At 39.0% G+C, this 72,089-nt stretch overlaps 1 protein-coding gene across 4 annotated transcripts; it reads left to right on the forward strand.

Moving 5' to 3' along the window:
* Window positions 1-9,545: 9,545 nt before the first annotated feature.
* LOC147632166 (uncharacterized) lies at window positions 9,546-12,213 on the forward strand. 4 transcript variants are annotated; one of them, XM_086808801.1, is made up of 5 exons: window positions 9,546-9,813; window positions 10,091-10,276; window positions 11,142-11,267; window positions 11,358-11,535; window positions 11,765-12,213. In XM_086808801.1, the coding sequence occupies exons 2-5, from the start codon at window positions 10,097-10,099 to the stop codon at window positions 11,938-11,940; spliced, it is 660 nt and encodes a 219-aa protein (XP_086664927.1). In that variant the 5' UTR covers window positions 9,546-9,813; window positions 10,091-10,096; the 3' UTR covers window positions 11,941-12,213. The 4 variants fall into 4 exon arrangements, with proteins under 4 accessions (XP_086664927.1, XP_086664925.1, XP_086664926.1 ...); XM_086808799.1 differs by having other exon boundaries at window positions 9,556-9,813; window positions 9,935-10,276; XM_086808800.1 differs by having other exon boundaries at window positions 9,556-9,813; window positions 9,940-10,276.
* Window positions 12,214-72,089: the final 59,876 nt, after the last annotated feature.

Raw genomic sequence — 72,089 nt, forward strand, 5'->3', positions numbered from 1 at the left:
AGAGTATTTAACTATTCATTTATTAATTACTCATAGAATTTAAGAGAAATTAAACTAGCAACTCCCACCCTCGTCTTCTCCACACCAACCTCCTCCTCTTAACCCATCCCACCCCAACACAAGCTCCCAACCACCACCACCCCCACCACCACCCAGCACCACAAACTCTCTCTCTCTCTCTTCCCCTCACAATCCTCTACACCCCCTCACATACCCACTCCGCCTCCGCCTCCATCACCAACACACCCTTCACCACCCACCCTGAATCTCCATTTGGGCCTCCCCCTTCACCTAAAGGACATACCTTCAATATCGGCAAAGCCCCCCCCCCCACCTCTCCTCACCACAACCCTCGCCAACGGTACCTTCTCCGTATAGCCCCTCCCCCTCATCATAACCTCACCTCGACATCCCTTCCCCTATGCCTCTGGAGGAGGAAGGCAAAATCCCCCCGCCTCCACCACAGGAGAATGAAGAGATGGACCCACCCAACAACCCCCTCAACTCGTGTGATCCTCTCTAGATCGCATGGAGTTCGAGTAGGCAATCAACATCCTGCTCGGTCGAAGACTCCAAGAAGCTCCCATCACCAGGGTGACCGACCATATAGACATCCATGTCCTATGGCCCTACGTGGATGCCAAGCACAGCGCATGGAACCATTAGCATCCCCATCGTCAATGCGACGGATACCAATGGACCCCCCTCCACTGCTTGCCCCATCACGTTCGAACTTAGGGGCGAGAAGCCTGCCTACTAGCGTTGACCCTTTCTTCTCAAGCCTTTTATCTAGGAGCAATATTGCAAGGTGCCCCATCATCTACGAATCGATCTCGCCTACTTGCCCATCTGCCACCGCTTCTTCCACTCCAAGCCTAGTATGTATGTATGTATGTATATATACATACATACATATATACACACACACGTACATATCTATGTACACATACATACATATATACATATGTATGTATGTATGTATATGTAAGAGACAGAGAGACATACATACATATGTGTGTGTGTGTGTGTGTGCGTGTGAGAGAGAGAGAGAGAGAGAGAGAGAGAGAGAGAGAGAGAGAGAGAGAGAGAGAGAGAGAGAGAATCATGTACACACACGAGAGAGAGGGAGGGGGCGAGAGAAGATTGGTTAGAAGACAAGAAATAAAAGCATGCAATAAAACTATGCAAAGATCTAAGAGTCATTAAACACATGCAAAAAGAAAAGCATGCATATCAAAATCCATAATTGTAATTCAATTTAAGAATTTTTATTTAAAAAACATATTCCTGCCTCCCAAAGCATGACTCAATCTGCTTATCAATGTTGGGGATAATGCTTTGGATGTGCTGGCAGACTCAAATTTTTTAGTGGCCTTCCATAAATGGATGTGCTTTTTGGCCTCTGACCAACATTCACAAAAGTGACGTGAAATCAAGAAGAAAAAACGCCAACAAAAAAAGCTTGTGGATCACTTTTGCACTACTATTTGAGCTATCGAACGTAATAATTTTGATATGGTTAAGGGAGCAAAGTTATAGTACTTTTAAAAAAAAGTTGCCACCTAGTATTGAAAGTACTTTGCAAAGGGTAGTATTTCTTATCTCCCTCTATGCATGGGAAGGCCCAATTGGGCCGGGACCTTAGAAAGCACACAAGCACACAACCTTACATATTCATTCTAATTGACTCTCTCTCTCTCTCTCTCTCTCTCTCTCTCTCTCTCTCTCTCTAAGATAGAAAGAGAGAGAGACCATGTAGATAGTGGTAAAGACATGTTATAGCTTATCTGTTAGAGCTTTAAAACCTTTTACGATCATTATTGGGAGATCACTTTTTCTTGTTGGAATTAGGGTTGCACGAAAGCACACAAAGCTTGGAGAAGAAGAAGCAAGAATGCACACAACACAAAGTGTATTAGATTGTGTCAATGTACAAAAGATAAGTTAGCCCTAGAAGGATGGGCGTATATACAAGCCGGGGGAAAAAACCTCCTAAAGAGGGAAAAAGTGCCCCGGCGGTCCTAAGTGTGTTCACACACATCACTGCCTATATATATGGCAACAAATCCCCCCTGGGAGTGATGGTGTGAACGAGAGCTGGCACTCATGTATAGGGGAGTGCCATGCCCGAAGTAGATCAATCCACAAAGGGGAGCAAGCCTAAAGCTTTGCGGAAAGCTTCGAACTTCTCACGAGGAAGCGCCTTTGTGAAAAGATCGACGAGGTTGTCCTGTGTTGGCACATAGGCCAAGCTGATCTCTCCTACTGAGAGTCTCTCCTTGACATAGTGATAATGCACCTCAATGTGCTTTGTGCGAGCATGAAAAACTGGGTTTCTCGCAACTGCCAATGCGCTCTGACTGTCAGTGAAGATAGAGGTGGCAGACTCCTGTCCAACACCCAAGTCAGCCATAAGCCGTCTGAGCCACACACACTCAACCGTAGCTGTGAAAGCTGCCCTGTACTCAGCTTCACAACTAGAAGTGGCCACAGTAGGTTGCTTCTTGCTCAACCAAGATATGCATGAGCTACCGAGCATGAAACAAAAACCACTTGTGGACACTCTTGTGTCATAGCAACCAGCCCAATCTGAGTCCGAAAAAGCATGTAAATCTGGCAGCAACGATCCCCCCTTGGGATAAAACAACCCAAGATGTATGGTGCCACTCAAGTAGCGAAAGATACGTTTAACTGCCTTCCAATGCTGAGACCCTGGGCGGCTATGCATAAACTTGCTCACCTGTGAGACTGCAAACTGAATGTCCAGCCTCGTAATGCATACATAAATGAGGCAACCAACAACTGTCTGATAGAGTGTGACATCAAAGTGATCTCCAGCATCATGAAGACTCAACTTCAAACCTGTCTCCATTGGAGTAGCAATAGGCTTGCAGTCTTCAAGGCCAAATCTCTGCAACAATGTCTCAATATACTTTGTCTGACACAAAGCAATACCTCCATCACACTGCTTAAATTGTATCCCCAAATAATGATGCAAATGCCCCAAATCTGACATCTCAAAAGAGGCATTCAAATCAGCCTTAAAATCAGCAATATGACTCTCATTTGGTCCTGTGAGCAACATGTCATCGACATAGAGAGCAATGATTAGATGTACACCATCCACACGTTTAACGTACAAAGTGCTTTCTGTTGGACTGTTCTGAAACCCATGTGCAGTCAAATATGCATGTATCTTTTCATACTAAGCTCGTGGAGCTTGCTTTAAACCATATAAAGCCTTTTTCAACCTGCACACTTTGTTTTCCTGCCCTTTTTGAACAAAACCACGAGGCTGCCATACATACACCTCCTCATGCAAATCTCCATTCAAGAACGCAGTCTTTATGTCCAGCTGATGTACATTCCAACCATTATGAGCTGCGAATGCACAAATGCTACGAATGGTAGTCATACGACAAGTGGGAGCAAAGGTCTCATCAAAATCAATGCCCTTTTCTTGAGCATAACCCTTTGCAACAAGTCTAGCCTTATAGCGATCAACACTGCCATCTGGCTTTCGTTTCAACTTAAAAACCCACTTACATCCAATGGCCTTTTTACCAATAGGCAAATCACACAAAGACCATGTACCATTCTTCATTATAGCATCATATTCACTTTGCATTGCAGCCAACCAATTTTTTGAATTTTGTGCCTCATCAAATGAAAGAGGTTCTTCCTCTTCACACATACTAGACACAGCCAAAGCATAACAATCTGATGTATAAGAGGCATGCTGAAAACCTGAACGAGTACGACTAGTCATAGGTGCATCAATCTTACTATCACGCAAGGTTTGCACTAGCCATTTAGGCATACCTCTAGCTTGCTCATTTTCAGCCCTATCCTCATGAATTACATCCTGTAAATCTGCATCAAAAATAGGCTGATCTATGATGTCGTTTGAAATCTGCATAGGCTGAATATTTGCCTCATTAGGACTTACATTTGAATTCCCACCTGTAAACAAAGGCAACAATGTATCAAATACATCCCGTGAGCTCACACCTGTCTCTTTGGTACATGATAACAAAGGCTACACAGCATCTTCCACAAAAACATCTCGACTAATCAAGATACGCTTTGACTGCGGATGATACAATCTGTAACCCTTGCTCTCAGCACTATAACCAACAAAAATGCATTTGATAGCCTTATCATCCAATTTTCTGCGTTGTTGCACAGGCACTAAAGCATAGGCCAAGCAACCAAAGACACGCAAGTGACCAATAGAAGGCTTCCTTCCATGCCAAGCTTCGTATGGAGTAATAGACTGCAAGGCCTTAGTGGGACACCTGTTGAGTACATATGCAGCACACATGACAGCCTCAAGCCAAAACGCATGTGGCAAAGCTTGGCTCTTGACCATACATCGTGCCATCTCCATAAGTGACCTGTTCTTCCTCTCAGCAACACCATTTTGCTGAGGGGTATACGGCACTGTATATTGGTGTTTTATCCCACGACTAGCCAGAAATGCATCAAACTCTTTAGACATGTACTCCTCCCCTCGATCAGAACGGAGGGTGCCCACAGTACAATTGGATACATTTTCAACCATAAGCATAAACTGTTTGAAGCACAAAAACACTTCGGACTTTGCCTTCAGTGGATATACCCATGCATGCCTTGAGTAATCATCAATGAAAGTCATGAAGTACAAGTGTTTACCAAATGACGGAGTTTGCATAGGCCCACATACATCACTATGTACAAGCTGCAATTTGCGAGTGGCCCGCATAGAACCATCCTTTGGAAATGCAGAACGCTGCATTTTGCCCAAAATACAGCCTTCACAAACATGTTTCAATGGTGCCTCAAGAAGGGACAATGAAGCAACCATATCAAATTTCTGCAAACGCAGCAAACTAGCAAAGTTCTGACCAAAACGAGCATGCCATAGTTTTGCATCTGAAACTGCCTTTTCATCAGAAACTGCATTTGCTGAATCTTCCACACACTTGTCATAAGAATTGAGCCTATATAGCCCACGAAACAAGGTGCCAGATACAATAATCGTATCACCAGAAGTCAAATCATGAACATTACATCTGTCATCCACAAATTTGACTACAAGTCCAAGTCTAGCAAGCGCAGAGACAGACAATAGATTCTTCTTTATCCCTGGCACATACAAAGCATGTAAAAGTGTGAAAGCACTGCCATTTACAGCAGTAAGCATAATTTTACCAATGCCCTTCACTGGGTAAGAAGCATTATTGGCACATGTGATAGTATTTCCTTTAGGGACAGCCTCAAGAGAAGTGAACATATCACGATGCGAGGTAATTGCTTTGTAGCACCACTGTCAAAATACCATACATGAGAGTCAACAGAAACTGCCAAACGTGCATCATGTACAGATGGGTCATACTGGCAATATACGCTAAACGCCCATTCTGTATCCTGCAACAACATTTGCAGAATCTACATTTGTAGAAGCATCCGCTATTGTGGCTGCATTTGACTCTTTCTTCTTTGCCTCTTTAGCCTTTAGCTTAGGGCAATTCTTAATGACATGATCATTTGCCTTACAATAGTTGCACCTGGTCTTTTTCTTGCCTTTATCAAGAGCCTTCTCAGACTTATTGTTGCTACCTGTGGAAGGAGAAGAAGTTGTAGACCTACTAATAGGAGAAGAAACAGTGGAAGGGGCTGCCTTACCACTTCTTCTCTGCTGGGGGCAGCAATAAATGCTTCATCAACTGCACGCTGCCTGGCCCTGTTTTGCCTGGACTGCGCTTCTTGCAAGAGCTTGTTGACTAAAGTATCATACTTGACAGCATCAGGTCTGTCCTCATTAAGAAGTCTCCACGTGGAAGCAAAAGTCTGATATGTCTCAGGTAAAGTATCAAGAACAGTCTGCACAAGAGAATGATCAGGAATAATCTCACCTGCAGAAATCAACTGTTCTTTGAGATCTTTAATCTCAGCAAGAAAAACATTCATGTCATCATCTTCTTGCATAATCTTCAATTCTAGCTCTTTACGCAAGTAAGCGATTTTTGCCTCGTTACGACCTGCATACAAACTAGCTAGAATATCCCAAGCCTGTTTTGCTGTTTTAGCTGAACGAATATGTGGGGTGATGTTACGTTTGACAGAAAGTGCAATCAAGGCATGAGCCTGCGCATCTTTACTATCCCAAACGAGCTTGTTCAGCAGTGGGTAAAACAGCAGCAACAGTAGAGCTGCTAGAACCTGCAACATCCTCAACAGATCCTACATCCACAGAACCTGGACGTACATCCGTACCCTGCACAATGTTTCACACTCCTTTTGCAACCAAAACATGCTGCATCATGTATGCCCAAAGTGGGTAGTTGCTGTCTCCATCCAGTTTGTCTTTAACAGACAACATGCGAAATACATCATTGCTGTTATCAGCCATGGCCACTGACTGAAACTGATGCAAAAGCTACCTGTAATGAAGCAAAGACTGAACAAAAGACAACTTGTGCTATATGCCTGTTTTCCAGAAAACTGCACTGTCAAAATTTCTGCAGAAAATGACGAAAACACCTGTGCAGAACTTGAAATGCAAAAATGGAGCCCGAAACGACCTCAGATGCAAATTCTGAGAACGCCAAGCCCTATGGGCTTATTTGCAGAGTATAGGGACCTGCAAGTGCTCGTGAAAACTCACCTCAATTGGAGAACGTGAGTCGGAGGGTGCTAGCGGCGTAGCCCTGGGAGCCGATGCCTGCTCTGATACCAATTGTTGGAATTAGGATTGCAGGAAAGCACACAAAGCTTGGAGAAGAAGAAGCAAGAATGCACACAACACAAAGTGTATTAGATTGTGTCAATGTACAAAAGATAAGTTAGCCCTAGAAGGATGGGCGTATATACAAGCCGGGGAAAAAAACCTCCTAAAGAGGGAAAAAGTGCCCCGGCGGTCCTAAGTGTGTTCACATACATCACTGCCTATATATATGGCAACATTTCTTTTTATTAGATATTTTCACCCTATTATGGGTTAGTTTTAATTGAAATGCAACCGAATATAGATAATAAGATTACTTACTTTTAAAAAAGGAAAGTTTAGCATGTGATTACATAGCTCCTTTTGTTGTAACAATTATGGAGATTCAATTCTAGTGCTAATAGAGAAGCGTGAAAACATTCCATAATCAAGTTCTTGGCCCTCTTGCAATGTTTTTGACATTTCCATCACCTAGTAGGAAAGGTGATTAAATCAAGGAAAAATTTTGGTGTGTTTAGGAGGCAAACTCAATTGGCATTGATTTTGGCTTCACATCTTCTTCCATGTTGCCAAAAGTTTGAGTAGGTCATTTCATCCCATGAAACAAGCATTGAATATTCTCCCCCCCAACACACACACACACACACACACACACACATTTCATCAAGGAAAAATTTTGGTGTGTTTAGGAGGCAAACTCAATTGGCATTAATTTTGGCTTCACATCTTCTTCCATGTTGCCAAAAGTTTGAGTAGGTCATTTCATTCCATGAAACAAGCATTGAATATTCTCCCCCCCAACACACACACACACACACACACACACACACACACACACACTTCTTTCTTTCTTTATTTTTCTTGTTTTCAATAACTGGAAAAATGATAGTCTATAGAAATATCATTGTTTGTGTATATTATTTTTATAAAATAATAATATTCAAATATACATATGATCAAACATTATAAATGTACATGTAGATTTATTTGTAAAGAGAATACTATTTAAATGTGATCAAAACTTGATATTTTTTTAAGGCTTTCAAAACAAGTCCTTAATTGAATCTCCTTTTACAAAATGGGAACCACAATTTCTACCTTAATGAGTGGCATTGGGCATATACCTATCATGCTTGAAAGTAACATGAGAGCTTCTAAAAAAGTTATGGAAGGCCAAATGTAATGTGACATAGATGACAGTTCAAGAGCAAAAGGAAAAAGATGAGAGCTTCTACCAAAAGATATGGAAGGCCAAAAGTGATGTGACTCGTGGATGACAATTCAAGGATAGTGGGATTGGTGAGCTACCCTTGACCTAAAGGGTGGATGTGGCTTGTACGACATATGTAGTGTCTCAAAAGAATGTGGCTTATACAACAAATCAGGAAAGTAGGATTGGTGGTGAGCTACCCCACACCTAAAGGGTGGTTGTGGCTTGTACAACATCTCTTAGTGCCATAAACGAACATTTACTTTATTAGTCTCTTTTTGTAGGGATGCTTTAAAAAATGTTATGGACCTTATAGGTCTTATTGTGTCACAAAAGAATATTTCCTCTATTTGTCTTTTTTGTAGGGATGCTATGAAAAGGGTGTGGAGCTAATAGGTCTTATAATAGAGAGCCTTGTCTCTCGAGCAATGATATAATGTGGGACTTATGGTGGGTCACTAGATCTTGTTATGAATGAAAGTCTTAGGTATGTGCGATGTTTGTGTCTTCCTTCTTAGTTTCTAAACTCTCATCTTTAAGGGCCACGAAGGCACAACATTTCAAATGCTATGAGGAAGCCAACCTCTTGGCTCATTTTGGATGACATGTACATGTATTTCACAAGTGTTGATTTTTGACGTGTGTATTGCAAGTTTTAAGGCATATTGGACGTAAAAAAATGTTCAGTTTTGAGAAAATATAATGAAAGGTGAAAATACAACTAGTTTAATTTTAGAGAACGTCAACATAAAAGGTAACCCTACACTCAAAAAATAAACCTTGGGTGGCACAAAAAATAGATGATCTGATTCCAAAAATGAGGGGGTGCTTTTATGGCCCATGTGATGGGAAGGAGGAAATGGAAGTGGTACACCCAATGATCTTGGGGTTAGGTTCCTTCTACACTTAGTCACCCATTAATGCTTGTCCATGTTGTTAATATATCATTATATTACTATCATATTACCCAAACCATAGATCTCACATAACATCGGGTAACACTTAGGGGGCATCATGATGGGAAGATTGTGTGTTGCATGTAGGCTTCAAGTGCCTAATATTCTTAGTCCCATTCTAGAGGGCTGAAATGGGCAGTTGAGTAGGGCACATGATATTTTGGTAGTGTCCATGGTCCTCATAGTGGTGCAGACTAGTGGAGCTATATCCATGACCATTGGGTTGGGAACTTGAAGGAGAGAGACAGAGAAAGAGAGGGAGAGAGAGAGAGATTGCCAAGCCAACGGACTACACGACTACACAAAAGTGGACGGGACTTAAAACTCTAGTAACCTAGCTAGTAGACCACGTTTGATATGGGATGTGGAGCCCAATGCCAATGTGTAAGCCCCAATGCTAGAAAAAAACCATCCTTTAGTGTATTTTGCGCCGGTTAAAATTCAGAAAAACCGATTGATTTTATTCTCGTCTTGACAAAACCCGATAAAAGTTATAGGGTTTTAATTATAAAAACCGGTTAATAATAAGATTTTGAGTAGGGAAAACCGATTGTACTCAGTCTTGTCTTTTTTTCTCAGTGGGTGGGAAAAAAGTTTTTTCTCTAGGAGTGGTAAGCCTCTCTAGCATTGGTAAGCCCTATTCTAGAAAGAGAGCAATGATGAGGGAGGGGGGGCAGAGAGGATTTTTTTGTGATGGGGAGCCCAATGCCAATGTGTAAGCCCCATTCCAAAGAGAGGTGTGGAGAGAGAGAGAGAGAGAGGGGAGAGGTGGAGAGAGAGAGAGAGAGAGAGGGGAGAGGTGGACATGGCTTCCTTTCAGCGGAAGCCGTTCGTGCCCCTCAACGGTTACCAACTTCCCCCCCTCTCCTCTCCCACCATCATCCACTCATCATCTCCACACCCTTTCAGCCCCCTCGGCAATCGTTGAAAATTTTGAGGTAAGAATTGGTCTCCTTCATTAGATTAGGGTTTCCCTAAATGCATGTTGATGTATTAGGGTTTCCACCTTCTAAAAAGGTTCGTATGATGGCCTTTCTCTTGCCCTCTTTTGCAATTTAGGTCAGAAAGTAGGGATTTGCACAGGAGGCGAGGAGTTAGGTTCTCGAAAACGATGAGGTTTTAAGGAAAGTAGGGGCTATGAGGATTTCAGAAAATGGGTGAACAGTTGAGGGATTAGGGTTTTACACAGGAGATGGTTTGATTTGCACGCCGCAGAGGGAAATGGTGCTGGAAGTGAACCAGTTGGCCCAACATGATGATGTGCAGAGAACGTGCAATAAGAAGAAGAAGAAGAAGAAAGAGAAGAAGAAGAAACTGAACGTCTTTCTCCTCCGCACACATGAAAATCCAGACCTCAACCAGTATTGGTACTCCGCCAACACCATTGCCGTACTTGTTAAGGTACTTTCAAGCATATCATGGTGAATATTATGATAAATTGTTTGGCTCATCATGGTTAATCATGAATACTTGTCACGTTAAACCTATCATGATGGCTTAGATTAATTTTTAGGCTTGTCTTGGTCAATTTTGAGTATTTGTTAAACAAATCAACAAATTTCTTAAGCATGTCATGTCCAGTAGGGTTTGTCCACAGACCCCTTACCCCCCCACCCAACAACATACACACACACACGCACACATAGCAATCACGTTTCATGCCTGTATGGGTTTTATGCATGTCCCAAAAATCGAACTTATTTCGTAGAGTTTCCTACAAATTTATGTGCAATTTTGTGTGCACGCACTTCCACATGCATGTGTGTGTGTGTGTGGTGAGAGAGAGAGAAAACACACACATATACATATGTATATAGGGACACATGTGCGTACATACATTTGTACATGTATGTATATATGGATAAACATATGTATGTATAAATATGCATACATATAATATACATACATACATACATACATACATACATACATATATATATATATATATATATATATACATTTGTACATGTATGTATATATGGATAAACATATGTATGTATAAATATGCATACATATAATATACATACATACATACATACATAAATACATGCATACATATATACATACATACATACATACATATATATATACATATATATATATATATACATACATACATACATACATACATACATATATATATATGTATGTATGTATGTATGTATGTATGTATATTGAGAGAGAGAGAGAGAGAGAGAGAGAGAGAGAGACGCGCACACATGTATTTGATTATAAAAGATATTGCACATTACTGATTCCATTACAGTGGCTTCCCTTGCTATATGCTCAGGAAATAGAGGAAAACGCAAGCACAGCTGCATTTCTTTCCACACCGAGCTTGTACTTCTCTCTTATTGATCCTCATCTAAAGCAAAGCAGCTTCATTTTTGATGTAAGCTACACTTCTTTTGTTTTGAATGTTATAACTGTTTTATTGATGGAGCACTTTAATGTTTCTAATGTTACTCCTGAATTTCGACAGATTGATTTGCAATGGAAACATCATCCAAATTTTGTGAGATGGGATTTCAATCACCCGACGAGTATACCGGACCACATGTGCCATGCCTTTGATCTTGTTGTAATTGATCCTCCTTTTATCACATCAGAAGTGTGGGCCAATTATGCTGAGGCCACCACCCTTCTTCTCGTGCCCGGAGGTGTGTGTGTTCGACTGTTATTTGTAGCAAATCATGTGTTTTTCAAGGTCTTGCTTTTTACATAACTAAGGAGTTGAGGCTTGCATGTCCCATGATCTTAAGATTTAGGCAGATTGTGAAACTTGATTCTATGCTAAGGTGGTATTGTGTGGTGGGTGGGTGTGGGTGTGTGAGTGCGTGTGCGCTTTGGTGTGTGTGTGTGTGTGTGTGTGTGTGTGTGTGTGTACAGGAAAAGTTATACTTAGCACAGTGCAAGAAAATGCTGAGCTTCTGAAACATCTCTTGAAGGTTCAACCACAAGTATTTGAACCATCTATTCCTCACCTTGTCTATCAGTATACCTTTTTCACAAATTACCAAACCAAACACCTATCAGTGCATAACCCAGAAATCACTAAAAGCTAGCATAATCTTCCCCCACCTTATAAAATTGTATTTACACACATGGATGAATTTCAGTACAAGTGACAGTTTTCTTGGCATACAAGTGAAAGTTTTCTTGCCAGCTTTTTATCATCCTCCAATCTTTGACTTGCTTGTGCTGAATATGGCACCTTGCGAGTCATCCTGACATGGAACATTTTTATTTCTTCTTTTAACCATTTTTTTGAAATTTAAGATACTCATCTCCATATGAATAATAGCAATGAGCTTAAAGATGTTGAAAATTCTTGTTGAGGATGTCTACAACCATGTGTTCCCCCCCCCCCCCCCCCCCCCCCTCTCTCTCTCTCACTCTCATGCACACACACACACATGCTTGTGCGCACATGCATGCATGCGTGTGCAGAGAATTCTCAAGATGGTAAAAATTTGGAATGTTGAAATAGTGATGCCACCACCTAGGTTTTGTAGAGTAAGTCCAAAATGGGGAATAAAACAGCCAGTATTCTTTTAGCTTTTTTATAACCATGACAAAGGCTTAGTCAACTAATACCGCGAGAAATCTTTGGGCTAAGTCACTTGACCTTAAAGATGTTGAAAAATCTTGTTGACGATGTCTACAACCATGTGTTTCTCTCTCTCTCTCTCTCTCACTCACTTACACACGCATGCACGCACGCACACATGCATGTGTGCACGGAGAGCTCTCTCTCTCTCTCACACACACAGACACACACACACACACACACACACACATGCATGCATGTGCAAAGAGAGTTCTCAAGATGCAAAAATTGGAATGTTGAAATAGTGATGCCACCACCTAGGTGTTAGCAAAGCAAATCCAAAAAAAAACTGTTAACATGGGGGATAAAATGGCCACTATTCTTTTAATAGTAGAAATCTATGGATTTGGTAATTGAATTGAGTAATTTTATATATTGGTAGTGGCAAGCTTTGTGAACTTTTATAACCGTGACAAATGCTTAGTCATTTGAATTTATATAACCGTGAAAAAGGCTTAGTCAACTAATACCATGAGAAATCTCTGGGCTAAGTCACGCCAAAGTTTAAGACATTGAAAGTCAAATTCAAAGCCTCATGCTGTTAGAAGAAAAGGCAACGAGTTGGCATGTTAAAATGTTCATGTATTTTAAATTGGTACATTAATAATGATTTGATGGCGTAGTATTTGCATAGTTAGGTGTATGTGAGTCATCAGCTTTTTAAACTGAGTGGGCATTTCATAACAAGTGATGCTTCATAGAGTTTAGAGAAAAACATGTATCTTTTATGTTAAAATGCACACTAACTAGGCTAGGCTAATATTGGTTCCCTCAAGAACCAATTCTTTCAGCTATGGATTTGTTGTACTAATTCTTTCTATTTGTTACGTCCCTTAGTGCTAGACTTCATTATGGCTAAGTTGTAGTATCTAGTCCATACTATGCATGATGGAGTTGATAGTTATAGTCTTGTGGGTTGACTACCATGAGTATATACCATGCACGTTCCTAAAAGGTGAATTTGGGCATGTTCTTGGATTCATCTAGGTATATATATGGATTTGGAAGTCACCAATCTTTCCAATGGTAGCAAGCCATTGGAAAGGTCTCCTTGTTAAAATAGTCATTGATCGTTGTTGTGCTAATGCATGGATTGGCCCATAAATCATATCGAAGAAAACTATTGCTTATAAATGCTAGTGTAAAAGCATATTATATAGGTACCAAAAGCAGTGTGTTTGGGAAAGGTGTGTACATGTACATGTATATATGTGTGTGTGTGTGTGTGTGTGTGTGTGTGTGTGTGTGTGTGTGTGTGTGTGTGTGTACATACATACATCAAAATGAAGGATTTCTTGTTTAATTCCACAAATAGGTTTATAGATTTGATTTTAGAATTCAAAGCAAACAAAGGAATTAGGTCGTCTACTTGTACCTTATTCCAGGAGGTTCTCAGCCTTGGGGTGTGAGTGTTTGCCAAGCGTTCTAGCATCGACCTTTGGTGGCTCAGCTAACCATAATTAGTTGGGAATACCTTATAATATCCCGATATGTAGTTTATTCAAAGTCTAATGGTATTAGATTTGAAGGGCAGTGCTCCCACTAGTGCAGAATAAGGACTTTCACATAGTGATAATCTTAAACTTTAACTTCTTTTGAAAGAATATCTCTGGTTCTCTCTGATCTCTCTCTTTCTCCTGATTTTTTTTCCTTTTATATAATTTTTTAAATATTTTAAATATTTTTCTATTTTTTAAATATTGTGTATATTTTTATAGTTATCTATATTATGCCAAATTGTTTAGGCATTTAAGATAGCAAAAAGGAAGAATAAGGCATTAAAAGCAAAGAGTTTGAGCCTAGAACAATATAAGTACAGTATTTTATGTTATGCAATGCCATAAAAAAGAAATCATTCTCTACACTTTCAACTTTCAAAACTGAAAGTGTTTTTTAAAATGGAGGGGGGCATGCTCCCTTCTAAAGGAGATAATTGTATCACCTCTCCGTTGTATACTGGTCTTTTATATATATATATATATATATTCTTCCACACGCCATATAGAGTGCACATGACTTTCTTTATGTTGATAATATTTTATATGAGTTAACAGTTTTCTTGATGCACTATCTTCTTTCCATGCAAACACTTTTTGACATCAAACTCAATCGCGTGATCAAAGCTCACATCGTCAAAACAATGTTTACGACCACTTTGCTCCTAGAACTCATTGGTTACGTTCCATTAGATTGAAATAATCTCTTTAAAAAAATCAAGTTGAGTTCCACCAAACTTTAAGGTGGTTTTCTTTACACACTACCATGTGTTTTTCGGTATTCCCTTATAAAACACTACTTTTGCGTGTGCGTGTGCGTGTGTGTGTGTGTGTGCACATGCATGCATATACACGTGTGTGTACGTGTGCATCTACATGTGTGTGTGTGCACGCGCATGCGTGCGTGTAGTTTAAATTTCTAAAAAATATTAAGTTTGCCAAATTTTCAACACATCACTACCTCTTGCCATTTATTTTATCACAGTTTAGTATAGAGCCTCTGCCCTCGAGATGACACTAGGTTGAGAGGCAAGTCTTGCCACTCAAAGTAGGCCGCTAGCATGACTTCCTACTCTTTCATTAGCAATGTAGCCTTCCTCCGAGAACGAACAGCCATGGAGGAAGTGCCTCTAATTTGTTTCTTTTACTAATGTTGCAATGCATTCTATTCTACCTTCTAGACAGGTTCTTTTTAACTAATAGAAGGATCTCTTTTTATGAAATGAAACAATATTTCCCACATTGGATAACAATCATTTGAGGTCGACATTTGTTGTGAAAGGGCATGACTCTTTTTCATACTAAAGAGCACACATCCAAGGGAAAATATGGTAAAGGGTCCTTTAGCAATATTCATGTATTTTTATCAATAAAAAATTGTCTATTAATAACTTGTAATTCTTTGTATTAAGAATGGGTGATAATAAATCTAAAGTCCCTTAGTTTGTCTTTTGTGCGTGTGGTGCTTCTTCATAAAATACTTAGGGGGGGTGTTTTTTATAATCCAACAATGGCTCAATCACAAAAGACAAAACAAAGAGCTTGATATTTTTACAAATAGGCTAAGTTCAAGAATCTTGGAAGCAATTCTTTCTACTACATAAAGGTAACAATATGTTGCTCTCTTTCTTTATGATTGATAGACATAGTAAGGCCTTTCTTGTCGTAAATTAATTAAGATTTCTCATAATTGAAGCACTGAACATAGAGAGAGAGAGAGAGAGAGAGAGAGAGAGAAAGAGAGAGAGAGAGAGAGAGAGAGAGAGAGAGAGAGAGAGAGAGAGAGAGAGAGAGAGAGAGAGAGAGAGAGAGTTATGTAAACATCTACGAAAGGCCAAAATGACATGTTAGCCACAATATATATAGAAGGATCATGCTAGTCTTGAGCTAAATTTGGCGTTTGGAAAAAGAAAGGGCATACACTACAATTAAATAGATTTTATATGTCAAGCATTAAAAATAAAAAGTTAGCTCCTACAATCAATCACTTGTTGTAGGGCTTCATGTAGTTGAAGATCTAAGTATTTCTTCTTGTCTCTACCCATGCATGTGGTGCTTCTTCATAAAACACTTAGGGGGGGGGGGGTTATAATCCAACAATGGCTCAATCACAAAAGACAAAACAAAGAGCTTGATATTTTTACAAATAGGTTAAGTTCAAGAATCTTGGAAGCAATTCTTTCTACTACATAAAGGTAACAATATGTTGCTCTCTTTCTTTATGTGATTAATAGACATAGTAAGGCCATAATTGAAGCATTGAACATGTAACGGTGGTTGTTGGGCTCCAGTCAGCAAACACATCAACACTAAGGGTGCATGGGCGTGGTTACAGTCTGTAAAGAAATTTTAGATGGGTGGGTGATTGTGGTGATCTGATTGGTTGGGAAAAACATTTTCATGGGCTTTCACCCAAGTGTGTAAACACCACAACTCACAGTAGTTTCAAACCCTCTAAGAGCCCAACAGAGCCTTACTTCACAGCATATTTAAACTGTATTAGAATCCATGACATATTGAAACTCTTAGCTTACAGAACCGACATGACCATCAATTGTAGCATGGTTTTATGGATTTTTCACACGAATTCATTGGGACTTTATAGCAATAATTTTCCTTTTTATTACTCGAGACGAGATTTAGCACATGAGGATTTAGAACCAAGACATAATGAATTTTTGCAGATTGGTGAGTTATTTCCCAAAGACAAGAGTAGGTGAGTTCATACAAGTGAGGAAAATCCCTCATGTTATATTTCATTAGTGTATGCCATGAGAAATTTTGGATGCTCACATCATTGTTTCTCTCGATTCATGTTTTTTGCACATTGCTTTTTATGGTTTTTCTATTCATCTATTGGACCTACCGAATTACGAGTGGGTTGAAATAAAATGATGCTTAATGGTTTGGTTTTTGTTGATTTTTTTTGGGTGGTTTTCTCAAATTTAGCATAATGCAAAACCAAAGAACACATAAATTAAAACCTTCCAACACATGGCAAATAACTTGTGTTTTTATAGTGTTGTCCATTCCTAATCTCCCAAAGCTAATGCAAAGAAAACCAAGCAATGAAGTATGAAAATCATGCAAAAAGCATTCACCCTTTCAAAAACCTATAAACAAAAAAGAAACTTTCATAAATAAAAATAAGAAAGAAAACAACACAAAACACACATCCAAGCAATACCAATATTTTAAGAGGTGTGACCTAAATATTATATTCAGTAAAGCCTAATAGCTAGGAATAAAAATACATTTGGGGCTAAGCCCTTAGGCTAGTCCTTAGCAATGGCACCATGTCATCTATGTTCAATTTGGTCTCACTTACCTTGCCGACATACAAATATCATGGGGACTTTGATGAAGAGCTGCAAATACAACTTCCTATTGTGGGTATGCTAGCTTTTGAATTCGAACTTCCTCTCCATTATCACACTGGAAAACTTCCAATGCTGATGAGCTATGAAGAAAGAGATAATATTTCTTTGATGAAAGCAAGGACATAATCCCACACTTAGCTCACTCAAGTAATAAGAGGTGGGAAAAGAAGCTCATGTAAGGAAGAAGTCCAAACCATTCCCAATCATGCAAGAATTTATCAAGAAAGGCATGCACAAGGCATGAAAGAGAGTAGGAGGGAGGGAGAGCTCACAAGACTACGTATTTCTATGGGGAATGACTTGTCCTATTGCTTAATGTCGAAATTGCTTATATACAAGAAGTAGCTATAGTGCTCACACTTGATTGGCCAAGACTTAAAAATAGTCCATGTGGCTCTCTAGTCTAGTTCCAATAAGTGTATACATGAAGTCTATAGACTTTCCCAATATCATTAAGCTCATGTAAGGCTGCTTTATATGTTCTAGCACCATGCTACAAGAGTAATCATGGATTATAAAAGTATGGCACAAGTGTATATAACAAGAGTAAGCCCGGATTACAATAAGTGTATACATGAAGTCTATAGACTTTCCTAATATCATTAAGCTCATGTAAGTTTACTTTATATGTTCTAGCACCATGCTATAAGAGTAAGCCTGAATTACAAAAGTATGGCACAAGTGCATATAACAAGCATAAGCCCGGATTACAACAAGTGTATACATGACGTCTATGGATTTTCCCATGTCATTAAGCTCATGTAAGGCTGCTTTATATGTTCTACCACCATGCTACAAGAGTAAGCCCATATTACAAAAGTATGATACAAGTATAACATAATTCCTTACAGAATAAGACTAGGCAAGGCCATGTTAATAATCAGAGCGATCAATATTATAGAGATATAAGTTTGACATTGCAATTTTCAAGGATAGGATCTTAAACCTTTTTTGTGTGGGAAAAGACCTACTAGATCATATGTTAGATCTTAACAAAATATTTAGAAGTTGGGTATTTCTACAAAGGTAGGGACCTAAACCTTTTTTTACTAGATCATAAGTTAGAATATCTTAACAATTTATCTAGGAAGACCTTTTTTTAATGGGAGAAGGCTTACTAGATCATTAGTTATAAGATCTTAGCAAAATGTTTAGGATATATAGATATGGATTTATGAGTGCATATCATACCCTAGCAGAGCAGTTAGATGTAAAGGAATTGGCCCATGGATTATACACAAGACTAATCCAACATATGTGAAGACGACCATGGAGGAGATTTTAAATTTACACAATCCAAGATTCATTTAAGAGATTGAGCACATCAATTAGGTAACTCAAATTGTGGTTGTTTCACAAAAGATTAAGAAGTTGCACATATGCCTCTATCATTTGTAAATCATGTTTTAGAAAGATATGTAGGTTCTAAAAGTGTACAACTTCTTGGACATATTTTACGTGGTGCTCCAAAGGTGGAAATATATGACTTAAAGTGATCTTTTGGGTTTTTGAATACTCATGTCAATTGGTAATGTCCATAACATTAAAAAATGCTAATGTGCACAACATTCAAAAAGAAATTGCAAAAGTTCTTAGAAATCTTCACTAAGTGTGTGCACATGCACTCAAACTAGTTAGAAAGTTAGAACACATGGACACACTTAGAGAAGTGCTAGATCTTCTAAATTGCTATGAATCCCCTAAAGGGCTAGTTCATGGTGGCAACACATGGGGTGGTACTTGGACATGTGCTACTAACTCATCAGTTTCCCATAATATTAAGGATGTTCTATACCTATCACCACCCAAGATCTCCAAGGGAGTTTAAATTATCATTGGTCATGTGGATTATTGTCATTTATCTTGCATTTTGTAATGGAAGCAAGGTTTCTCTATAGATGATTAGTGGAATTTATGTGGAGCAAGGAGTGTGAAGAGAAGAGACACTCGTAACCTTAACAAAACCTAAAATATAATGTTAAAAGTAGATGATTTATATCATAAAGACTTCCAACTCTCTGTTGTGTGGACCAAGAAGTGTGAATTATATCGTAAAGACTTCCCCCCTCTCTCTCTCTCTCTCTCTCTCTCTCTCTCTCTCTCTCTCTCTCTCTCTGTGTGGACTAAGAAGTGTGAAGAACAGACACCCCTAATATAATTTTTTAGTAAAAAGCTATAATTAACCTTAATAAATCTTAAAATTTAATGCTACAGTAGATGAATTATATGATAAAGATTTCCATCTCTCTCTCTCTCTCTCTCTCTCTCTCTCTCTCTCTCTCTCTCTCTCTATCTCTCTCTCTCTCTCTCTCTCTCTCTCTCTCTCTCTCTCTCTTACATGGTACATGGATGGAGACAAGGAGGGATACTTAGAATATATGAATGCTTTTCAAATACCCATGTCAATTTTCAAAGGCTAATATGCATAACATTTAAAAAGAACTTGCAAAAGTTATTTGAAATCTTCAATGATGGCATGTGTATGCATTCAAACTAATTAGAACACATGGACAAACTTAGCGAAGTGCTTAAGTATCTAAATTGCTATGAATACCGTAAAGTGCTAGTTCATTGGCAACATAATGTGGTGGTACTTAGACATATGTGTTATTAAGTCATGATTTTTCTATAAATAAGGCAAATACTAAGTTGTTCTATTCTTATTACTAGCCAAGATTTCCAAGCGAGTTTAATTTTTCATTAGGTCATATGGATTGTTGTAACCAATTTATCTTGGAACGTGTAATGTTAGCAAGGTTTCTCTATAGATGTTTAGTGAATTTTTCGGGGAACAAGGAATGTGAAGAAGAGAGAACCTTAATAAGGTCTTTAGTAAAAATGATATTATTAACCTTGATGAAACTTAAAATTAAATGTTAAAGATATTATTAACCTTAATAAACCTTAAAATTTAATGTTAAAGCAAGGTTGCTCTATAGATTATTAGTGGGATATGTGTGGACCAAGGAATATTGAAAGAGACAGCCTTGATAAATTCTTTGGTAAAAAGATATTATTAATCTTAACAAACCTTAAAGTTTAATGTTAGAGATATTGTTAACCTTAACAAACCTTAAAATTTAATGTTAAAGCAAGGTTGCTATATAGATTATTAGTGGGATATGTGTGGACCAAGGAATGTGAAAAGAGACAGCCTTGATAAGATCTTTAGTAAAAAAATATTATTAATCTTAACAAACCTTAAAATTTAATGTCAAAGCACATGCTTTATATTTTAAAGAGTTCCATCTCTCTCTTGTGTGGACCAAGGAGTGTGAAGAAGAGACACCCTTAAGAAACTCTTTAGTAAAAAGACTATTATTAACCTTAATAAGACTTAAAATTTAGTGTTAAAGTAGAGTAATTATATCATAAAGAGTTCCATTTGTGTGTGTGTGTGTGTGTGTGTTTGAATAACTATGTCAATTTCCAAATGCTATTATGAATAACATTTAAAAAACTTCCAAATAACATTTAAAAAAAACTTGCAGCAAAAGTTATTGGAAATCTTCACTGATAGCATGTGCATGCACTAAAACTAGTTAGAACACATGGGAAAACTTAGAGAAGTGTGCGAGCTTCTAAATTGATATGGAAAAACTAGTTAGAACACATGGACAAACTAGTTAAAACACATGGAAAAACTTACAGAAGGCTTATCTTTGATTTTGGCTTGATTCTTTAAAGAAAGAAGTGAATCCCACAAAGCAAGCTTGTAGCCACCAACTTGGGGAGGGTAATCTCCAAGAGAGGATGGAGAATTGTGAAGCTTCAAAGCTTCCAAAAGTAGAGGCAAAATAGAGGGATAATAGAATTACACTGAAATGAAGATAATACTGGCATGTAATTACTCAAAGATGAAAATACAAAGGAATGAGGGTCTATTTAAAGATGAGGGAGGCCACTAACCAAGTCCAAGTGGGATCTAGAGGCTTCCAACTTCAGTTTGATCCATTTTGGACCAGTTTAGCTCACTTTTTGATCTAGTTTGCAAGAGGAGAGAGGAGGGATAAAAATATCTCATTTTTTAAATTAAAAATGCAAGGTAATGATGAAAAAAAGGTGCCTCCTTCATGATCCCTTTTCCTCCTTATTGAGGTGTCAAAGTTTGATTTTTTAACTAATAAACCTTAATTTTTAACTAATAAACCCAGTACTTGGTCAACTCTTCATCTAGTGTGAGCATTTACTCATTTTTGGGATATTTTATTTTATTCTTTATAACTAATTTGATTTTTTAACTAATAAACCCAGTACTTGGTTAACTCTTCATCTTATGTGAGCGTTTACTCATTTTTGGAATATTTTCTTTTATTCTTTATATTTTTATTATCCTAACACTTGGATTAATCCTATTGGCCCTTTGAAACCTTATTTGGACCTTAATCAAACAAAATTTAAAATGTGGACCCTTAGGCTAAGGTCTCTTATACACATATTCAATTAATTTCTAATGCACATTGGAAAATTCTTTTTGAACTTCTATTTTAGGAGAATTCATCTTAGATATTAGGAGAAACTTTCTATCCAAAAAATCTCAATTTTGTATTATCTCTCTGTAGAACTTTCTCTCTCTAGGCCAAAACAAGGGAAAATAATGTTTTCTTGTATTTTGAATTAGGGGATGATTATAGAGAATAAAGGGGAGGTTCTTACACCTTTACATCTCAGAAGCTAGAGGGAGGAATCTTACAGTCACCCTCATCATCACTATCTCCATGGAAGCTTGGATCCTCAAGTTTTAATAGTATCCAACCCCTCCGTAGGTTAACATGGTTTCACATACCCGACCTATCATAAGCTACTTTGCTATCTTACCTCCTCTAATGGCCACTTAAACTTTGTAAGATGGTATTGGAACATATAAAGCAGCATTACCCTACACTTCATATCAAATAGGGAACATATAAAGCAGCCTTACCCTACACTTCATATCAAATAGGGAAAGTTGATGGACTTAGTGTACATAATTACTTAAGACTAGTATAATAGAGGCTAGACCATTTTTTAGTTTGGCTAGCCTAAAGTGAAAACTAGTCATGTTGTGTATGTGATTTTTTTACAATAAGAAATACACAATAATCCCCTTGTAATAGGTTTCTTGTGAGCTCTCCTTCTTCCCTCTTCTTACTTTCATGCATACTATTGAATCTTGCTTTGTTAATGGATGCATACTAGGTGGGTTTGGTTGTAGGTTTTCTTCTTGCAATAGCTTCTTCTTCCTCCTCTACCTTTGTGAGAGAGAACCATTGCAAAGACAAATATGTTCTTGCCTTCATCTAAGCATTGAGAGCTCTCCCTTCACCCCTTTAGCAACAAGGAGCATTCTAGTGTGACAACAACAGACCCACAATGGGAAGTTACATTTACAGCTTAAAGGCAAGACCCCATGACACAATGACACAAGCTTTGGCAAGGCTAATGTAAGCACTTAACATGAACATATTTGGTGCCACTACCACGTACTAACCTAGGGCTTAGCTCTTCTTTTTCATCCATTTAAAGCTATTAGGATTACCCCATATTTGTCAGTAGTATTAGGAGGTTACACTCCAAAAAACATACGGTTTCGGAGCATTGCATGTATTAGTTTGTTGATTTTGATTTTGTTTTGAAGTTTATTTTGCATTAGGGCATTTAGTTTTATCTATTAATAGAACAAAACCCTAGTTTTTGGTGATTTACATGAAATTTGAACCTAAGAGGCTTAGATTTCATTGATTTGGCACTGTCAATTTTTTTTATGTATTTCATTTCTTTCATAATTTGTTTCATGCATTATTGGAACTGATATATTAGAAACATGTTAAACCATCAAATAATAATAATAATAAACATCTCGCAACAATTAACTAGGATTAGGATCACACCCCATCAAGTCTAAAAAATCACAAAAACCATCAAAAATCGAGCCAAACTAGCTCTCGGGTAGGAGACATGAGCCCACAATCCCACGCAAAAAGATAAACATGTGAGCCTATAGAGGTAAGTTTGGACACGTGAGCATATAGACATAAGTCTGGACACGTGAGCATATAGACATTAGTCTAGAGACACGTAAGTCGTGAGTCTAGACATGTGAGTTGTAATCCTAGACTCACAAGCCTACAAACTTGATTTTGGAGAGGTCGGTATATCTAATATAGTATGGACCAATTATTACGACCATAAAGACTCGTATGGACACACCTACCTATGCCCTTGGAAGATTTTTATCACATACAATTTGCACCAACTACTACTGAAAAATTTATTATCCTTCATAATTATTGGGAATTAAGTACACTTATTATCCAATAAGTGCACAACAACCCTATCTCATAGGCCCAATTCTTAGATTAACTATACCCTAGGTGGACTCATTTTATGTAAGGAAAATACGTAAGCCTGCAAACAAGAATTTGAGGCTAGAGATGTGAACTTGATACATGATCCTAGACACGTTAACCTACAGACGTGAGCTTATAGACACGAGTTTAGAGGTGTGAACGTGGACATGTGAGCCTAGTTGCCAAAAAAAAAAGTCAATTTGAAAAAAACTTGCATGAAATCATTTTCTGACTTACACCAGAGACACCAGCAGGGACCTTTGATGCAAACACAATGTGGACTACTTATTGAAAATGATAATATAGTCAACTCTAGTGCATCAAATCACACTTCTTCAAACCCACTAAGCCTTTGATTACAACAAACAACTAGCACTCAACACAGTGCCTCTTATTAAAAAGACTAGACTCCTTCACATCCACCTCTATAGTAGCGAGGAGAGTAGCGAGGAGCTTTGGGAAGAAATGAGCTAACATACATAGACAAAAGTGGAGGAACAGTTGAACACCTATAAATAGGAGTTGCCTATGGTCCTCCAAACTCTAGATTCACCAACTGGCTCTATTATAATAGCACCTTAAATTTTATAAAGAAGGCATTCAACTATCCTATTTTTAGGTGTAGCTCTAGTGAAGGAGTGGGAGCAAGACCAAGAACCTCATGGTTCATTCCCACAGGAAGTGGGAATGTTTCGAACCATGTCCATAATGTTTCAAATATTTAGTGATGATCCTAAACTCAGTTTTATCCCAAGCCAACCATGACCAGTAAATAGCCTAACAATAGCAATTTACGATAAATGGGTCATGTCTTCTTTTGTTGTACCACCAAAGGCAAGTGTCCCTTAATACACCCAATAGAAAGAGTATAGAGCACAAACAAAGTGCAATCAAGAGTCCCACTTTCCACCACAAGAGCCTATTATAGAATCACCTTTACCATGGAACCAAGTTCCAATTCTTCTCCGTTTAAACAAGGAACATGGAATGTCGTGTTAAGGACTACCTCATTATAAAGAGATTAACTAATCGGGGAAGTGATTTGTTGTAAACTGGCTATACCATTGGTCGGCTTGCTCCTCAAGAGTTGTGGGAAAGAGAACCAATTGGGCATCATCCCTATTGAGCCCTCGAGAGTTGCACATCATGAGAAACTACCTTACATGATCTTCTACATCCTCAATGATAGCACCTTTAAAGGCTAGTAACCTCACTCTTGCGCTTGGTTAAGAATAGTTGCTAAGAGTTCCAGCCCTTGAGGAGCAGCCATATTTGCAGAAGTAAGGGAGGTGTGGGGAAGAGTAAGAGAATGGGGACTAGGTCTATGGCTTCACTTGAGTGAGGTTAGCAAGCATGAAGAACAACCAAAGGCCCTGGTTTTACGGGGCATACACACTACTTCCACCAAGAAAGCAAAATGTCCTTGACCTCTATGAGCATCCCATCATGATTGCCAAATTTTTAGTTAACCATAGATGAACTATTAGGACTTCTCACTCTACACCTACACTCACTCTACACCAAAGTAAGAGAATGAGAGAACTTAGTGGGTTACGCTCTGGGAAGTATACTCATCAAGGATGATCTATAGTGCACACACATCTTGGAATTACTGAGCCTTTTTCTCTAGCCTCTCTCATTACTCTAGCTAATATAGGAATCTCCTATGCACCTGATTACCCCACATGCTCACACCACTTACTATATGAAACACACACAAGAGCTAGATACAACATAGAAAAAGGCATAACTAGACAACAATTGTAGACGAGCATTCACAAAATGTGTCTGCAATGGTCATCATTTAGTGAGCCTATAGACTTAAGGTTAGGCTAGTAAAGGACAAGTGCCATTGGAAACCATATAGCCTAAACCCATAGGGAAAGAGATCCTATACCCTAAAAATAGAGGGTTTTACGTAACCACATGTTTATGTTCCCCTAATGTAGAAGACATGCTAAGGATGGCATTTAAAATGGGAAGGAAAATTGCAACAAACATAACACCTAGAAGTTTAGAGTTGGGCAAAATATAGACAACACACATCTCAAGGGTGATGACCAAATTTCATAGAGCTAGAGACCCCATTCAATACCTAGGGAAATTCAATCAAATTTGTGAAGCCATGGGATGAATTGATGATCCCATCAAGATCTGCTCATTCTTCAGACTTCGCCTTAAAGGCAAAGTAGGCCAATCCTTTAGGTCACTAAACCCACTTGAAAAGGCTAGCTATGAGATCTTAAGACACACTTTCATAGTGGGATTATCGCCTAGTGGAGCGAGATGATGCCCCATTGCACATATATATAGCCTCAAAGTAGGAGGAGGGAGAAATAATCCGGGACTGCATTGCTAGGACCAAGTATCTCCATATGAGATGTAACACTTGTAAGAGACTAGATGACTTCACTCATCGATCAATTTATGATTAGTCTCAAGAGTAAGAGGCTTCACGACCATCTCTACAAGTCTAGGCACTACATTGATGAGTGCTTACCAGGTAATAGACCTCATGGATAATCTGCAAGATAAAGGATGTAGAAATTGTACACTTGAACCAATAGATAAGGGCATGAGCCATGGAGGAGTTGGCAGAGAGTATTCTCAACCATTTAGGCTAGCAATGGTAAAGCCTAAGGACAATCTCTAGACATCACCCATAATAAGCAAGACACCCACATCTATTCCCACAAAGAGATATGGTTTGGTGCATAATTTACCATTGAAATCGTACAAGTACGGAGTGTCCGATGCTAAGGCCTACACAACAACAATTTTTTTCTCATTGCCAATGCTACAGGAACCATGAAACAACTCATTATTGGTACCAAGGCAACCTAGTTCCACAACCTATGTTCTCGACATGCCAAAGAAAAACCACTGGCCCTATTGCCCATACCACTAGTTCTACCACCCCATAAGAAATGGCCCAACTACCCATACCACTGGCCCTACCACCCATACTAATAAATGCTTCTTAACTAGTGCATAACCTAGAACCCATTCATTAGAACCCTATACCAAGAGGTATGAATAGAATGCCACCAATGCCATACCCACCTCTAGTGCTACCACCCCAACCAATTCCTCTTGGAACCGCACTAGTACAATACTACTTAACTCCTAGTGGACTCAAAGAGTCTAGAACAAGAGAGCTATGAGTTATAACTCCTCTTGGAACCGCACTAGTACAATACTACTTAACTCCTAGTGGACTCAAAGAGTCTAGAACAAGAGAGCTATAAGTTATATGAGCAATATGATTCATATGGATATCCAAAGAAACCTCCAGCCCCATAGACTATTTGTTCAAAGACATGGTACAACAAAGTGTGAGAGACTTCAATAATATAGCACGCAGGACAACTCTTCAATGTTTTCATTATAAGGGCCCGCATCATCGTGTTACCAAGTATCCTCATAAAACCATCGCACCTAGTGCCCCACCTCCTTTCCTGAATCCATTGCCAAAACTCAATGTCATTCCATATAGAGGAATATGTTACAAGTGTGGATTGGAACATGCCTTCAAGGATTGTCCCAATCACCCCAATGACCAAAGCATCAGCCCCCTTCAATGAGCCTTAATTAAGTGTATAAGTGGACTTATTCATATAGTCTCCCTTAATGCTATCACAAGACTCCAAACCAAGTCGAGGGCAAGGAAACATCCAAGATAATTAAGAAGAAAAAGCTCAAGCTTTGACCTCAAAGCCAGCACCAGAAAGCCAAAGGCTACAACCAATAGTCCCTAAAAAGGCTAATAAACTAGAACCAAAGGTTTAGAAGAAGAAGACCTCAAAGATCATGCAAAAACATAATGCCAATTGTTGTCAACAAGGAGGCGACCACGTCCTGACCATTGAAAGTGGTACCTCCCTCATAAAAATAATAAATGATCTCTAATTCAAACCAACTCTTCCAAGCAAAGAGAAGAAACCTATTGAGTACAAAATCTTCCAAAAAACTTAATGAATACCCTAATCTCGTGTTAGAAAAAGAGTAAATGAAACAAGCCCAAGAGGTTGTGAGGAAGGTATAGGTTAAACTACAGCTAGTACTTGAGAAAGTGTAAACAAGTATGAACCATTAACCCTGTGTGAGCATGTCCAAGAGCCAATCATAAACCCAATGAGGGAGCCTCATTCAGTGCCTGCAAAGGGCCTTAACCGAGACCATAACCATCCTAAAGAGGCCACAAGAAAAGCCAATTCTGGAGCCTCTACCTTAGGAACCAATTTGATCAAATTATGCATTGCTAGATGCAATGAAGGAGAGGTGAGAGTTGGCCTTCCATGGATCATCATAGTCACTACTACAATATTTTCTCCAATGTGATAGGTGATGACTTCACCATCAAAGGTGCCGCCTCCTAGGGGAGGATTAGTGCACATCCCCTAGACATTAGCACGTCCAAGCCCACCTCCAAGTGAGTATAATCTAAGTAAGCATGACTATTGCACAAGGGAGGACTCACAGCCTTGGAGCTCCAAGTCTCAATAAATTCTATTTTACAAGGAAATTCTCAACTTTAGAGAGACTTATTCAACAAGATAAATAGAAACTTAAGAGCCCACGCAGTTGAACCTGAACCTAAAGAGGAGGAGGATGAGCCATGCCATAGTGAGTGCTCTCCCTCCATACCTGAGACAAAAGAATGATACTTATTCTTAATTGTCAGCTGATTTGGACCTCTGTAGTCCACACAAAGTCTAAGCGTTCCATCTTTCTTTTTCTGAAAGAGAACTGGCGCACCCTACGGTGAAACACTGGGTCTTACAAGCCCTTGTTCTAACAGCTGTCTAAGCTATTCCTTGAGTTCGATGACTTCAGGAACTGGCATTTTGTACGTGCACAGGGCTACTGGCTGAGCTCCAGGGGCCAATTCTATCACATGATCTACTTCCCAAATTGGAGGCATTTCAGTTAGCTCTGCTGGGAATAGATCATCAAATTCACTTAACCATTCAGGTTCTTTAGCCTTAAGCTTTGAGTTTACTGGGTTCATTTTGACAACATAAATTTGCTGCTTCTTTCTAAGTCCTTTCAATAACCTAGAAGCTTTTACTAACTGAAGGTCTGGGGATCCGGAAACTCCAGTTCCTTGAACTTTGTTCCCCAAAGGTCATGGAAGGAAATGGTTCCTTGAACTTTGTTCCCCTAAAGGTCATGGAAGGAAATGGTTCCATTGTGACAGTGTATGTCAGCTTGATTTTTGTGGAGCCAATCTATTCCAAGGATCTCGTCAAAAACTCCCAGAGATAAGACTTTGAACTGACAGTCGGTTACATTACCATCTAGATTGAACTGGATAAGATCTGTCTCACGGTGAGTGAAAAGAGTCTTCCCACTGGCCAATTCAACTTGCATAGGTTTCCCTGATTTCTGTTCTAAGACTAGCTTACGCAAGCATCCAGGGGCAATGAATGAATGAGACCTGCCTGAATCAATCAAAAGCTTAAAAGGCTTACCCTGATACTCTGTTGGATTATGGATGACTAAGAACTAATGGTGGTTAGGCCCTTGGTTTTCAATTGTGAGACGGATCCTGATTAGACTGGTATGAAGGGGTTGGTCTCTGAACTCGGGGTCCTTGACTTCCTGTCCCCTTGACATGGCAGGAGTTGGGCAGTCTTTCAGTTGGTGACCAAAACCTTGGCATCCAAAACATCGGTTTTCACTTCTGAGCTCATCCCTCTGATTTCTTGAAAGAGGTGGGGCTCCTGAGAAAGTATTCTGGTGGGGGAAGGGTCTTCCTTCACTTTGGAATCTTCCTGCATCCTGATTCTGATTCGGGCCTTGCTGCCTCTTCGAGGGTGGAAAGTTTGAAGTACTTCCTTGGGCTTGGACTCTTTTAAAGTTAGAGGGTGTAGGCTTTGGCGAGACCTTTACTTCAAAGGCTTTGGCAAAATCCTTTGCCATTCTTACAGCTTCAGCCATGGACACTGGCTTGGCATTTTTGACCAGTGTGTCCAAAGGTTCGTTCATTCCTCGAATGAACCTGGCCATGAGTTGTTCTTCATCTAGAGGTGGTGAATATTTGAGTAGAAGAGCAAAGGCCTGGTGATATTCCTCAATGGTTTTGCTCCCCTGCTTTAGCTCTAAGAATTCGTTCATTTTGATTTCCAAAAATCCAGGGAGACAAAATCTCTTTCTCAAATAGGTTTTTAGGTCGTTCCAGGACTGAGTATTTCTGTCTAGACGATTGGTGTCACAATGGTTCCTCCAAGCTACCCTGGCTGTTTCCACTATTTTCAGCCGAGCAAGAGTCATTTTGATCCGTTCATTGTAGCTTGTGATGTCAAAATATTCTTCCATATCTTCCACCCATTTCTCCACAGCCTTGCCCAGGTTCTCCCCTTCTCCTTTGAAGGGTCCTGGCTGAGTCCTATGAAGAGCCTTGCGAACATCAGGGTCAAGCTCGTCATCTTTAGAGAGAGGGTCTAGCTGATGGCCACGGTTTCCTTGTCTCATGATTTTGCTAAAAATTTATATATTATTAAATTTTTATTTTGATATCATCCACGAGATCCTAAGACTTAAGAGGTTTGAAAAATAATTTCTTAAACAAGACAATGATCTTATTGGAGATCTATGACATATGTCCGATAACAGATTTTTCTTTATTAGATCATCCGTAAACAATCACTTATACAACAAGGCATTTTTCTCCAAAAAACATTTCTATATTTATATAAAAGTTGCAATATGTACATAGAGCAACTCGACTCCATAATCACTACCTCAGTTATAATCGTATAAAGAAGCAAAACTATGAAGAAGACATACCATGGTACACACGATTCATTACACAAAGAGGTGCTGTAATTCTATTTCTCGGGATAAAGCGGCTAAGAAGTCTAAAAAATCGACATGAAGTTCTAAAGTTCCTGGGTGAATGATCACAGAGCTGAACATGGTGAACAAGCCCTAGTCTTAATAGAATCATGGCCAAGGAAATATTTTGTTGAGCCTCTGACGCTGGGCTGGTACTGACATTAATGCACCGTCCTCCATTGAACCACATATACCGATGTCGCTCAAGAGGATCAGGAAAGGAAAGACTCGCAAAATGGTGAGCGAGTCTCACTCTGCTCATTCGGGTCGTAGCAGAGTTGATGAGGTGATCAAATGCAAAAGCTATCATATCCTGACTCTGAGAGAGTTCAGGAATTCCAGATAGGTTCGGGGTATCCATCTATAAATTTCCAATTCAATTTATAAGTTTTCAATTTTTGAAGTTCATTCACATAGTATTAACAAGTGAAAAACATTTCTTTCCCACATTTCTATTAAAAATTTAGGCAATTTCTACTGATATTACTTAAATTTACAATAGCGCTCTGATACCAACTATGAGATCCCTCTGTCCCCTCCGCGCACCAGACTCCCGGTACTAGCTGACAGCGGAAGCATCCCCCCTCATGCGCGAGGCAGGGTTTCTCACTCGGGGCCTTGCCCTCGAATGTCTGGGCACGAGACTAAGCTGGTGGGGTCATTCCGAAAACCGAAATCGGGAAAATTTTCCATGCCCGGAAAGCGGGGACGATTCCACCTTTTTGAATTTTCTTAACGAATTTTTCTAACGAGATCAAATCTAAACTATCCTTCACCTGAATAAACCAAATAGAAGGAAACTATCACTGATATAATTTGATCATCTGAGTAATTTCAACGCTTTTTTCCTAATCAAGATCAGGCACAGTCGCCGTTGATCCACTCAATTGAGAAATTTATCAAGGAATTAACTAACTACTCGAATCCTAACGTAATCCTAAGATTTTTTAGTTTGATTATTAAAACTCCAGTGATTCCAGCCCTTCCGGCCCATGGATTAGCCACCACCCTACCACTAGAATTGGTAGAACCAAACAAGTACTCACCCACCCATAATTGAAATGCCTTTCTTAACTTTAGCTTTAGAAAACAGATATGCACACACTCCTCTAAAACTTTAGTATAAAAATAATCCATTGACAAAACAGAAATGGTCTCAGATTTCATAACTCAAAATTTCCATTCAATCCCATGTTTCACAAAAAACAGTACCACTCTGGACTCTCCGTTGGGACCAATTGGTCAGCAACAAGATCCAGTAAGATTACAATAATCATTTCGTCAACATACATATATATATCTTCCACGACATACGCATGGGTGTCCTAAGCATCACGAGCCCGTGCATCGCCTGGTGAGAACCCTCCAGGATCCTCCTTAGGTGTCTTGGTACTTCACTCAAGGATCGTTTCGTCGGCCCTCGCCCATCGTACCGGAAGCACACCATTTTTTACCATACCCAGGCTGGTCAAGACCTGGGCAGGTTTTTGCCGTGTGAGCTGCCCCTTGAACACTCCCCGCCAGCTGTTGCAACTGAACTTCCCTTAGATAAACATATATGCCAATTGCTCCCTCCAGCATTCTGGCGTGAGACAGTCCTTTAAGAAAACAGAGTTTCTATGCAAGTTTACAGTTTTGATTTTGTTTGAATACCATGAATAAATCTTAAATCTGTATCCCAATACTTCTAGATCCAGGTCTGAATTCTAAACAGAATTCCTTGAATTCTCTTAACTTGATCCTTAGATCAAAATCAAAAGTCTTAACTTAGTTTCAGATTCGGTGGGAGATTTGAGTGCATTTTTCCTGAACTGGGCACATCGTCATTGATTGAAATTGACGAAGGAATTAGGTCTTGTTCAATAGTCTGAATGAGAGTTTGAGTCTGGAAAGGTTCTTCCTAAACTATCTTTCTCGAAAGGTAATATTTCAATTTCTCTTTTTCTAAATTTTGTTCGTTGATATTTGCTTGCAGATTTCTAAACTAAACATGAATTTCCTATGAGGAAAAAAATAATCATTTATCTCGATCTCCGACTTTGATAGTTTAATTGAATTTTCTCATTACCATCTTAGTGAATATGAAACGGTAGAATTTCCTCTCACAGATTATCTACTTATTTATTTTTCCAATCTTTGTGGAATTTAAACAGAGGATTAAAGAGGACCCTTATTTAAATATAAAAATTTTATATGCATCTATTTATGCATAAAATCTAATTCTAATGAAAGTCACACTTTTATCATCATAAAAATCATTTATGTGATGAAAATCACTCTTTTAATATAAAAAAATTTATTTTATGCATCCATTTATGCATAAAAATCATTTATGATGAAAATCACACTTTTAATATAAAAAAATATCTTTTATGCATACAAATCATTTATGATGAAAATCACTCTTTTAATATAAAAGAATTTCTTTTATGCATCCATTTATGCATAAAAATCATTTATGATGAAAATCACACTTTTCAATTTTAGAAAATTTTGCCATAACTTCCTTTGTATGTCTGACCATTTTTCAATTTTTAACTCTCTAAAATTAATTAGAAGTTCACCAAGAGTATTTAAATCATTCTAATGTAAACATTTTCTACTTATCAAAGAGAAACATTATGAAAAACTTGATTTTATCCATTAAAGAATGGTTGGATTTACTAAAGAAGAGAGGGGAATGCCTTTTTTCAATGAGGCATAACATCATATTCATTTTAGAGAAGACAAAAATCATAAAAAAACTATAAAAAACCATAAAATGAATAGAAAAGAGAAGAATCTCCAACTTACGAAGGAATTTGAGAGCTTTCCTTTGGCTTGATGGTTTGAGGGTTCTACTCTTGTTTGAAACAAGAGTGGCCACCAGTCTTTAGAAGAGGGAAGGTCAAAAAACTAATGAATTATGAGTAAATTCACAGTTTTCTGGCTCTTGGGAGAAGTAGGGTAATAGTGCAAAAACACTATTAAGCTTCAACAAAGGGGAAGGCTTCTATTTATAGGAAAAAGTGAGCTTCTAACCAAGCCAACTGATTCTAGAATTTTCCAGATCAGTTTGGTCAATTTTTTTGGGTCAATTTAGTCCACTTTTTGACTTGAGAGGCTGGGGAGGAATCTTACAAAAGGGGTGGTTGATGGTGAGGATAACACCTATGTAGCCAGGGTGGCCCACCAAGGAAGCCATCGAGATAAGAGTGAAATGGTGAAGTAAAATGTTGATGGCAAAGATAATGAACAAATAGTGATCTAAGGTAAGCTTAGGATTTCGCTCCCCCTTAGATATATGGAGAATGGGAGATGGAGTCCCCATGCGAAGGAAATAAGAGGTGGTGAGGACAGATAAGGAGGAGAAAAGGACTCTCTTAGAGAGGAATGTGTCATTAGTGAAGAGAATATGATATGCTAATGTGTGGTTCATGGTCCATACTTGACCACTTGCTCTAACACTAGCTCTAGTTAAGCATGTATCTTCCTCATAAGCTCTTGGGCTTGTTTCATTCTCTCTTTCTCCAACACAGACATGGGGTACTCCTTCATTTTTCTTTGGAAAGTTTTCTTTTTTCTTTCTCCAACACAGACATGGGTTTCTTTTCTTTGGGAAGAGTAGCTTTGTGGTAGACATCACTACCTATCTCTGCCAAGGGAGGCAAGTCTCATATCTAAACCACTTTTGATGGTCACAATATCATTGCTCTTGACAACTAATCAGAGGTTGTACTTACATGTGCTTTTTGGGGTCTTCTTCTTCTTAACCTATGGACAACGACTATGAAGTGGTGGATTGTTGGGGGCATTAATGATGGTGTGGTGGTGATGGTGGTGAAGAGGAGAATGACATGGTAATAGAGGATCTAGACCCCATAGAAGGAGAAATCAGTGGTGGTGAGAGGGATGTTGAGCCACCCTAGCTCAAAGATGCTTAGAGTAAGCATGCTGGTATCTTCCTCTTGGGGGTGCACAAGGAGGTGTTGTTGGCTACTACCAGAGTCATAGGAGGAGCCAAAAAAAGAGACCTCTGGAATGGCAAGCTGTGGAACTCCCACTACTAAACTGAAGCTCTGGGACTCGTGCTATGAGCTACCATAGCTGGTCACAAAAGCAGGAACCAAAATGTAAGGAGGCAACCATCACAAAGGAAAATGAGTGTTGTATGGAAAAAAGAAAAGAAAGCAGAGGGTAGAGAAGATTGAAAGAGCGAGGCAAACAAAGAGAGGAAGAAGATGTTTGGAGTTAGGGCAAGAAAATAAAGAAAAGTAAAAGTGAAAATGGGAAAGAGAAAGAAAAAGAATGAGATTTTGAATGGTTGTTGTGAAGGATAAATAAGGTGCTCTATCTCATTGGTGGTCAACACTAGTTTTTTTTCCTCTTTTTTTTGGTTGGCCCTCAACGTCTTGGATGGTTTCCCCATGACGATGGCAAACCAAAATTTATGGGTGGTGGAAAACTTTTCCTCATGATAGTGGTGAACCCATTGATTAGGGGGGGTGTCTTACCCCTAGGGTGTTCAGTTGTAGTGCTCTCATTTAGGCAAAATGTCACCAATTTGTATGGGGTTTGTCACCCATACATGATCTTTCGAGACTTCTTTAAAAACTTAGAGTTATACACCATGACCAAATCCTCGACTATAGATTGTGGTCATCAAAGATGGCAATCATGCCTAGCTTTTCTTCTTGATTGCTCCACTTCTATGACAAGATATGCCAAATGGGCAAGTTTCTCCTCTAGGACTTCAATTTGCACCTGCCTAGTTCAGTAGGCCACCCCAAATCCTTCTTCCATGGGCATGCCCACTTGTACAAATCCATCATTAAACTCAAAGGGCATGACAAGCTCTAGACCAAAAGCGAGCTAGAATGGTAGAATGGGGTGTACAAGGTGGTGGTCTTGAAAGTAGTGTGGTAAGCCTAAAGTATGCCTAGAAGGGGTTGGTACCACTTCGATGAGTGTTCGCTCCCTATCTTGAGCATCATCTTGCATAGCACCTTGTCAGTGGCTCTTGGGTAATATGAGCAAGATTTTCTATAGAATACCTGGTACCGGACAAGCAAGGTGTCCATCACCTCATTGATGAAATGGGGGACTCTATTCACTAACTATCTCCAAGGGACACCAAATCTAGTAAAAATATTATCATAGAGTAATTTGGCCATTGTGATTGATGTGTTATCCTCAGGTCGACCATTTGGTGGCATAATCTAAGGCCATGAGAATGTATGCACAGGTGCTTAGGTGAGCCTTGGGAGTGATAGGCCCCACAAATTCTATGCCCCATCTCTCAAAGTCCACCTACATCTGTATTTATTTGGCTCATTTCTTCTTGAGGATCCTTGCTAAGGTAGATTTAAAGGGCTTTCCTTCTTTGTAGGATAGAACTCTATTGAGTTCTTATCACTTGGTTGATGGGATATGTTGAGGAGGTCAAGATTGTTGATGGGATTGAGGGGGTCTTGTTTGATGCACTATAGCCTATTTTGATTATCATTTGATGAAAAATTACCCCAAAGTAAAAAGGTGAATCGATCTTTAGTACACAAATCTGAATAGATTCAGATACGTGTGTTCTTACCACCACAAGACCAAGCCCAAGTTGAGTGTTAATCATTTTTTGCTAGGATCTAAGACTAGGGGGATTTGAGGAGGTATGGTTTGATGCACTACAGTCGATTTGGATTATCATTTCTAACAATTGGCTCACAATAAAAAGATGAATCAGTCTCTAGCGTGTAGGTCTAAATGGATTCAAATATGTGTTTAGCAACAAAGCCATTTTATATCTACCATGAGCCGAAGCAGCTAACTAACACCATCTTGCAGTTTCAATGCGGATCCATCAGAGTATAATCTACAGAGCACCACCGAGCACCACCACTCCATAGGTCCCGCCAAAGCAACAAATTGCCCCATGCTTGTATACCACCAAAATAGGCGCTAATGGAGCATTTTGCCTCCAAAATGACAACCATGTAAGAGAAGTGAGTATGTATGTTCACGAGCCCAAGCATACAGTGCAATAAGTGTTGCTCATGCCATATCAGTACCACTTACATTAATAATAGAATAGGGGTGGCCGCCATTATACCATGCCTACGCAGTTTAAAAACCCAAAAATTGATATCTTATATGCTAAGGTTGGTTTAAATAAAGTCTAAATGAAATGTGTGTTTGTGTTTGTGCATGTATAAGTGTGTGTGTGTGTGTGTGTGTGTGTGTGTGTGTGTGTGTGTGTGTAAAAGAGCCAAATAAAGAGGGAGAGATTTAGCGAGAGGAGACAAAGAGAGAAAGGAGATCTGGAGGAGATTTAGAGAGAGAGAGAGAGAGAGAGAGAGAGAGAGAGAGAGAGAGAGAGAGAGAGAGAGAGAGAGAGAGAGAGAGAGAGAGAGAGGAGATCTTGAAAGAGAGGGAGAGAGGAAAAGAGTGAGTGAGAGTGAGAGTGAGAGGAAGATCTAGATAGAAAGGGAGATATTGAGAGACAATGAGAAGAGCGATAGTTTGAGAGGGGGCATGAAGAGAGAGACAGATAGAGAGAGAGGGAGAGAGAGAGAGAGAGAGAGAGAGAGAGAGAGAGGAGATAGATTTAGAGAGAGAGGGATATGTATGTATACAATGCATGTATGATGTAGAGAGAGAGAGAGAGGAATGTATGTATGCATGTATGTATGTATGTATATATGTATGTATACATGTATGCATGTTTGTTTGTATGTATGCAAGCATGTGTGTGTGTGAATATATATATATGTATGTATGTATGTATGTATATATGTATGCATGAATGCATGTATATATGTGTATAGAGAGGTAGAGAGAGAGAGAGAGAGAGAGAGAGCCTAAAGAAAGAGAGTAGGAGGGAAACCTAGAGAGAGAATGAGAAATTGAAATTTTAGAAAATTGCACTTTTGGAAACCGCTTGCTAGAAACTACTTGCCCAAAAAAATCCCATGATGCCAAAAGAGTCCTTAGGGACATGATGGTGCTAAAAAAAAGGTTGTGATTCTAAATCTGGATGGATTGTCGAGTTATAAAAAGTAAAAATGTTGTGCTTTATTTAAGCAACTGAATAACTTGGTAATAATTAATGAGCTTGCAACTAAATAACTTGGTAATAATCAATGAGCTTGGGGATCTTTTTGCTAGCAAAAGGGTTCTTGGAGACATGATGATACTAAAATAAAATTATTGCATCACACAAAGGGTGGCTTTAGATGTATTTTGCACCTACTATTGTCCTTACATGTTACTCTTGATGAGTCACAAAAATAATACATTATATTTTTTTAATGCTCTATCCAATTGTGCAATAAAAATGTTCATAATCTTGGGGACCCTTTCACTTGTGATGAAAGGTTCCTTAACGATATGATGATGCTCAAAATATGATGATCGTGGCTACAAAGTTGTAGCTCAAATTTGATGAGCAATAAAAAGAAAAGCTAATATAATTTTTGTGCTCTTTCCAACTATATAATAAAAATAAGGTTCTAAAAATTTAAGAACTGAGAGAGAGAGAGAGAGAGAGAGAGAGAGAGAGCTAAAAAGGGATCTAGGCTGCACTCATTGATTAGAGTACACATAGCTTACACTCATTAGCATGGAGTACACACATGCGCTATTGCTTATCATAGAGAGTAGCCACCAAAACATGGAAAGACTATCATGATTCAGCCATCGCTATAGGACCAGAAGCTCCAAGAAAGGTCAAGTGTATAATATGTGAAAAAGTGGTAAGTACAAAGGACAACTTCCTTTTATAACCCCAATTCCCATATGCCCACATGTATAAAAACCCCTAAAGCCCTATGTGCCTAGGCCCATGCCCCATGTGCATGTGCATGTGTATCCTAAAAACACTTTGTTAGAAACCATCCCATCCTACAATGATTTTGTCCTCAAAATCAAAGGGTGGTCTTGCACAAACAAACAAGTATATATAAAAGCTGAAAATTGACCATAACTAGGTGTCGATGCCAAAGTAAATGGATGTCAAAAACCCAGCTCGCACGATATCAAAGTCGCATAACCCTCGGGATCAAATGGAAATGAAGTTCCAATGCCATCAATGATGAGGCTAATCATGTAACCACCTGGATCAAATGAGGATCCAAGCCATGCAAACTCCAAGAGAATGGCTCTCCAACCACTTGGATCAAATGGTAAATGTAGGAAATCAATGTAGCCATAAATCCTCCTGGGTCAAATGGATAGTCGTAGTACATAACACCCATCATGGAACAAATGTGTGACCACCTGGATCAAAAACATAGTATCCATACTCCTCGTCCAAGGTGAAATGGCCACCAAAAATGCCATCAAATAAATGGCATGAATGTCTACTCGGACGGTGAATGATAATGCAATGTCTGACATCCCATCTAACAATGACTCCTAGGTTAAAGGGAAGACTAACAAGATCATCCTTATGACCATAGTGTGAACCCAAATCATATGATCCCCAAGATATAATCAATGTGCATAGTCCTACGTCTCCTATGATATCTCACCTCAACAAAATCATCACTACTCTCGTGCACTATTCCCGACTGCTCATATACAAGAACTCTATTCACATAAATGTTTGCCAAGAAAGCTATGAGAACTAGGAGTAGTGGTTGAATCACAATAAAAAATGTGTCCACATGTAAAAACTCTAAAGGAATAGCCTAACACATCTAACATAAGAAACTCAGGTATCTCTGGGTATCTCCTACGCCACATGTGAAGTATCACTAACCTTGTGTGTAATAATGGATGCACCACTAGTCAAATTCTCATGATCCTCTAATAGACTCTCATCAACATCTAATGCATCCCCATGATCCCTAGGAAGGTATGTAGACATAGGTGTACCCCCACGATACTTAATGTTATACCTACCCCCAAGATCATGTCCACATGATCTAGCTCACACACATCAATACCACATACATCATCATCATTTGCATGTGTATTGTCATGTACATGTGTATCTATATCATCATCATGAGTGTGTGTGTACAATACAACATCCTGTGTATGTGTATGCAATACATCAACATGACCATCTGAATCTATGTCACGAAGTAGTCTACATCCTCAAGAACATAATCATGATAGCTCAAGAGTGTAGGACACTCATGCAAGTCTTTGATAGAAAGAACAATGTCAAACCATCTATGTCGAGGTAACTAAGCAAAGAATCAACAAAGTCGCCATATACATACCATCTCAACCACCTAGCACATGTATTCCTCTCATTAAATAAGTGCCTCAAATGGCTAGGCATCAAAACTTCAAGCGTGAGCATCCAACCATGGCATGAGTATGCTGCCTTGTCATAGTATGAAGTCGGCAAATGAGAATCTAAATGTTTAAGCTTCAAAGTGCCAAAGGTATGTGTGAACTCAATAAACAAAATGTGATCCAAGACATGAAATGGCAACACTCGCACGATGATAACGAGTGTAGATCCATGATGACAAAGCATGGGCAAATCTCCTATGATCTGGATCTAAGATGGTAACAAAATGATATCAGTGATGATGATGGTGTGTAGCATGTCAAACCAATGAAGGATAGCAGTAGTATTAATAAAGCATAGCTATACGTTGTGAGAGGTGTCCAAGGCCCAAAATAAACACGCGATGTGAAAACAAATAGAAAATATATGATGATGTGTAATGAGTCTAGGGTGGTAGTAATAGTGTGGCAATGGAGAAGATAAGAGCACGTGTCATAAAACCAAAATAGAGGGAGAAGGGAACCAGCGCAAAGGTTCCAGAAGGTGCAGAGGCGATGACAGGGAAAAGGGGGATTTGAGGATAATCAACATGGAGAGTCACATAAGTGGAGAGAGGGGGGACAAAAAAAGAGCTAAGGTAGAAGTTAGGGTGAGTAAAGAGAGAAAAATGTCTACAATGATAGGAACTACTATAGATGGGTGAGCTTCCCCAGTGTTCAAAGGTTGTAGAGCTTGAGGCACAATTTAATTGATGTGAATCTGGGGAGCTATCAACTAAGGACATTTAAGGCTAGATCTATGTCTGGTTTGAGTGGCCTGAGAGTTTTGAAGGGTCAGCTAACCCAAAGGAGAGAGTGTATGCCTCATAAGTTAGCTATGCAAGCCTTCAGAAAGCAGTCATTCTGAGGTAACTATGGGCCTACAAGAGTCAGCAAAGAGCCCGTTGGGTGATATTCCATAGATTTAAGAGGTGTCTGAGAGCCTGGGAGGGCCTGCGGATGCAAAGGACAAGGTCTATTGTTGTAAAGGTTTCGAATGCAAAATTCTACATTTGAATTTTGAGGCAGAAATCAAACTGTACCTAGTCACTAGAAGAGACAGAAGAAGATTAGCAGGAGATCCAAGAAGGCTTTGGAGATGTGTCTGAGAGATCAGCTGACACTAGAGGACAACAAGTCATCCAAGAGGATGGGTAGAGAGGTTGGATTTTGTGATAGGTATCCAAATCAAAACAGAGCCAACAAGACGTCTACAAGTGGGAGATGACTGATTATTAGAAGTCTAGGATCAAGTTTCTATAATCAGTTGACATTGGAGGATATTCTAGACAACAAGCGAACGTGATTATGTCGGCAAACACATGTTTTAAACCTCTGTCAGAATTAGTTCATTTATGCATCAGTGATCAAGGGAAGATTTCTGTTAGTTTTTTCTGTCCAGCTAGGGAGCAGAAGGGGGTGGACCAAGGTTTGGGTATAGTTCTAAGATAGTGACTATAAGGTTTGCGGAAGCAAGAGGATCCAGAAACAATTCATTTGGACTAAAAACATAAAGAAGGATTTTGGAAGCAATTTTCAGTCTTTTCTGCATCAATTAAGTGAATTTTGGTCAACTAAAGGATGCTAATGTGTGCTATGGAGTTCTGAAGAAAGTCTTTTAAATGTTCTGAGGTTGGCGGATGGATTTTGGTCTAAGATCGTTAGCTAGTGTCTATTTCAGGTAATAGTGAACATGTAAACTATCTGAGGCAATTGGGATGGTTTTTGGTCAGCTAGTCGTCAACTAAGGTCAGCTGTGGCATTTAGATTAAAGATCAGAAGTCTTAGAGGTTTGGTTTGACAGTAGAGGACTATTAGAGTTAGACATAGGTTGGACAGAAAGGGGTGGAGGTGATCATTCATGGCATTCAAAGGACAAGGGACAAAAGCTAAGCTTTGATGCCATTTGAGCTGGGACCTTAGACTCCCCAAGTTTTGATCCTCTTACATTTTCTTCTTGTGTGTCTACTAGTGTTGTTATAGAGGCCATCATCCAGCTACCACACATGCTTTGGTGCCCCCACTGAGGATAGAAAGATCTGGTTTGAAGCTTTGATTTGTAGGTTAGGGATCACTTATATATCAACTCATAACAAATGGCTGATTCCACATATGATGTCTTTAGAGAAGAGAGAGAGAGGGGAAGATGTCTCTTTGTTTTTTATAAGGGTTGAGCTAACAGCCTTGAGAAATAATAGAGATGATGATATGTATAATGCTAGGATGATGGGGTTGCTTCTGGAAGGGGCAGCCAGGGAGTGGTATGAGGATGTGTTGAGACAGAGAAGCCAAGAGAGAACTGGGATTATCTGAGGGATGCTCTAAGGAGGAAATATGTGAGGACTGAGAGTCCAGAGGAGCTCTAGAAGGAGCTCAGCAAGTTATACCAAGGGGAGGAAGAGGATATTATAGCTTTTGTTAATAGATTTGATAGGGTTTGGAGGAAAATAATGAGAGTGCTAGGGGAAAACGAGGTACCCCCTGATTTTCTAAAGAAAGACAGGTTTATAGGGTTGTTGCACGAGATCATAAAGGATAAAATCGAGCTAAAGGATCCAGATTATTATGTTGAAGCTATCAGGTTAGCAACAAAGCAATGGACGAAGATAGTGAGAGGGCAAGATCTGGAACATAAAGAAAGGGAGACAGGTCTGATGTCCAGGTTTGAACATGATGTTGTTGGGCCTGTAGTAGAGCCAATGCCAGTTAAAGTACATGTAGAGAGAGGGCATCATGCTAAGGCTCCTAGGGCAGAAGAGGTTGAGACAGAGGTCAAGAGAGATTACATCAGGAGATTCAAAGGCTAACAAACCAAAGAGGAAACTTGAACCTTGCTATGTGCAGGGGATTTAAAATCAGGTTAGAAGACCATAGGCTAATAGACCTTTGAGGAACAAAATGGACAATTTTCAATGTTTTTACTGTGGGGAAAGGGGACGCATTGCTCCCCAATGTACACAGAACCTGGGGGGAGAAGAAAAATTGGAATGAGGTGGGGAAGGGGAACCCCCATATAGCCCCTGTCAGATGTCAAGAATAAGAGGGCAGATATAACCTGTGGGGCTAGCTGCTGTAGTGGAATTCAAATATTAGAAGGCAATGGCATAAGCTGGCTAGTGTCAGGAGAGTCAGAGTCAAGACACCTCAAGCAAATGTAGTGCAGCTAAGCAGGGTGTCTGACATTCTACCAATAGTAGTGGATGTCTAAATACAGGGCATAAAGGTAAGTAAAGTATATATTGATGGAGGGGTCCAAGTATATATTGATGGAGGGGTCCAAGTATGTGTAATGACAGAGGAAGCAATCCATGACCTAGGCTTGAAGGTGACAGGGAAGTCCATTTTTAGTGTTCAAATGGCTAATAGCTCTAAAGTTAAATGTTTGGGAGTAATTGAGGCCAGTGTCGAGAGAGTCAAAGTCAAGACACCTCAAGCAAATGTAGTGCAGCTGAGCAGGGTGTCTGACATTCTACCAATAGTGGATGTCTAAATACAGGGCATAAAGGTAAGTAAAGTATATATTGATGGAGGGGTCCAAGTATGTGTAATGACAGAGGAAGCAATCCATGACCTAGGCTTGAAGGTGACAGGGAAGTCCATTTTTAGTGTTCAAATGGCTAATACCTCTAAAGTTAAATGTTTGGGAGTAATTGAGGCCATGTAAATGAATGTTTTTTGGGGCAGAAGGTTGTCATTGGCATGCATATTATGCCAGCTGGGGTTGGGGTATACCCAATTATATTAGGCCAAACCCTGGCTCATTGCTATGAGATCTAAACAAGATTGGTACACAGGGGGTGCATTGACCTGTTTGTTAAAAGACCTAAGGGGAAGAGAATAAGGTATGATTTAAAAATTAGTAAAATATTGGAGATTAGAGAGAGGTTAGAGATAGAAAGGAAAGCTGGTTCAACCTCTGCTTTGCTGTTGGTAGCTATGAAGAGTGTTCTACTTGATCATCAGAGATAGATGGAAAGTCAGAGCTGGACCAAAGTCTGTTAGAACTAGAGGCAAACTTATGTGGTGTGCAGATGACTAACCCTCCAGTAGAGTCAGCTGGTATTCAATATGTAAAGCCAAATATTCCCAAGGAGATGTTAGCAAAGGATCTGACTAAAGAAGAGGAAGTGCAGTATGAAGAGCTACTGGACAGGTATCCCAAGCTGTTTGCAAAAGGATTACACCCAGATGAGGGGTATCAATAGTGTTGTACATGAAATTAAGTTAAAAGAGGGTGTTAAGCCAGTATTTCAAAAGCTGAGGAGATTGGGAACAATTCAAAAACAAATACTAGAGACAGAGGAGGTTAGAAAGTTATCTGTGTAGGAAGGTTTTATCTATCCTATAGATGATGCCGAGTGGGTGTCTCCCATTGTGATTGTTCCTAAAAAAGGAAATAAGTGGAGGATTTGTGTAGATTATAAACCATTAAATGTAGCTACTAAGAGACATCACTATCCACTTCCTTTTCAAGATGAGGTCCTAGAGATCAAGTAGTAGGACATGAGAGGTACTCTATATGTGATGGATTTAGTGGTTATTATCAAATAAGGATATCTCCTAAAGACCAAAAAAAGACTAGTTTCATTACCCCATGGGGTGGTATTCTATTTTATAGGAGGGTGATGCCTTTGGATTACTAAATGCCTATGCTAGCTTCCAGAGCTGGGTTGACAAGGTTCTTGCACCATACCTAGGAACTTTTGTGAGAACTTTTATGGATGATTTTTGTGTGTATAGTGACAGGTTGTTGCATGTACAGAAGCTAGATGTTGTTTTTAAGCATCTAGATAATGATGGAGCTCAGTTGAACAACCCAACAAAGTGTAAAATAGCTAGGGCCAAATTTGTACTGCTGGGGCATGAGATTAGTGATAACGGTATTCAGACCCATCAAAAGTGGAAAGTCTACTGCAAATGGAGAGCCCTAAGATAACTAAAGAGTTAATGAGATTTGTACAAACACTCAGATATTTGTCCAGGTCTTTTTGCATGTTGGCTGAGTTTGTTTACCCTTTGTTGCAAAAGGCAAGCTAGCAAGATCCTTTTACTTGGAGCCCAGGTTGAAGAATATGCATTTGAGAGTCTCAAGGACAAGCTATCCACCTTACCAGTTATAATGCCATGCCCCCAAACTGGAGTCAGCCTTTTTATCTGATTCTTAGTGTGGGGAAACATGCAGTCAGGGCTATATTGATGCAAAAAGGATCCAAGAAGTCATATATGAGGCTAGTCTCTTACATTAGTAGGGCAAAGGGTGAAGTTGAGAAGGGCTGGCAGCATGAGGTTGAACTACTAGTCTAGACATTTGTTTATACAACCAAGAGGTTGAATTATTATATGATCTATAGACCTTTCATTGTCCTTACCTCTTGTAGCCTTCTTCCACATGTAATATAGTACCTTGGAGAGATAGCCCAAAAGTGCAAAAATAGGTTGTGGCACTGCAAGAGTTTGATATGAGCCTTATTAAAGAGGATAGTGTGAGGGCCAATATGGCTGACATGTTAACCTAAAAAGAGGTACAGGTGAAGCCCAAGCCTATTAAAGATATTGAAAGGTAGGTAGTTCCTGACCATAGGTTGCATGAAGAGCTACAGGATATAGATGGGACCCTCTACTTTGATGGGGCTTTTAAGAGGACTCTAAGAAAAGGGGTTGCAGGGTTTGTCTTTATGAGAAGACAAGGCAAGGAGTTGTGGTCAGGAAGCCAAGAGGTTCAAGTTAAGAGCAATAATAAAGCTGAATATGCAAGCCTTAGTTTGGGTTTGGAAGAGTCCAAACAGAGGAGGATAAGAAGGTTGGTTATAAAGGGGGATTCTCTACTGGTTGTAAGGCAAGTACATGGAACCTTGAAAGTAAATAAAGATGAAATGAAGACTGTGTTTTTCAAAGTGAGGAAGCTCTTAAACTATTTTCAAGCCTTCCAAATATGATATGTATCTAGGGGGAATAACATAAGAGCCCATGAGCTAGCTAAGCAGGTTTTCTTTAAAGAAATACATGTTGTAACGGTCCAAGAACTTCTGTATCAAGGAAGAGAGATCCTTTTTTAAGAGGAGCAATTTTTGTTGACAAGTTTTTCAAGGAAGGAGCTGGATGCTTCAAAGATTAAAGCAATTTTCTCAGAAAAGCCTTAAAGTATGTAATGATTGGAGATACACTGCACCATAAGGGGAATGATGATATTCTAAGGCGAGTTCTGTATCAGGAGGAGATTCTAGATTGTCTCAAAGCTTGTCATGAAGAGGAGGCTTGTGGTGGCCACTATGGTGTAGACATCACAAAGAGGAAGGTGTTGACATCAAAAGTTATGTGGCAAAGCATGAATAGGGAAATCCACCATTGGGGTAGGATGTTAAAAATGAGGTGCAAGTGATGTGCACCCATGTGTGAGAGCAAGGGGGAGCTAGGTGCAAATATTTGTAGGAGATGCAAATTGGATGGTGTAAAAGTCTAAGGTCAATTGGATGTGTAAAAGGTTGAGGTAGATGCCAGGAGTGATGAGAAGGAATTACCAAGGAATCTCTAAAAGTGCAAGGTGGTTACCTTTGCCATAAGGTGTCATAGAGGTGTCATAAAGTGGAGAGGATGTCATAGCATAAAGGCTCTTACACATTTGACTTTGCATGGTGGAGCATTAAATGAGGAGACAAATTGGGCAACTAACTGGAGGTTTTCCAAAGCACGGTAACCAATCAAGTTTAGTCCTAAGCCTACCCCATGGCTATAAATATGGGCATATACTTAGCTCTCATTTGAGGGGCATTGCAATGAGATGAGTTTGATTATTAGGAAATTATATGTGTCCTACTTAATTAGTGATATCATATTAAGATTATCCTCTTCATTGTCTTGATTAGATATATGAAAATGATTAGCTTTGATCCTCCATGATTTTTATCATGGTATCAGAGCGTGGTTAAGGGATCTATGTGTCCATAACTCTCCTAGCTTAGTTTGATTAAGGATTTTTTCTTTTCCTTGCAATAGTTTTGCAACCTAGTGAGTGACTGCCATGCCTTCAAGAATTATCTGCAAGAAAGACATCATAGGGGCGGAGCGATTTGGCTCCTCCAACAGTTATAGGTTGCTGCAGCTATGGACGCAACACGAGTCTCCATAAAAGCAATCCAGCAGCATTCAAACACCGGACATGGTAGCGGAAGCAATGATTATGCTATAATAAACAAAGAGGTCGGCACATGAGCTGAAACGAAGCGACCAGCAGCAACAAGAGCTCTATGTAGCAGTGGTTCAGCTGGCGGAGCTCTAGTGCAGTGCAGTGCAGCTTGTGGTGGGCGCTTCAAACAACCGTGATGAGCAACAGCTCTCGTGAGTGACAACCCGCCCTTCAAAGGTGTGGCCATTGTCATCATCCTGTCATGCAGCAACAACCACCTATATCGACCATCACTGCCACTGTCAATAACTCCGCTGTGTGTGCATCGTCTGATATCTCAGTGCTAAGCGAACTCTAGTGATGCTACATGTAGGAGCTCTGCAGTCCACATCAGGCCCAGCGGTCTCTAAATCTCTCATACAGAAGTAGCACCTGCAAGACTCTGCTTTGAGCTCTCGAAGCCAGCATGGTCTTTTGCAGGGCCTTACCTGCGCCATCACTCACTTCGTCCACACTGGGAGGATCACGCTTGTGTGGTTTAACCTTTCTTTTTTTTAAAAACTTAAAAAAGAAGATAAGGTTAACCCTAAGTGCTAAGGGGGTGTTCGCGCCTTCTTTAAAAGGCTCATTCACTTGAGGCATCTTTTAAGGGCTATTCACACTCTTCATAAAATATAGCATTTCTAAGGTCCATTCACACAAAGCCCTAATTTAAGAGTGGTTTTCATGCAACATAGCATTTTCTTTTCACATATCCTCATTTTTTTTGGTCATCAAAAACACGCATATGGTGAAAAGGATTGTAAAGCCTTAGCTTTATAAAAGGCTACTTGTTTGTGTCAACTCACAAAAATCTTTGGTTTTTGTAAACAGGTAGACACTGACCTTGCAAATCACAAGTGTTAAGACCCCCATCACGAGCGTCACAAAATCATCATGGGCACCACACTCATCGTGGGACAAATTCACTGGGGATGGTTTTCACACTTGGCAGGTGAAAGTCAAATTTGCACTCATGCACAAAAATTTGTGGGGAGTTGTAAGTGGCAGAGAGGCAAATGACACAACAGATGCATGAACAGTTAAGAATGAGCAGGAATGATCAATTATTGCTCTAGCACTTAGTGATGCATTTATTCTTCACATAGCATCTGTAAAAAATTACAAATTGGCATGGGACACTCTAGACACATTATTTGGGGCCAAGGGTAAAAATTCCAAGATCAATTTCAAGATTCAATTTTTTGGGTTTAAAATGGAGTTCAAAGACTCATATGCTGCACACATTGGAAATATGAAAAGTATAATGGAACAACTGGCTGGCATTGGTGCACCTGTGGAATCAGTTAATGCAGTTGCAATACTCTTGAAGAGTATGCCTCGGGAGTTTAGCATGCTTGTGTCAGCGTTGAAGAATCTACCAAGTCCAACCTTTGAAGGAGTAGAAAGTGCATTAATGGAAGAGGACAAAAGGCTCAAGGAGGGGTCAACTTCATTGACATTTGAAGAGAAGGCACCAACAAAGGAGGAGGACCAAGGCCAATAGGGAGAAGCAGAGTGAAGTGCTACAACTGTGGCAAGTTGGGCCACATTGCAAAGGAGTGCAGATTAACCAAGGAGCACTCAAATTTCATGGAGAGCACTCCAGGAGCAGGAGAGGAAGGGACCTCAAGCAAGGAGAGTCCCAAAGGTGATCATCTCTTCTGAAGTGATGGTACCAGCCCCCCATTGTAACATTCCTATGTTGAGGTTTGTGAGTGAACCTAGGAGTTGAGGTTCTACATAATGTATACCTACACTTGTAAAGTTGAGGTCGAGGCTCCAGCAGATGACTAGGAGTAGTCATACACCCAGCTCGCTGTGTGTGTGTGTAACATAGAGTAAACCCATCACTTGAGGGGGGTGTTAAAAATGAGGTGCAAGTGATGTGCACCCATGTGTGAGAGCAAGGGCTAGATGCAAATATTTGTAGGAGATGCAAATTGGATGGTGCAAAAGTCTAAGTTCAATTGGACGTGTAAAAGGTTGAGGTAGATGCCACCCAGGAGTGGTGAGAAGGAATTACCACGGAATCTCTAAAAGTGCAAGGTGGTTACCTTTGTCATAAGGTGTCATAGAGTGGACAAGGAAGTTGAGGATGTCATAGCATTGAAGGCTCTTACACATTTGACTTTGCATGGTGGAGCATTGAATGAGGAGACAAATTGGGCAACTAACTGGAGGGTTGCCAAAGAATGGTAACTAATCAAGATTAGTCCTAAGCCTACCCCATGGCTATAAATATGGGCATGTACTTGGCTCTCATTTGAGGGGCATTGCATGAGATGAGTTTGATTATTGGAAAATTATATGTGTCCTACTTAATTAGTGATATCATATTACGATTATTCTCTTCATTGTCTTAATTAGATGTATGAAAATGATTAGCTTTGATCCTCCATGATTTTTATCAATGTCAAGCTTTCCAAAAAAATGATTTTAGTTTCTAAACCATTGCATCACATCATGAGTTATGGGGCTTTTGAGAAGCGGGGTATAGATGTGATAGGGCCTCTACCAAGGACTAAAAGCAGGAAGTTTTACATCATTACTGCTGTGGATTATTTAACAAGGTGGCTAGAGGCTATGGCCACTAGCAATGCTACAGCCCAACAAGTCTAAAAATTTGTATATGAAATGATTTGTTGCAGGTTTGGAGTTCCTTTGGAGATGGTCAGTGATGAAGGGAGAGAATTCATAGTAGATATGTTCAAAGAGCTAACCAAAAAGTTGGGCATCAAACATAGATTTACTTCACTATACCACCCTCGGTGTAATGGGTTGGTAGAGAGCTTCAATGGAATGTTGTAGAGATTGTTGTATAAGCTTGTGGAAGACTATCCCAGTGATTGGGATTTGTATCTAGACAGAGTAGTTTGGGATTTTAGAGTGACTGAGAAAAATGCTACTAGGTTCACCCCCTATCACTTAGTGTTTGGAGAGGATTGTGTGTTGCCAGTCAATGTGATGTTGCCATCACTTGACTTTTTACTACAGCATGACATGACCCAAGAAGAACAGGAGATAAGAAGGTTGACTAATCTGTATTCTGTATTGCTAGACAGAGAAAAAGCAATTAAGTGGTATGAGAAGAATAGTCAAAAGAGAATTGAAAATTCCAATGAGAAGCTGGGAAACAAAGATCTAAAGAAGGGGATGTTGGTCCTTAGATATAATAATGCTTTAGATACTACCTTTCATACTAAATTTAGAGTCAGATGGGAAGGACCATTTATCATTCATGAGGTTTTTTCTAATGGGTCCTATCAATTGCAGGATTTGATTGGACAGTTGCATCTAAGTAGGGTGAATGACCTGAGACTAAGGCCATATGACATCAGGGTAATGTGAAGGCAGAGAACAAGGGTGAAACACTTTAAAGTGTTTCACAGTAGGGTTGGGACAATATGTGAGAGGTGTCCAAGGCCCAAAATAAACAGCAGATGTGAAAACAAATAGAAAATAGATGATGATGTGTAATGAGTCCAGGGTGGTAGTAACAGTGTGGCAACGTAGAAGATAGGTGTCGTAAAACCAAAATAGGAGGAGTATGGAGGGAGAAGGGAACCAGTACAAAGGTTCCAGAAGGCATAGAGGTGGTGATAGGGAAAAGGGTGATTTGAAGATAATCGACAGGGAGAGTCACATAAGTGGAGAGAGGGGGGGACAAAAAAAGAGCTAATATAGAAGCTAGGGGTGAGTCAAGAGAGAAAAAGGTCTACAGTGACAAGAATTGCTGCAGAATGGGTGAGCTTCTAATGTTCAAAGGTTGTAGAGCTTGAGGTGCAATTTAATTGAGGTGAATCTGGGGGAGAAATCAGAGCAAAGGTGGTTTCTTAATCCAAAGAATCGAGCAAGAGATGTGTTCCTCGCTGTCTCGTGTGAAGACTTCTCTGTTAGATATTTGGTTTAGCCTGATTTATTGTGGTGGATCAACTATGTGCTGAATAGAAAGTCTAGATATAAAGCCCATAGTCTAAGTGAGTTAACTATAGCTTGGATAACAGTTTGAGTCTTTAGATGGAGAATTTATATGTTTTTTGTGTGTCTATTTGATGGTTTTAGCCCATGGTCTCAAGGCTGTTGAGACATCACTGTGTTATTATTTGTTTGAAGCAGACAAAAGTTATGGATTATAACTGTTATATTGATGTTGTTGTTGTGATGATTGAGAGAGTTTGTTTGAGAACATGGAGGTGTAGGTCTGATGTGTGCTGATCAAAACTTAGGATAGTTATATTTTGAGCCAGGTTTAGTTGAGGTGGTACCACAAAGCCTTTTTAATATGTGGAGAACCTCTGAATAGTCAACTAAGAGTGGGGAGTTCTTGGTTTAGCTTGTCTGAGCTTAAGAAAAGCTTTTGTGAATCTGGTCTGACAGTCTAGAGTCACTTGTCAGGAATCATAAGGGTTTTGAGCTCCGAGTCATTCTATAGCAACTATGAGCCAACAAATCAACTAAGGCAAACACCTATCTTAAAGTGTGGGACATAGCAACTATCAGCTATTAGAAGTCTGGGGACATAGCAACTAAGTCAAAGTTTCTATAAATCAATTGACATCAGAGGATATTCTAGACAATAATTGAACCTAAATTTGTTGGCAAACACCTATTTTAAACCTCTATCAGTATTAGTTCATTTATGCATCAATGATCAAGGGCAGATTTCTACCAGTTTTTTATGTCAGCAGGCTAGGGAATAGAAGGGGGTCGACCAAGGTTTAGGTATAGTTCTAAGATAGTGACTATAAGGTTTGCTGAAGCAAGAGGATCTCAGAAGATCTAGAAATGATTCATTTTGGACTAGACACATAAAGAAAGATTTTGGAAGCGATTTTCAGTCTTTTCTACATCAGTTGAAGTGAATTTTGGTCAAATGAAGGATGCTAATGTGTGTTATGGAGTTCTGAAGCAAGTCTTTTAAGATGTTCTGAGGTTGGCATATGGATTTTGGTCTGAGGTCGTCAACTAGTGTCTTGAGTGAACATCTGAACTATCTAAGGCAGCCGGGATGGTTTTGGGTCAACTATTCATCACAGAGCTGAGGTGAGCTGTGGCATTTAGATTAAAGATCAGAAGTCTTAGAGGTTCTATCTGAATGGTAGAGGACTGTTAGAGTTAACAGGTAGGTCCGACAGAAGGTGTGGAGGTTATCATTCATGGCATTCAGAGGATAAGGACAGAAGCTAAGCTGATTGATGCCATTTGAGCTGGGACCTTACCCAAGTTATGATCCTCTTACATTTTCATCTTTTTTGTCTGCTAGTGTTGTTATAGAGGCCATCACCTAGCTACCATACAATGTGAACACCATCTAACACACTCAAAGCATGTGAACACACCCAAACCACCCGAGATGTGAAGCACATGTGAAAAACCTCCACAAAATACAAGGCATGTGAACGCCTCAACATAGCATGGGAACGACCGAGATAATGCAAATATTCTTGTCCAAGGATGTGAAGGGAAATCGAAAAAATGTGCGATGGCCAAGAGTGTAGACAAATAAAGACTAGATAGTGTGGCCAAAGTGTAACGAGTATGCCCAATTCTTGAAGCGGCAAAAGGATGGAAGATGTAAAAAAGGGGAAGGTGTGAAAGGTTGAAGAAAACCCTAAGAATAGGTGTCTTGTGAGCTCCCCAAGGACTAAGCTCAATGATGTGCTGAGAGCCCTGGTGGTGGCCAACTGCTGAGCTAAGAGCTCCTTGAGTTCAACGATGCTCTCTTCTTCTTCTCGTCTTTCTTCTTCTTCTTCTTCTTCTTCTCTCTCTCTCTCTCTCTCTCTCTCTCTCTCTATATATATATATATATATATATATATATATATATATATATATATATATATATATATATAAAATAGTGTTGAGATTTGAGGTGATATATGAGCTAGAGAGAAGAGTTGAGAATTATCCCATATGTACAAGCACAAGAGTGTACCTCCTTATATAAAAGGGGGCCATTTCAAGCAATGAAACATGGAGGGTGATTTTTGAGGGAGCTTGGTGAAGGGAGATTTTCTTGGCTACCCTCTCTTTCTACTTGAACAATCTTTGTCTAACTATTGCCACCACCATCTCTACCCACCACCACCGCCCAGCCTAGCCCACACCACCAACCTTGCTCCTTCCTTTCTCTCTTTATCTATTACCACCATCCAGCCCAGCCCAGCCCACACCACCAACCTTGCTCCTTCCTTTCTCTCTCTATCTATTACCATCGTCCCTTCCTCTCCCTCCCTCCCTCCCACCCTCCCTCCCTCCCTCTCTCCTTCTCCCACCCTCTTCCCTCCCCCTATCTCACTCTCCTTCATCTCCCTCTCCCTCCCTCCCTTTCACTCTCCTCCTCTCCCTCTCCCTCCCTCCCTTTCACTCTCCTCCTCTCACTCTCTCTATCCTTCTCTTTACTCACTCTCTCTATCCTCCCCTCTCTCTCTATCCTTCTCTTGGTGCTCTCTCTCTCCATCCCTCCCTCACTCTCTCTATCCTTTGCTAACTCTCTCTATCCTTCACTCTCTCTAGTAGCTCTCTCTATCCTCCCCCCCCCTCTCTCTCTCTCTCTCCTTCATTTCCCTCTCTCTCTCTCTCTCCCTTTCGCTCTCCCACCCTCCCTCTCTCTCCTTCTCCCACCCTCCCTCTCTCTCCTCTCCCACCCTCTTCCCTCTCTCTCTCTCTCCTTGTCCCACCCTCCCTATACATAATCTCTTCTTCCCTCCGTTTGGCCCCTTGTCTCTCTTTTATCTCATTTCTCTCTATCTCTCTCATCTTCACATGACTTTGCATAGCATTACATGTGAGTTTATTTTCTACATTTATATTTTTGTGTTTGCATGATATTGCCTATTCTTTATTATCCTTTTGCATGTCAATGCATGTATGTGCCATTACAATACATTGCATTGCATGGAATGGAATGGCATGGAATTACATTTAGATGTTATTATATGTACATATCATTGCATGGTACTTTTTTCCCTTTCATTTCATGATAGTTCTTGCCCTTTGCATGGTGTTACATGTCATTGCATACCTTTGCATGTGATTTTATGTTATTTGGCCCTTTCATGTGACCCTATATCATTGCATGCAAGTACAATTGACAAGGTGAATAATGTACACAATTATACATACAAGATAATTTCATTCTAGGCAAGATATCTGGTATGCCTAGTGTATTATTTCATAAAACAGTGAAGAATGTAAATTTATTAAGGTCAATAATTTTTCAATTATGATTGAGGTCATGGCATAATTATTTAGCAGGAAGAGAGAGAGAGAGAGAGAGAGAGAGAGAGAGAGAAGAACATGACGACATTGAACCCTTAGGATTAAAAATACCACTTTCAACTACAAATAAAACCAAGTTCATTCATATACAAGTCTTCTATCATAAATGGTATTCAAAACATGACAACAAAACGAAAATTTCATTTAATTAACCAAAACAACAAAAAACCAAAAATTTGACAAAGTAATTAATACAAAAGACAAGGCGATCTATAGTTGAGACCACTTTATTCCAAAAAGGTTATTACATCATTCTCTCAGGCTAAAGACAACTACTTACTTATAAGGACTGTTGCAATCAAACATTGTTTACAGTTGATGACATACCATAACTACCTGCGGTTCCTACACCTATACTCTTTTTTGGGCTACTCTATTCTTTAAATCCTCTCGTAGGGGCTCCTTGGTCTCTTCGGCAATGTATCCGTAACTCAACCAAGTGTTGATAGCACTTCCAATCTTCATATTCCACACATACAAATCTCCAGAATCAATAGACTCATCTGCTAGCATCTTGCTCCAAAGATTGCGGGCCTCTATCATGATTCTGACATGTTCTGTCCTATCTTCGCTCATTTTCTTGTACAAATGTTTGCAAACCCTATCCAAGGTATCCTTCAGAGTATAGCTCTGGCCATTAGAAGAAGCCATTAGAGATAAAAAAAGGTTAGTTGATGATAGTGAGGGTTGTAAGGAAGAAAACGATGGTGAGGGAAAGAAATACTGTAAGATTCCTCCCAGTCCCTCAAGATGTCCAATTTCTTCCCCTCTAATCAATCCCCTTTTCATAATAATAAAAGATCTTGTTTCTACCTGTTTTAGCCTAGAGAGAGAAAATATTCTAGAGAGAGATAATTCAATTTTTAGATATCTTTGGATGGAAAAATATCCCTTCTTATTAAAATAAATTCCCCCAAAACAGAAGTTTAAAAAGAAATTCCTAAGGTGCATTAGAAATAAATAATAATGTGCACAAAAGACTTTAGCCAAAGCGCCCCTGTTTTAAAAATTTTTCGATTAAGGTCCAAATAAAGGTTTGACATGCCAATAAGATTAATCCAAATGTAGGGAGGAGATAAATTGAAGAATAAAAGAAAAACCCCCCAAAAAATGAGTAAATGCTCACATAAGATGAAGAGTGGACTAAGGACCAAGAAAAGAATTAAAAAACTAAATTTTGACACCTCAGTGTGGGGATCTCCCCTCATGAAGTAGGCACCTTTTTCTTATCATTACCCCCAATTTTTTATCAATAAAATGAGATATTTTTATCTCTCCTCTCTCCTGTTTCAAATCTAGATCCAAAAAGTAAGCTGAACTGACCCAAAAATGGTCAAAAATTGACCAAACTGATCTGGAAAATTCTAGAATCAGTTTGATTGGTTAGAGGCTCACTTTTCCCTATAAATAGAAGCCTCCCCCTTTTGTAAAAGCTTAATGGTGTTTATGCACTGTTACTCTACTCCTATCCTAAGCCATCTATATTGAAATTTTTAATAATTCAATTGTTTTTGGCCTAATCCTCTCCAAAGTGAATTGGTGGCCACTATTGCTTCAAACAAGAGTAGAACCCTCAATTTCTCAAGCCAAAGGAGAGCTTACAAGCTCCATGTAAGCTAATTTTCTTACTTTGTTTACAAATTTTAATGAAAAATCTATGGTTTTCTTGATTTTTATGTTTTGCAAATGATTGAATTAAATTCAAATGCTATGCCTTGATGAAAAGGCCACCCCCTTCTCTTCTTTACATTCTAACCTTTCTTAATCCTAGAAAGATTAACTAAGTGATTAATTAAACTCTTCTTATTGTTTACTCTCTTGAATTTAGAAAGTTGTGTAGATTAGAGTTCTATAATTCTAAATTGGGTTAATTAAGTTAAGTGAAGAAAGATAAAAATGAGAAATGGTCAGCCATACAAAGCAGGTTATGGTAAAATTTTCCAAAATTTTGTGAAAAAGAAAGTTTGTTTTTATGTTATTCCAAAAGAGTAATTCCCACCATTTTTGCATCTAAAAGAAATATTCTAATTACTCCATGTACATATTCACCTATGAATATGCATGGATATCACTGATATTAATTATTAAAATTGATTTCTATGCATAGAAAGATGCATAAAGGAATTTTTATTATTATAAAAGTGTTATTTTTATTAAATTTGATTTCTATGCATAATGGATTTTTTTATTATAAAAGTGTTATTCTTATTAAATTTGATTTCTATGCATAGAAAAATGCATAAAGGAATTTTTTTATTATAAAAGTGTTATTCTTATTAAATTTGATTCTATGCATAGAAAGACGCATAAAGGAAATTTTTATTATAAAAGTGTTATTCTTATTAAATTTGATTTCTATGCATGGAAAGATGCATAAAGGATTTTTTTTATTACAAAAGTGTTATTCTTATTAAATTTGATTTTTATGCATAGAAAGATGCATAAAGAAATTTTTTATTATAAAAGCGTTATTCTTATAAAATTTGATTTTTATGCATAAATAGATGCATAAAGAATTTTTTATTTATTTTAAAAGTGTTATTCCTATTTAAATTTGATTTTATGCATAAATAGATGCATAAAAGGATTTTTTTTAAAGTTTTATTCCCATTGAAGTCAATTTTTATGCATAAATAGATGCATAAAGAATTTTTATATCAAAATTAGAATTCTCTTAAATTCTATGTTCAAATTCTTTGAGTATTTAATAAATGAATAATTAAATACTCTAAGAGATAAATTTCTATCGTTTTATATTCCCACGGATTGTAAAAAGAAAATTCAGAAAATCTATCGAGATCGAAATATTCAGATAAATGATTAATTTATTTTTCATTGGAATTCGTAACTAATTTAGAAATCAGTTAAGTGAATATTCAAAGAAAGAAATTCAATAAAATAGTAACTGAATTATCATACCTTTTCGAGAAAGATAGTTCAGAAAAAATCTTATCCGACTTGAACCTTGAATCAGACTATGACCAAGACCAAACTCTTTCGTCAGTTTCGAGGAAAGAAGGTGTGACTAGTTTCGAGGAAAGAAGGTGTGACTAGTTTAGAAAAATACACTCAAAACTCTTGCCAAATCTGAAACTTAGTTTGAGACCCTTCGAATTGATCTGTGGATCAAGGTTATAGAATTGGAGGAATTCTTGTATGAAATTCAGAATTTCGATCAAGAAGTTTTGTGGGGATACTGATTCAAGAAATACTCCTTGTATTCAAGAAATACTCCTTGTATTCAAAAGAAAATCAAACTAAAAACTTGCATAGAAACCCTATTTTCTTAAAGGACTGTCTTACGCTAGAATGCTGGAGGGAGCATTTGGTATATGTTTTCTAAGGGAAGTTCGGTTGCAACAGTTGACAGGGAGTGTTCAAAGGACGGCTCATGCGGCAAAGCCTCAAGTCTTGACCAGCCTCGGTATGGTTGAAAAATGGTGTGCTTCCAGTACGATGGGCGAGGGCCGACGAAGCAGTCCCTGAGTGAAGTGCCAGGACACCTAAGGAGGATCCTGGAGGGTTCTGACCAGGAGATGCATGGGTTCGAGGTGCCTATGGTAACTTTGCGTATGTCGTGGAAGATATGTATGATGGACAAAATGATTATTGTAATCTGTTACCTGGATCTCGTTTGCTGACTAGTTAGTCTCAACGGAGAGTCTAGAGTGATACTATTTTTTGAGAAATAAGGACTGGATGGAATTTTTGAGTTATGACATCTGTGACTAATAACTATTTGTCAATGGATTATTTTATATGTTAAAGTTTAAAGAGGAGTGTGTTCATATCTGTATTCGAAAGCAAAAGTTAAGAAAGGCATTCAATTATGGATGGGTGAGTAATTGTCTGGTTCTACCGATTCCAGTGGTTGGGTGGTGGTGGCTAACCCATGGGCCGGATGGGGTTAGGCTGGAATCAGTGGAGTTTTAATAATTAAATTGAAATAATAGGAATATGCTTAAAATAAAAACTTGAAGAATTTCTCAAATGAGAAAATCAATGGCTCTGTGGGAAAAAAGCGTTGATTTCCTCAAATGATTAGATCAATGGCTGTGCCTGATTTCGGTTAGGAAAAAAGTGTTGATTTGTTCAAGGTGAAGGATAGTTTAGTCTCTTGACCCCATTTTTCGTTAAGAAAATCAAAATGGTGGAATCGTCCCCATTTTTCGGGCAAGGGAAATTTTCCCGGTTTCGGTTTCGGAATGACCACCAGATTAGTCTCGTGTCCGGACATTCGAGTGCGAGGCCCCGAGTGGGAAATCCTACCCCGCGCAAGAGGAAGCTTCTTCCACTGCTAGCAACCGGGAATGGTGCATGGAGGGGGTAGAGGGGTCTCACAAATACAATGAGAGGGAGAGGAAGGCAGTAAGTTTTGGAAGTGAGGATTAGAGTAAGAGGTCGGGGTCATATGTATAGATACACAAAGCTAAAAGAAAAAAGGTTCTTTGCATGGCTATCCACTAGTAGATTCATGGCTTTTCTCTAAATTTAGAAAAGTAGATACATGGCTATCCCCTTAATTTAGAAAAGTAGATGAATGGAATGAACATATTTAAGCCATTAACATACAACCATAGTGATTGTCCTTCTAAAACATTAAAAAAATAAAAAGGAAATAGTCCTTGCTAGAGAATTGAGACAAAGGACATTTTATTATTGCAACATGAAGGATCTTTTCAAAACTACAGTACAATGTCATCATTACAAAATGAGGTCCTTTTCACATTGTTCTCCTGCTGCTGCTGAACACTCTCATTAGGTCCTCCTTTTTTAGAGTGGGTTGATGTATTATGGTTTTCATCTAACCCAAAAATATGTAAATATACAAAATAAAGGTGCTTGCATGCACAATATGGTCGTCTAACACCTATCCTGATTTGAAAATCGGGACATGTGCATGATGGATTCTTTCCCATAGTCACTCGATATTTTTCATTGCGTACTAGTGATTCCTCAATCTCAATTACAAAAAACTTCCATCTGCATGACCTTAATGACCAAATGCTCAAAGACCGTAGTTGTACTTGAAATTGCCGAATCTATTCTCTTAGCTACCATATCCGATATGCCACTTCTGTACCTTGTTGAGACCAATGGCCTACATCATTTACTTCCTGACATATTCTCTTTTGCATCACAAACCCACCAGTCTCCAATGCTCGGATATCATCCACAATTAGGTTTGTACCAGCCAAAGAACCGAGGGTCTAGCAGGTGATTGATAGATGGACATACTCTCCAAGTATGATCCATGCTGCTGTTACAAAACCACATGAACTGACGCCTTTGCCCCCTAGACCATTATGTCATACCATAGAAAGAAGGAGCTGGAACACCTTGCCTGCAATTCTTGATGCTCTTTTTGCACTTGCCATCTTGTCCACCTAACCATTCTTGTCCACCTAACCATTCTTAGCAAGTTACCTTACTATGTAGAGATGCTTGACGTATAGCCTACATTAAGTCGTGTATATCACTCTCCACAATTTCTTACACCTCTACTTCAGTTGTCTCTCCCTTTGCATTGTGTTGACCACCTTCTATAGCTAAAGGAATAGTGGGTGGAAAGTTTAATCTCCTACCTTGTTTTTTTACGTGGCTGGGTGGAAAGTTTAATCTCCTACCTTGTTTCTTACGTGGCTGGTTTTCTATGACATACTCTGGACGATGTGATGAGGTATCTTCCTCAAGACTTAACTCTGGTTTTTGATGCCGACTAACGGTAATGTTATCACCAAAAAAATTTGGTTGCACGTGCATTGGTGTGCCACTCACTACTTCCCCCACCAATCTGCTAGTGCTTTATGAATGGACTTAGAGCTTTATGAATGGACTTAGAGCTTTTGATGTTCTAGCCTTCTCCATCAACTTTGTTATTGTAGGGCTTTCTTTATGATATTTACCTTGCATGAATGCATGCTTCTTTATGGATTACAAGAGGATTACAAGAGGGCATTAGCGAGATCTGAAACAGCTACATCATATAAAGAGATAGTTCCCCTGAAACTCTTTCTACTAACCAACTAACATATTTTGTTTCTTCTAGATTGGTGGTCATCATGTGCAACACATTGGTGTCGTTGACATCCTACAATAGGAGATGAAGTTAATTGCAATCTCCAACCACATTGCATAACTAAAAGATTAACTTGACAATTCAAATTCTAAATGCAAGCTATTCTTTTCGAAAACCAAGAAAGTAATACTTACCTGTACAAGATGTTTTCTCCAATGGGGATATCTAGCATGCCACCAACTAAGCCAATAATCCATGGCTGGTAAGTTCGCATCAATGACTTTACCGTTCATCCACACCATGATCTAATGTGTTTGTATTTAAAAGTGTGTTTGTATTTAAAAGTGTTTATATTTAAAAGTGTTTGTATTTAAAAGTGTTTGTATTTAAATCAATGCATAATGCCACTGACGACATAATTGCTTGTGTTCTTCCTGAAACTTCTTGAAAACTACATATTGTACTCTATGGATGTTCAAGCTTTACTCCCACAATGAAAAAGACATGAATGCTCATGACCTTCCAATATATTCTCTCATCCATTATTATAGATTGTCCTAAAACTGCCCTCCAATTGGCTCCAGACTCATTAGCCATGAAACCCAAAAAAAATTGGTTTGAAAAAGCCTTTTGGGACCACAAAATTATTAATCATTTCTCCGAAAAGCACTAAGTTGTGACATTGTGTCCTCCTCTTTCATTTTGCAAGTTGCAAATTTCATGAGCTCTTGCAGGCTATATGCAATCATACAACAGTTTGAAAACTCCTGAAAACAAGATCAAATTTATTAAGAACTTTTCAAGACCAAACTATACCTTGGATCATGTACATGTGCATCCATTATTGTCCATCCTTGCACACGCCTAACATGATTAAAACAAACCCAAGCTTTCCTCAAATCACCGTCTCCTATTTGGCGCATACGGTTCATGAGATCCAAACCCAATGCAGGCCTTGTGGTTGACATTTTAAACACGTAGGACCGCTCTGATTCCTCTACTAAAGCTTGCCCAAGAAAATGACTACCATGGAAGAACTCAAAAGTACATTGTCTCTTCAATTCTAGAATACTTGACTCTACTTCTTGCACTGAACCGTTGATCCTAGAAGCACGTATTATCCTCCTGAATCTACAAGAGAATTGGACAACTTAAAAATCTATGTAAACTTAACTTTACAAGAATTACCAAACAATTAAAGTCAATATGGAATTAACATTACCGTTGACATTGAATTAGGGGATGCATGTGTTCTAATAATAGTGACAACTCCATACTGCTTATATTTGATTCATTCTTTGTATGCTTCCTGACAACTGCATCCACCAATACAAGTTGTTTGGTGATATCCATTTGTATCTATCTTCCTTGGACCACTTGTAGCCACCTCTAAAACTACCTCTTGCACACAAGTTCTCTTACCTTTTGCAATGCCTACCTTGATGTGCCGCTTTGTACCTCATGCAAATGTTCCCCTTGATGTATCATCAATCTCATCATATGTGGGTCAGCACACAGGCATACAATAGTACACCATAGCACTACACATTCTTCTACATACAAGTTTGTTCTTACAGTAGAAACAAGCTAGTGATCCATATTTATCCGTTGTAAAGCCTAGTGAGGGAAGCTTCTGTGTGAGCTTACCTATTATGTGAAAAATTACAAAGTTTCAATAAATACTCTTATTAATCAAAGTTTATTAAAATTAAGCCAAGATAATAAGCTTACCAATCCATGATGTTGTATTCGGTGTGCCATTCATAGTTCTGCTTCCACACAAGGAATAAGTGCACTCAAATAAGCCTCCACAGGAACTCTTTCATACAACTTCAGGAAACTTCACATGACTCTCTATAAGTTTCACCCAACAATGGCCATCATGTGCTTGATCCATTCCTTGCATTGGAGAGGCTAAAGGATCACGTACATTCGGCAACTCAAAAGCCACATTGCCATTATAGATTTGAGGAATCCCTTCTACTTTATCAATATGTGTACTTGCTAATAACATTCTACAAAGAACACCAGCATGAGATTCCTTAGACAATAAGTATTTGACCACACTCTTCTGAAGTGGTGTACCTATGGGAGAATCTTCTATTGTAAGGTCAATAATGACTTCTTTTGGGGTGCTTGTTGTAGTGTTACTTGACTCTCCTATTATTGGAACAAAAAGGTATTCTATTGTTATATCTTTATCAAAGATATAACATAATTCATCTCCAATGGGTCTAGCTGACTGGATAGATATAAGATGATCTACACCATCATCTTATGGTTTTATTGCAAAAACTTTCAATCCAGAATGAAGACATAATATTGCATCAAAATCATCAGTTTCTTTAGTAATATAAAAATGAACCTGTACAGTTATAACAATAGGATCACTCTCCAAACCTCCTACAAAAATGTAAAAAGAAGTGCTCTCCATGGCAAGGAAAGCTCTCAAGAAACCAACTCACAAACACACAACAAACTAATGAACAACGAATTCAAAATCTAAACACTAATTCTATACATATTAGAAAAAAAATTTAAAAATTATATTCATTTTTAAAAAGTAATCATTATTCTAACAAACATAAAACCATTATTCAATCATTATAAATAGTGTCATTAGTATACAAAATCTATAATTTATTTTTAATAATTATATTATATAATAAATACTTACATAACTAAACTCCCATTTAATGATTATTCCTTTTTATGATTCCATCCATTTTTATTTCAAGTAAAGAGTACATGCCCTTGTATAGTTCTTAAGCTGTTGATTTTAACCCGAAGTGACAAGTACATACCCAATTATAGTTCTTAATTGATTCGTTTTAATCTCTCATATCTTTGTATAGTACTTAACCCATTCAATTTAATCCCAAGTAAAGAGGATAGACCCTTGTGTAGTTTTTAAGTGTCCATTTCAACCTCAATAAAGAGTACAAGCCCTTGTATAGTTCTTAAGCCATCCATTTTAATCTCAAGTAAACAGTACAAACCCTTGTATAGTTTTAAGCCATCCATTTTAATCTCAAGTAAACAGTACAAACCCTTGTATAGTTTTAAGCCATCCATTTTTTAATCTCAAGTAATAGTACAAACCCTTGTATAGTTATTAATCCATCCATTTTAATCCCTTGTACTTTTATATAATCCTTAATCCATCCATTTCAACCCCAAGTAAAGAGTTTAAAGACTACCACATTCAATGTTAAGGTCAAAAAAATATATATAGAGTGAACATAAAAATTACAAGCTAATTTCTTACATTGCTAAGAGTACTTTTGTACTACTAAATATAGAGGTAATTAAATGAAAGAGAAGATAAAGAGAGATCAGGCCCATGGTTTGATGATGATGTTGATGAACCTCCCTTGCTTTCTAAGAAGCCCGCCTCCTTTGCCCTAAGAACCTTAGCCGGGGGGGGGGTGCCACCCCTCACCCTCACTAAGGGTGATAGTAAGGGCCCTCACTAAGGGCAATGGTCGCTCTTAGTGAGGGTGAGGGGTGGCCCTCACTAAGGGCGATGGTTTCCCTTAGTGAGGGCCCTTACTAAGGTCGCCCTTAGTGAGGGTGAGGGGTTGCACACCCCCCCAAATAAGGGCAACCTTAGTTGGTGGGGGATGTCCCACCCCCAACTAAGGGCAACCATTGCCCTTAGTGGGAGGTAGACAACAGCTTGCCCTCCCCCCCCAAAATGCGCAACACTCACCTCCCCCCCTTAAATGCAAACACATCTCCCCCTTAATGTGCCTCCCCTTAAATGCGCACTCTCCCCCCCTTAAATGCCAAACACAAATCCCCATTAAACCCTTAAACAGTGCATGCACTTGCAACTAATAAGCCCATGGCTTGATGATGATGATGGCGATGATGGTTTGGATGAACCTCCTTGCTTGTGTTGCTGAGAAGCCCGCCTCCTTTGCCAAGACCCTTAATGGGGGGTACCCCTAACCCTCACTAAGGGTGATGGTCGCCCTTAGTGAGGTGAGGGGTGGCACCCCCCCCCAACTAAGGGTGACCTTAGTTTGTGGGGGAGGACAACAGCTTCCCTCCCCCCCTAAAACATGCAACATGTGTCTCGTCCCCCTTAAATGCGAACATGCCTCACGTGCACTCTCTCCCTCCCCCTTAAATGCAAAACACTTCCCTCCCCTTCTCCCTTAACTAAAATGATAGCCCGCTCCCTCCCTCCCTCTCTCTCTCTCTCTCTCTCTCTCTCTCTCTCTCTCTCTCTCTCTCTCTCTCTCTCTCTCTCTCTCTCTCTCTCTCTCTCTTTTCCTCTCATCTCCTTTCTCTTTTCTTCGTTGTTTCTTCCCTCTCCTTTCTTCTTCTTCAAAACCCTAATTTTTTAAAAACTTATCTTTTTTCTCTCTATTTATATCTATCCCTCTATTTATATCTCCTCTATTTATACCTATTGCTTTTTAACTCAATTTTTATATTTTTCTCTATTTATATCACCTCTTCTCTTTCTTATATCTTTTAGGACTCTTTCTTCCTTGTTCACTCTCCTTCCAAGTGATTGTATTCAGCAATCTATCTCTTCTCTCTCGTGCTACTTGCTTGTCCTCTTTTTTACATGACGTCTCCCCAATTCCAAAGAGGGACACGAGTGTCCTTGATGTTCAACGGTACCAAGGCAGCTACTGGGACCATTTTGCACATAGACTTCACTGAGGATACTATCCATGGAATTGGTTTGTTGCTTGGTCGTGTTGGTGTGTCAATAGAAAATGTTGAAGTGGGATAAGTATCTCTTCCTTTTCCCTTGAAAGATAGTGAAATGGATAAGTTAAATCAAGCCAAAGGTTACATCATTGTGTGGCCAGCCAGAGATTGCGTAAGTGCTATTTTATATCTCCACCTTTCCATTGTGCTCTTTTTTAGTGATTTTTTTGAAAGCAATTTGTCTTGTATATGTCAATGTATTTAGATTGTTGTAAACACATCAAAGGAAACCCCACATCCAAACCATGCAAAACATGGAAAGATCACTCCTGCTAGACAAGCAAGCCAAGAAGTGACAAGTACGAAGAAGATAAAAAAAAGTGCAAGAGGAAGATGATGATGATTGGACTCCTCCTTAAAGGAATCCAAGTCGAGTTGTTGCTAAGTTTTCAAAGAAAGGTTCTTCTTCAAAATCCATGAAAGAAACTAAAAAAGTAGGAGAGGTAGAGGAGGGAATTGAAAAAGAAGGCGAGAATGAAGAGGGTTTCATGGTGACTCATGCAACTCGCTTGCAATTAGAACTCCTACAAGAAGACAGTCTTAACAGAGTGAAGATAATTGTTATCCACTTTTTATCAAATCTTACATAAGGTATTTTTTAGATTACCAAACATAATGTGTGTGTGTGTGTGTGTGTGTGTGTGTACATTGCAGGTGATGAAATCCACTCCTTTGCCACCTATTCCCTTGTGCAGACTTATGCCTAACTCTTCTATACAAAGAGTGTAGTTTAGGTTTAAAAAAGCTGGCAAGGGAATTATATACTAATGGCTATGTTACCGATAGATGCAGGTTCATTTTCTCTATCTCCTCATCTCATAATCCTGTTGGCCAAGTGACTCACCATGATGTTATTACATGGGATGACATCTAGCAATTGAAAAACAAGGAGTTAGAGAATATGATCAAAGGCACATAGTGGGAATTCACAAGCAACAAGATGTTGTATGTGTGGAATGGTAATCATCAAGTTGTGGCATGGATAGAGGAGATTAATAAATGTGAGTCCACTTAAATTGCCTACTTTTTGAATGCGGTCTTTAGTTTTATAAAAATGGTTTTGGGACTAATTAGATTCTCACTACCTGATTGTAGCATTCAAGAATGTCGTATCAATACATCCTTGTGTTGACGCTATCCTTATTGAATTCAATGAGGATAGCAAGGGGGAGGTTCTCACAGTGATAGCTCGCTTAAATAGGTAAGAGAATATATGTCTTAAGTCTCTTTGAATTTATAATGTTTAACGTACTATATTTTAATCTTTCATCATGACTTTAAATTTTTTTGCCCAATGGATGAATGAAGTGGGCTATGTTTCTTCATCTCTTGTGGACAAAGTGTGCCTCATTAGGGCACTTGGACTGGCAAATGAAGAAACAATTATGAAGCACACTAGCGAGATGAACAAGGCATGGATGGACAAGCATGCCTTGACACATTAAAAAAAGGGTTGCCCATCTTGGTATAACTGCGAGCTTTCAAAACTTTCCCAAATAGTATTCTAGGTAAACCTTAAATCTTTTGACACTTGCAATATATGATTAACATTTGTATATTATCAACTAATGTGGTAATTCGTGAATAATCGAATGAGAACCTTGCAAGATATTGACCCCCTAGTAGATAGCTTGCATGTGCCTAAGTTTGAAGAGAAATGGAGAACTGCATTTTATAAACATGAAAGAAAGTGGAGGCATGCTACAAGGAAACTGGCAGTGATTGTTACAAACCTTGCACAAGGGGAAGGTTTCTTTGAGTAAGAAATCCAGGCAACAACATTTCATGGTTTTAATGTTGTGGTTTAATTTTGGTGTTGTGCTACAAACGACTAGTGCAAGTTAATTGGGACGAGAAACCAAATTATTTGACAAAGGATAGGCTATACATCTTGGCATCTAGCTTGTTGCCAAATGACCACAAAGCATAGATTTTGGATATTTTAATTAATGGCAATATGCAAAGGCTGAAGGATTCACAAATCCCTAAAAGTAAGTAATTATTACTTTTCCTATCTTCTTGATATACACAAAGCACTCTATTTTGTTTGAATAACAATTTCAATGGGGCAACGCAACAAACACAAGTTTATTCAGGGATTGGCTTTGAAGAGAAGTCATATGGCATGAGATTGGATTATAGGGTGTAGCCATCCTTGCAGAAATATCAGAAAACTACAAGAAGATCATTTTCCTAAATACATTCTTGGAGGACCTCACCAATCTTAAGAGCCTGTATTTTGGGAAGCTGTTCGAGGAAATTGTGGGATACCTGAAGAAACAAGGTGTGGTAGCTTCAAACCACCCTGCTGTCATCATCGTCAAGGCTACCACATGTTGTGTTCAAGTGCGTAACATTCTACAAAGCTTACTTACTACTTAGTTGTACTCTTATATTCATAAACTGAATGAAAATAATAATGTATAGATGGATTTGTAAGTTCCATATGGAGAGATATATTATAGATGTGTCTACAATCTTAAAAGATTGGTGCAATCAAAAACATGAGAGTGCTATATATACACAGCAGCAACTTCAAGACCTTTAGGATGCAAGGATATACAAGAGATACCCATTGTTCCTTGACTTTCCAAGTGGCAAATTTCCCAAGAGTGAGAAGGAGATGTATACTCCAGCCTGTAAAGCAAAGCAATCAACCATGGTATATAAACTATACAATTAGATATTTTATTTTATTTTAAATAATGTTTCTTACATATTTTTGAATCGTAAATTCTATTGTGAAGCCTAGAAGAGTACGTGGCAAATCACATGTTCAAGGTAAGGGCAAAGGTCTTATGAAAGATGAAGGGGATGATGAAGATGAAGAGGGTGATGATGATGATGATGATGAAGGAGCGAAAGTGCCAAAGAAGGATGCAAAAAAGGGAAAGAAAAAAGGAAAGGCACTATAGAAAGAGGATGACTTTGATACCTCTCCATCAGAATATGACAAAAGTGATTCTAATTGATAGCACCCGCAAGATTGAGGCAACCCCAAAAGTTGAAGAAGTGAGTCATGCAGTAACATAGGCAGGGCACTCTTATACTTGTGGTTCATTGGCATTATTGTTACATTGTTTAGATACTAACATAGATTAAGTTATGGATCTAGATAAGCTTGGCAGCAAGAGGTGAAGCGCCCAAATGCACCATTGTGATATATGAATCCACCTAGCCTAGGTGACCTGACCCCAATCCAAATGAATTTGTTAGTAGGTATTATTTTACTCATTGTTGGTAATGATAATATAATGTGTATGTGTGGTGCATGCACTTATAAAATGTACGCTTTATAGGAGTGTCTCATTGTACCATGACAATAGTCCTCAGCATTCCGAGCGAACATCAAAGTGCTAGTTCCTCTATTGTTATAGAAGCCTTGACATTAACATGTGCAATAATCAATTGTCATGTGAAAGGATTGTAAAGGTGTATCTTTTATATCCTGTAATGACAATTGATGTGAAAAGATTGTAAAGGTGTATCTTTTATATCCTGTAATGACAATTGATGTGTAACTCTACTCAACATGGTGTGGCGGGTAGGACATCATTCTACAAAGATGAGGGCATTTGTTGGGGATCCTTTAAAGATAGGCCATGCAATTCTGAACCAAGAGTGTCCATAGGAGCTAGTGCATGTCTTTGATATGTTGTAGAAGGTCAAACCTTTACTGTTAAAGGTCATGCAATTTTGAACCAAGAGTATCCATAGGAGCTAGTGCATGTCTTTGATATGTTGTAGAAGGTCAAAGAGGGAGACATGACCTTTACTGTTGAAGATGTCAGTACAAACACAGCATGTGATTGTACTATTGTGAGGTTGCCCATAGGAGATTTTGTTTATGGCTACCCCGATGACATTGTCCTACCATGGAATCTCTACACGTGTGAGTGATGAGATGATTTTCCTTTCATTAATACCTTATGTGTTGTTGTGTATATATTGCGTGTATGTCATGCTTACGTTTTTTTTCATGTTATTTTGATGCCACCACGTAGATGGAGAGGAGCCTGTATTGCTTCAGATTTGTGAGACCTTCTTAGACAACCATAGCTCTATTATTGTCATCGGTATTGTGTATCACGTGGCAACCATTATAGCGCAGGGCCAAGTGCTCTAGCTTCTCCTTAGATCCCTTAGTGAAAATGTGATGTACAACAGATTGGAAAGGCCTTTGAACAAGAGGTAAGCAACACTAACCATAGAGGTTGCCATTGAGCATCACTTTTTGCTACAAAAAATCATCTCATACTCTTGTGCAAATACATACCCTCGTCATTGCTACCTTCACGAGCATAGTTGGATAAAACCATACACAACCTTTCTCACCTGATTATATCATTGATCCTTGTAACATGATTATATCATTGATCCTTGTAACATGATGCACTAGGGTAGACGCCCAAATGCAATAGCATGGCAAGGTATGGAGTTAACATTTTTGTGCTCCAAAGTAAGGGCATTACATTTTTTGGTAGAATTAAGAGAGAAGTTTTCTTTATAGGTGGGTCTCAGCGTGGATATGACTTTTGGTATAGCATGTTGGAAGCAAGGGGGCAAGTGATAGTAGAGCTTTATGCTAGATGTGGAGATTGTGCTATGGTAGCACAAAAATTAGATATGAACATTGTTTGTATTGATCCCGAAGAGGATGTAGTGGAGGGTGTCTTAATGAAGATTTAATTGTACTGCAGTAAACATATTTTTTTGTGAATATTCAAGTGACAAGGTTTAGCAATTGTTTATGATTGTGTCATGATCTTATTTTTCATATTAAAAAATAGAGAAAGAGGGCGAGAGCAATGCAGGTTGGGGTTTTGCAATAAGATATCATTCACAGCTGTAATGATGTTTATGTACAACATGTCGTTATTACAACCCAATAAATAATTGACATTTTCTGTATTGTGTGGATGAATAAGGTAGTGAAGAGTTTGTAGACAAGAGGATCTGTATGCTATGTTGAGAAATGAGAAGGAAATATAGAGAGAGTGAGCAAAGAGAACACACACACACACACACACACACACACACACACAGAGTGAGAGCAAAGAGAAGGGTAGAGAGAGAGTGAACAAAGAGAAGGATAGAAAGACAAAAAGAGAGAAAGAGAGAGAGCAAAGAGAAGGGTAGGGAGAGAGACAGGGAGAGGATAGAGAGAGTGAGTAAAGAGAATATTAGAGAGAGTGAGACATGGAGAGAACAGAGAGAGCTAAAAAAGCGAGAGAAGGAGAGAGAGAGAGAGAGAGAGAGAGAGAGAGAGAGAGAGAGAGAGAGAGAGAGAAGGATAGAGAGAGGGGGGAGGATAGAGAGAGTGAGTAAAGAGAAGGATAGAGAGAGAGAGAGAGAGAGAGAGAGAGAGAGAGAGAGAGAGAGAGAGAGAGAGAGAGAGAGCCAAGAGAAGGATAGAGAGATGGGGGGAAGATAGAGAGAGTGAGTAAAGATAAGGATAGAGAGAGTGAGCAAGGGAGGATAGAGAGAGTGAGAAAAGAGAAGCATAGAGAGAGTGAGAGGGCGAGAATAGAGAGAGTTAGCAAAGAAAAAGAGAAGGATAGAGAGACTTAGTGAGGGAGGATAGAGAGAGTGAGTAAAGATAAGGATAGAGAGAGTGAGAAAAAACATGGATAGAGAGAAAGAGAGGAGGATATAGAGAGCAAGAGAGGGAAGGAGGAAGGATAGAGAGAGAGAGAGAGAGAGAAGGAGAGGGAGGAGGGTGGGAGAGTGAAAGGGAGGGAAAGGGATATGAAAGGGAGGGAGGGAAAGGGATATGAAGGAGAGAGAGGTGGGGATGATAGAGAGAGCTACCAAAGAGAGCGAAGGATAGAGAGTTAGCAAAGAGAAGTATAGAGAGAGTGAGGGAGAGAGAGAGAGAGAGAGAGAGAGAGAGAGAGAAAGCAAGAGGGATAGAGAGAGAGGGTGAGGATAGAGAGAGTGAGTAAAGAGAAGGATAGAGAGAGTGAGATAGGGAGGATAGAGAGAGTGAGAAAGAGAAGTGTCCATTAGCTTAGCCTTATCTCACATTAGTCTAATTACTTCACTAATCATCAAATTATCCACTAATCCTAATCTTATTCAATATTTCCATTTGTGGTCCAAATTTCAAATGCTTGCCATTACTCATTCTCTCATCCATTAGCCAAGATATTTTAGAAGATTTTTTCTCAACCCTAGGCTAAGCCACAGCCGAGAGGATTTCATCTAATTTTCTCTAAACGGGCCACAAAAGGTGCATTCTTCATTTCTAGTTTTTTCATTGGTTCTCAATCTACACAACAAATTGATAGAAAAGCTCTTAACTATGGCTAGAGCATGTTGGAATTAGGGTTGCAGGAATGCACACACAACTTCAAGAAGATGAGGAAGCTTGAGCACAACACAGTAGTGTATTATGAGTGCCAAAAATGAAAGATAACCAGCCCTAGAAGATAATGGGCGTATATACAATGCACGGGGGAAAAAACCTCCTAGTGAGGGAAAAAGTGCCCCGGCGGTCCTAAGTGTGTTCACACACATCACTACTATAATATGGTAACAAATCCCCCCTGGAGTGATGCGGTGAACAAGAGCTAGCACTCATGTATAGGGAAGTGTCTAGCTATGTGGACGAATCCACAAAAGGGAGTAAGCCCAAAGCTTTGCGAAAAGCTTCGAACTTCTCACGAGGCAGAGCCTTTGTGAAAAGGTCTGCAAGGTTATCCTGTGTTGGCACATAAGCCAAACTGATCTCTCCTGCAGAGAGTCTCTCCCTGACATAATGGTAGTGCACCTCAATGTGCTTCGTACGAGCATGGAACACTGGGTTCCGCGCAACTGCCAATGCGCTCTGACTGTCAGTGAAGATGGTGGTGGCAGATGGCTGCCCAACACCCAAATCAGCCATAAGGCGTCTGAGCCACACACACTCAACCGTAGCTGTGAAAGCTGCCCTGTACTCAGCTTCACAACTAGAAGTGGCCACAGTAGGCTGCTTCTTGCTCAACCATGATATGCATGAGCTTCCAAGCATGAAGCAAAAACCACTCGTGGACACGCGTGTGTCATAACAACCAGCCCAGTCAGAATCTGAAAAAACATGTAAATCTGGCGGCAATGATCCCCCCTT

This window comes from Cibotium barometz, chromosome 14, assembly GCF_041138505.1.
Source record: "Cibotium barometz isolate CiBa-2024 chromosome 14, ASM4113850v1, whole genome shotgun sequence".
NCBI lineage: Eukaryota > Viridiplantae > Streptophyta > Polypodiopsida > Cyatheales > Cibotiaceae > Cibotium > Cibotium barometz.

Coding starts and splice junctions, on each gene's coding strand:
- LOC147632166 (XM_086808801.1), top strand. CDS start 10,097: ATGGTGCTGGAAGTGAACCAGTTGGCCCAACATGATGATGTGCAGAGA. Junction 10,277..11,141: donor CCATTGCCGTACTTGTTAAG/GTACTTTCAAGC, acceptor ATTCCATTACAG/TGGCTTCCCTTGCTATATGC. Junction 11,268..11,357: donor AAAGCAGCTTCATTTTTGAT/GTAAGCTACACT, acceptor GAATTTCGACAG/ATTGATTTGCAATGGAAACA.